General features: G+C 38.4%; 2 protein-coding genes and 1 long non-coding RNA gene across 3 annotated transcripts; 2 read left to right on the forward strand and 1 right to left on the reverse strand.

Annotated features, from left to right (window-relative positions):
• The first annotated feature begins 21,095 nt into the window (after positions 1-21,095).
• On the forward strand, positions 21,096-21,753 carry LOC311302939. The gene is made up of 4 exons (XR_014629688.1): positions 21,096-21,182; positions 21,314-21,349; positions 21,482-21,560; positions 21,695-21,753. It is a non-coding gene; the product is annotated as an uncharacterized lncRNA (long non-coding RNA).
• A 2,161-nt stretch (positions 21,754-23,914) lies between these two features.
• LOC311302919 (GTPase IMAP family member 8-like) lies at positions 23,915-49,126 on the reverse strand. The gene is made up of 6 exons (XM_084429050.1): positions 48,888-49,126; positions 45,472-45,521; positions 35,334-35,375; positions 34,627-35,232; positions 33,435-34,118; positions 23,915-26,108 (listed from the first exon to the last, which is right to left on the reverse strand). The coding sequence occupies exons 2-6, from the start codon at positions 45,494-45,496 to the stop codon at positions 24,139-24,141; spliced, it is 3,327 nt and encodes a 1,108-aa protein (XP_084285176.1). The 5' UTR covers positions 45,497-45,521; positions 48,888-49,126; the 3' UTR covers positions 23,915-24,138.
• Positions 49,127-61,739: 12,613 nt separating this feature from the next.
• Positions 61,740-65,934, forward strand: LOC311303996 (GTPase IMAP family member 8-like; the record flags this gene model as incomplete). The annotated part of the gene is made up of 3 exons (XM_084430803.1): positions 61,740-62,064; positions 62,155-62,745; positions 64,655-65,934. 3 exons carry the CDS (start codon positions 61,740-61,742, stop codon positions 65,932-65,934), a joined length of 2,196 nt encoding a protein of 731 aa, XP_084286929.1.
• Between the last annotated feature and the right edge of the window lie 6,155 nt (positions 65,935-72,089).

Genomic DNA, 72,089 nt, shown 5'->3' on the forward strand with positions numbered 1-72,089 from the left:
TGTTAAATAGAGTGGGGCTCAATGGGCAACCTTGTCTGACTCCTTGATTTTGGGGGAAAAATTCTGTTCGACTATTCCCTATTTTTACAGCACATGTGTTGTTTTTATACATGGTGTTTATCAGATCAAATGTTTTCCCTCCAATCCCATTTTCCAGTAGTTTTAGGAAGAGTCCTTCGTGCCAGATCGAGTCGAAAGCCTTCTCAAAGTCAATAAAGCAAGCGAAGACTTTAGATTTATTCTGGTAAACATGTTTGTCGATGATGGTGTGGAGGGTGTAGATGTGGTCAGATGTTCTGTGTTTGGGCAGAAAACCAATCTGACTTTTGTCCAGAATTTTGTGGGTTTTGAGAAAGTTCTGCAGTCTTACATTAATAATTGAACAGAATATTTTCCCCAGGTTGCTATTGACACATATCCCTCTGTAATTGTTTGGCTCATATTTGTCTCCTTGTTTAAAGATTGGTGTAATCAGGCCTTGGTTCCAGGAGTCGGGGAAATATCCTACACTCAAAACTATGTTGAATAATTTGATTATTGCGGTTTTGAATTTGTCGTTGGTGTATTTGATAATTTCATTTAATATTCCGTCAATGCCGCATGCCTTGTTGGGTTTTAAAGCATGCAGTCTCTCTGTAAGCTCATCTACAGTGATTGGGAAATCTAGGGGGTTCTGGTTGTCTTTAATTTTTTCTTTCAGGATTTCTAATTTGGTTTTTAATTCATTTCGAGCAGGATTTGTTTCAGGTGTTTTGTACAGATTTTCAAAGTGTGTTCTCCATATGTCCCCGTTTTGAATGGCCAGTTCTTCCTGCTGTGGTCTATAGAGATTGTTCCAGTTGTTCCAGAAGTTACTGGTATTTATGGACTCCTCCATTTCTTGAAATAATTGTTCTGTGTGTTTTTCCTTTTTTACTCTTAGAGTTTGTTTGTCCAGTCTAAGAGCTTCATGGTATTGATGGCGGAGTTCTTCATTGTCAGGATCTCTGTGTTTTTGATTTGACAGATTTCGTACTGTTGTTCGGATATGTTTGCACTCACTGTCAAACCACGTTTCGTTGGTGTTTTTTGGTTTCCTTTTTGATGATTTCTTTTTCAAATTGCACATGGATGCTGTTTGGTGGAGTATGTTGGTAATGTCACTTAGTGCCAGATTTATGCCTAATGTATTTTGTGAATATGTGTTAGTTATAAATTTGTCTAATAATAATTTGATAGTTTGGCTTTCTATTGCATTTTGATAGTTTTCTGTGCTGTTTTTTGTCCACTTGTAGGGCTGTTGCAGCTTCAGTAAATGGGAGGGCTGTCTGCGTGATTCATTGTTATGAGTTCGTCTTAAATATAGCGTAATTTTACAGTGGTCTGACAGAGATGTTTGAGGACTGACTGTGAATGCTCTGAGATGCACTGGGTCAATGTCTGTGATGAAATAATCGACAGTACTGTTGCCCAGGAAAGAATTAAAGGTATAACAACCAAAAGAGTCTCCCGGTATGCGACCGTTCACTATATACAGGCCCAGTGATCGACAGAGCTCAAGTAGACTTCTCCCACTTCTGTTTGTGAATTGGTCATAATTATTTCTGAGCTGGTATGAGGGCAGAGGGTGGCTGGTGTTTGTATACTTGTCTCCCTGTGTGCTGACAAAGTCTGGTTCATTTCCAGTTCTGGCGTTTAAATCGCCACACATTAACACATTCCCTTTGGTCTGGAAATGGCTAATCTCCTCTTGCAGGATGCAGAAGGTGTCTTCACTGTAATAGGGGGACTCGGCTGGGGGGAGGTATATAGCACACATGTCACGGTCTGTGGAGAATATAATATAATATAATATAATATAATATAATATAATATAATATAATATAATATAATATAATATAATATAATATCAAATATATTCACACTCTCTCTCTCTCTCGGCACTCGCCGGCTGCCGGCACACACTCTCTCTCTCTCTCTCTCTCTCTCGCACTCGCCGGCTGCCGGCACACACACTCTCTCTCTCTCTCTCTCTCGCACTCGCCGGCTGCCGGCACACACTCTCTCTCTCTCTCTCTCGCACTCGCCGGCTGCCGGCACACACACTCTCTCTCTCTCTCTCTCTCTCTCTCTCTCTCTCTCTCTCTCTCTCTCTCTCGCACTCGCCGGCTGACGGCACACACTCTTTCTCTCTCTCTCGCACTCGCCGGCTGCCGGCACACACTCTTTCTCTCTCTCTCTCGCACTCGCCGGCTGCCGGCACACACACTCTCTCTCTCGGCACTCGCCGGCTGCCGGCACACACTCTTTCTCTCTCTCTCGCACTCGCCGGCTGCCGGCACACACTCTTTCTCTCTTTCTCTCTCTCTCTCTCGCACTCGCCGGCTGCCGGCACACACACTCTCTCTCTCGGCACTCGCCGGCTGCCGGCACACACTCTTTCTCTCTCTCTCTCGCTCTCGCCGGCTGCCGGCACACACTCTCTCTCTCTCTCGGCACACGCTCTCTCTCTCGCACTCGCCGGCTGCCGGCACACTCAATTCAATTCAATTCAATTCAAATGAGCTTTATTGGCATGACTTGTACAGTATTGCCAAAGCATTGGCCATTACATAAATGGAAATTACATACACAAATAATCAATAAATTCAATGAATCAATCAATCAGTAAACAAATGCATGAATACATTTATATAAAAAAAAAAACAAAAAAAAAAACACCTAGGCCTATGTACATTTATACCAACATTCAGACAAGATGAGAATAAGAATGATTCTGACTGTAGTTTTGTCCACTGGCTGACTCTCGTAGTTTGTGGCAGGCTGTCACATATTTTGCTGCTGTTGTGATTGAGCTGGAGTTCTCTCCCAGAATATGCTTTAATTTTTCTGAATTTGGTAGTGCCATAAAATTTGGTTCTAGTTGTTGGAATCTAGTGAAATAGTCTGATCTAATGCTGTGATAGTGATCACAGTGTATCAGGAAGTGTTCTTCTGTCTCCACCTCTCTCTGAGAGCACAGTGAACACAGCCTCTGCTCTCTCGGCTGCCATCTCTGCCTGTGCCGGCCTCTCTCTACAGCCAGACTGTGGTCACACACACACACACACACACACACACACACACACACACACACACACACACACACACACACACACACACACACACACACACACACACACCTCTCTCTACAGCCAGACTGTGGTCACTCAGCCTGTACTTGGTCAGGGTCTTTCTCACTTTATGCTCTTTCACACAGCTCAGGTATTCTGCTGGTTTATAATCTCTTTTCAGGTGTAAATAGAGTTCCATCTTCTTTTGTGATTTAGTAGCATCTTTCCAATAGGTAATGTAATTTTGTTTTTGTAATTTAATAATTTGGTTGGGCCAGATAGTGCTGTGCTGGTCTGGCTGTAGTTTCAGCATCAGCTGAGAGAGTGCGCTCCGGTGCCGGTTCTGGTTCTGCTCCTGACACCGCAGGGCTTCAGCTGGTATGAGCTCGGGTCACTGCACTCCGGTGCCGGTTCTGCTCCTGACACCGCAGGGCCTCAGCCTGGTATGAGCTTGGGTCACTGCGCTCCAGTGCCGGTTCTGCTCCTGACACCGCAGGGCCTCAGCCTGGTATGAGCTCGGGTCACTGCGGTGTCAGGAGCAGAACCGGCACCTGAGCGCAGTGACCCGAGCTCATACCAGCTGAAGCCCTGCGGTGTCAGGAGCAGAACCGGCACCGGAGCGCAGTGACCCGAGCTCATACCAGGCTGAGGCCCTGCGGTGTCAGGAGCAGAACCGGCACCGGAGTGCAGTGACCCGAGCTCATACCAGCTGAAGCCCTGCGGTGTCAGGAGCAGAACCGGCACTGGAGCGCAGTGACCCGAGCTCACACCAGCTGAAGCCCTGCGGTGTCAGGAGCAGAACCGGCACCGGAGCGCAGTGACCCAAGCTCATACCAGCTGAAGCCCTGCGGTGTCAGGAGCAGAACCGGCACCTGAGCGCAGTGACCCGAGCTCATACCAGCTGAAGCCCTGCGGTGTCAGGAGCAGAACCGGCACCGGAGTGCAGTGACCCGAGCTCATACCAGCTGAAGCCCTGCGGTGTCAGGAGCAGAACCGGCACTGGAGCGCAGTGACCCGAGCTCACACCAGCTGAAGCCCTGCGGTGTCAGGAGCAGAACCGGCACCGGAGCGCAGTGACCCAAGCTCATACCAGCTGAAGCCCTGCGGTGTCAGGAGCAGAACCGCACCTGAAGCGCAGTGACCCGAGCTCATACCAGCTGAAGCCCTGCGGTGTCAGGAGCAGAACCGGCACCTGAAGCGCAGTGACCCGAGCTCATACCAGCTGAAGCCCTGCGGTGTCAGGAGCAGAACCGACACCGGAGCGCAGTGACCCGAGCTCATACCAGCTGAAGCCCTGCGGTGTCAGGAGCAGAACCAGCACCTGAAGCGCAGTGACCCGAGCTAATACCAGTTGAAGCCCTGCGGTGTCAGGAGCAGAACCGGCACCTGAGCGCAGTGACCCGAGCTCATACCAGCTGAAGCCCTGCGGTGTCAGGAGCAGAACAGGCACCGGAGCGCAGTGACCCGAGCTCATACCAGGCTAAGGCCCTGCGGTGTCAGGAGCAGAACCGGCACTGGAGCGCAGTGACCGGAGCTCATACCAGCTGAAGCCCTGCGGTGTCAGGAGCAGAACCGGCACCGGAGCGCAGTGACCCAAGCTCATACCAGCTGAAGCCCTGCGGTGTCAGGAGCAGAACCAGCACCGGAGCGCAGTGACCCGAGCTTATACCAGGCTGAGGCCCTGCGGTGTCAGGAGCAGAACCGGCAGCGGAGCGCAGTGACCCGAGCTCATACCAGCTGAAGCCCTGCGGTGTCAGGAGCAGAACCGGCACCGGAGCAAGTCTCAGTGCGAAACTACAGCCAGACCAGCACAGCACTATCTGGCCCAACCAAATTATTAAATTACAAAAACAAAATTACATTACCTATTGGAAAGATGCTACTAAATCACAAAAGAAGATGGAACTCTATTTACACCTGAAAAGAGACTATAAACCAGCAGAATACCTGAGCTGTGTGAAAGAGCATAAAATGAGAAAGACCCTGACCAAGTACAGGCTGAGTGACCATGGACTGGCTGTAGAGAGAGGTGTGTGTGCGTGTGTGTGTGTGTGATTGGCCACTGTCTGGCTGTAGAGAGGTGTGTGTGTGTGTGGGAGAGAACTCTAGCTCTATCACAACAGCAGCAAAATATGTGACAGCCTGCCCCAAACTACGAGAGTCAGCCAGTGGACAAAACTACAGTCAGAACCATTCTCATCTTGTCTGAATGTTGGTACAAATGTACAAAGGTTTTTTTTTTCTTTTTTTTTTCTTGTGTATATAAATGTATTCATGCATTTGTTAACTGATTGATTTATTGACTTTGATTATTTGTTCATTGCTCATGTAATGGCCAATGCTTTGGCTATACTGTACAAGTCAAGCTCATTTGAATTTGAGAGAGAGAGATAAAGAGAGAGAGAGAGCGTAGACATTCTTGTATTAAAAATCTCTTTTTCGTATCAAACATCAGTCTACATATATGTATGAAACACAACTGATACCAGTGTCAGGTTATTCCCCGCACGGCCTCCCTGAGACTGGCACATCACAGAGCAACCGAAGACCAGAGAGCCGACAGCAGATCTACAGTCAAGTCTACAAGCATTTATGCAATTGAACTTTAACTCAAAACCCTCCACGATTCAGGGGAATCAGGGCTTGTTATCATGGTTAAAACTGTTTTAAAAACTGGAGGGTTTTGAGTTAAAGTTCAACTGCATAAATGCTTGTTTTCTCTAACAGTGGTTTTGTATGTTGATTTCTCCATGTCTACCCAAAACACAACACAGTAAGTGAGTGCAGTGCGCGCTCACGGAAAGAGTTTACCAGTCATCTTGGCTTCCTGTTGGGGGAAAGCACCAGCGCACAGGTTCCTGCTCACAGTCTTACCATTTCAAAGAGCTCCGGCCCAGTTTACCAATCGCTTGACTTGGCTGAAAGAAAGGAAGAGACTGTAGATCTGCGGTCGGCTCTCTGGTCTTCGGTTGCTCTGTGATGTGCCAGTCTCAGGGAGGCCGTGCGGGAATGACACTGGAGCTTCATTCATGCCTATAAATAGACTTATCAGAAATTGCAAGTCAGTTAGACTTAGAGAATGGTGCACCCTGTTTTGGAAAGGCAAGTCAAGTCACCTTCATTTATATAGCGCTTTTAACAATATGGACTGTTTCAAAGCAGCTTTACAGTGATAATAGGAAATTAAATTAAATTAGCAGAGATTGTTTTGGCTTTACAGCATTTAATTCTAAATTCTATAGCTCTAGGATAAAGTTATTGTCCAGCTAAAGTTAGTTTTGATCAATTCACTTCCGTAGCAAAGATCATTAGTTATTAATTAAGGGGCCGCTAACACAACACCGTTCTAACAGAAAACCCTTAACGCGCTCCGGCTGCTCATTCGCACAACAACAGTGTCTGGTGGCTCCAGAACGCAAACCATGAAATAGGTACCAAGTTGCAAGCCTTGAAGAAAAAAAAAATATATATATATATGGAACGTCGTTTTGAGCTCCTCGTCCAGGGCCAGCGAGAGGACCGCGAGAGGTTCCGGAGCTGGATGGACCGGGAGGTTCGGACCGAAGCCACGCCGCTGCCGGTCGAGCTCCCCCACCTGTCCATGAACAAGATGGGGTCCCAGGATGACCTGGAGGTCTTCCTGGTCCTCTTTGAGAAAGCAGCAGAGGCAGGTGGGTGGCCGAAGGAGCATTGGCCGGTGCGCCTCATCCCACTGCTGTCTGGGGAGGCGCAGGCAGACGCCCAGCAACTGCTGGTCCAGAACCTTCCGGTCTTCGACGACCTCAAGAGGGCCATCCTGCAGCGGGTCGGCCGGAGCCCAGAGCAACATCGCCAGCGATTTCGGTCGCTGGATCTAGGCGACAACGGCCGGCCCTTCGTGATGGCCCAACAGCTCTGGGACTCTTGCCACAAGTGGTTACTGGCCGAGGGAAGCGACGCCGAGAAAATCATCAACCGTGTGGTGCTGGAACAGTTTATCGCTCGTCTGCCGAAGAAGACAGCAGAGTGGGTCCAGTGCCACCGACCGACGTCGCTGGACTCGGCCATCCATCTGGCGGAGGATCAGCTGGTGGCGTGCTCCAGGGTTGGCGATACCCTCCCTAATGTTTCTCTCCCTTCTTTTTCAGCTTCCCCCTCCTCTACACCCTCCCCTCGACCTATCCCACTCCCCAGGTCCCGTCCGCCAGGACCCTTCAGAGGCCCACCCCGGGGCCGGAGTGGGATGTCGCCGGACCAGGCAGGGGACATACGGGGGCAACCCAGGGGGTTCGCATCCGCCAGAGCGGAAGCTTCTCCTCATGTTTCCCCGCTCTCTCCACGCCAACACCTAGACGTCCAGCAGGCTGCCCACGATCAGGCTGGCCGGTACCAAATACCTGTGAGTATTAAGATACTGGTTTTAACAGAAAAGATCTTCCAGGAACCACTTAAATGTTATAAGATCTTTTAATAACCCTTTTATAGACTTCGAGTTCCTCTAATTTCCCCCAAAGCACCTCGAGGTCTCGTGGTAATGAAAAGGTGACTCCAGAACCTCTCACACACACACACACACACACACACACACATACACACACACACACACACACACACATACACACACACACACACACATACACACACACACACACACACACACACAAGAGGTTTGACTCAAAGAAAACAGTCATACAGAGTGGAAACACAAGATCAAAGAGGCAAGCACTTCTTCTTCTCGGTTGATTCTGAATCGCTCCTCTGTAGGTGAGACCGGGGACGGTTGCAACATGTGATTTTTCTCCAATCAGAAACAAGCTAGAGTGATGACACTCACACTGCACATGCTCAGTTAGACCCCACCCCTCCCCCTCCCCCCTCAACACGAAGAGGACAGAAGACATCTTCAACATCTGCTGCTGCATTTATTGAACAAAACTTGTTTTGGAGGTATGAAAGTAGTTTTTTTTTTTTATGAGATATATTTTTGTCATTCTGTCCAGACATTTTGTATGAATTAATCAAAACTAACTTAGTTTGAATTATTGTTGTGTTGACTTCTAAGTGCCATGGTGAGCATGTGTCAGAGTCAGTGTGTCTAGCAGGCGTATGATGTTCTGTCATGGCTGATAGGGTCGGAGACGGTTGCAACAAGTTATAAATTGCATGTTTAATAAAAGTTTGTTGCATTGCAAATTGTTCAGTTCTTCCTGTCTGACACTGAAATATGGAGAGATTGAATAGCATCTGTATTTCCTGCACACTGAATCTGTGTAGGCCTATGTTCTACACATACACAAACAAAACTCAATAACTGTTATTTGATAAATTTGACTATATAAATAAATAATAGGCTACAATAATATTACTGTATAAATAAATAATACTATAATATTATAGTAGGCCTAAAACAGTTCATATTTTCAGAATTCTTTGCTCAATGAGACAAAAAAGCTAAAGTTAATTAGTGAAATTTAAGGTATTTCTAACATGCAAGTTTCATCTGGCTTCTTCCATTCAAATAAATTCTGTGAACGATATGTCATATGTAATCATCTTTAAATGGTATGGGTAATTAGCAGACAGATGCAAGTTTAATATATACAAATTTGGTTGGTCTAGTCCAAATAGTCTCTGAGTAACTGAGAGAAATGCAAAAAGTGTTGCAACTGTCCCCGGTCTCCCCTATTTACTTCTGGTCCAGTTCATCATTCCTCACTGGTTTCTCGTGTGTTTCTCCTCATAAAGCTGTTCATCTACAGTTCATTCATGTTTTTCTGCTCATTAAAGCTGATTCTCCACATCCAGCATGAACAGGAGGAGTTTGGTTCTGCTCTTCATCTTCCATCACTCACTCGCTTCAGGTATCAGCTGTGTTTCATATATATGTGGACTGATGTTTGATACGGAAAAGAGATTTTTAATACAAGAATGTCTATGTGAAAAATATTTACACGAAAAAACAACATGGGTGTCTTTAATTCTCTGATGCTTGATATGAAATGATGCTGTCACAAAATCCTGACTTTATTACAGTGTGTGTCAATGTCAGTTCTGAAGCTCATTCATAACATTGCGCATGCGCAGAGTTTGATCTGTGTGAAGGAAACACTAGGTGAATAGGGTAAATATATATATCACCAGACTTCAACAGTTGATTGATTACATTGATAATTGCAAACATTTTTTTGCATTACAAGTTTTCTGAAATAATTATGCACTAATTTGCATACCTTTCTAAAACAAAAATCAGAGCATTGGATGAAGTCAGGTTCTAAAAGTGTAAATCTAGGGTTCAGAGTGTTTATTTTTCACCACATTAATTTCACACGTCTAGTACAATTATGTGGTTTTGTTTTATTAATACAGTGCATATTTTATTATTGATATACCCCGAAAGAATGTAAGTGAAATGTGACAACATGCCCTATAGGTGGAGAACTTTATAACATGACCATATGACAGATTTAAATGCTATATGATCGAAACAAAAAATATACAAAACAAACTAAAATATTTTTCCAATAAAGAAAAACAGCTATACAGCATAGTTCAAAACATAATAATAATTAATCATTTCTGAACATTGACCCTCCCTCAGTCTTTTTCAAACCTTTTTCCTCATGTTTTCTCAATAGAATTCATAAAAGTAGAATATAATATCATGCTAGTTAGCGAAACATTAAAGAACAATATCAACTGTTAAATAACATATTGGAGATTAAAATAATATCAGATTTGTCTAATTTAAAATAAACACCAAAAATAGAGATGAAAAATTAACATAATGTTCAGTGATATCAAAGATTTCAGAATTTTGGCGCATTTTTTTTTTTCTCGATAGGCTACTAGTGTTGATATGGCAACTAGTAAAAACATAGAAACACTAAGTTTCGTCATGCTAGCATGTGTGGAAGTAGCCTATAGGGTGTTACCAGGGCCGTAGCCTATGGGGCGCCGTTTGTACAGCGGCTCACGCTGAAAATATCAGCAACATTTTGTCACATTTAGCTTCAAACAATGTTTAAAAAACTGGTATGAATTTTTGACGGTCACATTTTAGCACATTTATAACAATTTGTCAAGTTAGAGATATTCTAAATAGTTAAATCTAAATATTAAATGTTACACCTAAATGTTAAATCTAAATATTAAATCTAAATCTAAATGTTAACTGTAAATATAAATGTTAAATCTAAATATAAATGTTGAATCTAAATGTTGAATCTAAATCTAAATGTTGAATCTAAATGTTTCGGGTGAAACCCATAGACAGTATATAAATGGTGAAACCAAACTAAATATATAATTTGCAAATTCAAAATGCCAGTAACCGGAAGTGCCAAAATAAAAGCTTGAGGAGGTCAGTGTGTGTTTATAGCATGGTTTAGTGTCAGATAACAAATAAAAACCATCTCATCCGAAGAAATAGACTCTTAGACATGGATTATCGTGATAATAACTACATAAAATAATAAACACATTTGGAGAAACTGTATATGTAGGCTATATGATGACAGAGTGATGACATGACATTCAGTCAAAGTGAGCCCCCTCGTGGCTGGCTATTATGGCTACAGCCTACAGGTCATAAGTCCCGCACTTTTCATACAAGTGACACTAGCCTACTCTTCAAATACAGTTTCTCCAAACGTGTTTATTATTTTAGGTAGTTATCACCATAATCCATGTCCAAGAGTCCATTTCCTCGGATGAGATGGTTTTTATTTGTTATTTGACACTATAAACCATGCTATAAACACACACTGACCTCCTCGAGCTTTTATTTTGGCACTTCCGGTTACCGGCATTTTGAATTTGCATGTTAAATATTTAGTTTCACCCGAAACATTTAGATTCAACATTTAGATTTAGATTTAACGTTTAGATTTAAATTTAACATTTAGATTTAACATTAAGATTTAGATTTAACATTTAGATTTAGATTTAACATTTAGATTTAGATTTAGCATACTGAATTTAGAATACTGAAGCCTTTATAAAGTAACAGCCATAACAGTGCTGAGACTCACTCGCACGCTATTGGCTGGTCAGTGGGAACTGCACTAACCTATGGCGGAGCGGCGTAACTACGGGAACCAATCAGAGCACGCCGATCTGAGCGCACAGCCCGCCAGAAGGGGCGAGGCATCTGCCTACAAAGCAGCTCATTTCGCTTTATGATTCAGATTACTCGACTGAAGCGACGATCTGCGGACCTCGCAGAATATCCAGAAAGTCTTCTTCGCCGAGGAAAACAGAGCCACCTCACGGCCTGCTGATCATCGCGCGGCGAGCTATACATACAACCGGCGTAGCGTCATAGAACGTCTCTGAAAAGGTTCACGCCCACTTTTAGGGGAAAACAAACCGGCGAGCGCCATACACAGTATCGGATTGAGGACATGTACTAACCCTTACAAACATGTAATTTGTATTTAAACTTTTTTTTTTTTTCACACAATAGGCTATACCCCTATTATGTATTTGTATTTAATTACATTTTTCCAAACAGTATTTTGTATTTTTATTTTATTTTAAATACATTTCCATGTATTTATGCCCATCTCTGCCTGCCATTATCATCAATATCTTGCTGTTATGGAAATATCATGAATTACGGATGATGCTATCGAAAGCTAAATCAGGCTAGTTGTATGGCTGGACAGAAAAGTGCACTCAGTAGCTACTCTAAATATAAAGACATAATATTATACATTTAAAGATGTTTACTTCTTAAAACCGAAGTAAAATCATTCACTGGCTATACCTGGTGACTCGATGAGGTACGAGTAAATGTCCGGGTAAGACACTTCTGGCCACTGGGTGGGATTGTTAGACCAATTTGACGCTGGTAGAATGAAAGGGACATGTTTTTAAGTTGCCCAAATTAAGTTTATAAATGTATCGTTCACGCTCTATGGAAGACAGGGTGTACATATAATTACTCGACATATTTCATCTAAGTGATTTCTGAAGTTATACACGTCTGCCGGCTGTGTACGGACGTTGTTTTGTGCCGCTATTTTGTATTGAAGTCTATGGGAAGTCTGGTTTGTTTTCCCCTAAAAAGGGGCGGTTACGAAATTTACAGTTAAGTTCCCGGATGTGCCGGTTGTATGTATCGGTTTGTTTCCCTGCGCTCTCCGGCACGTTTTCTAAAAGAGCAAGCGAAATGACGCGGATCGGCGGCAACCAGTCTGAATGTATAAGTCTGAGAGGATTCCAGAGAACGCAGTCCTGTACTCTTTGGTTCCGAGTCGGCGACCACATTCCCATGCAAACTGGAGGAGAGGCGCGTAACACTATTTTTATAAGCAACGTTTTCACACTAGACCTTGTTTTTCAGCCGGAATGCAAATTAGACTAGAACTTAACCATGAACACAACACACAAATGGCTTTTGATTGGATTATTTAGTAAGCAAACATGTCACTATATAATTAAGTTCTTTCCATCGATCAATTTCTTACTTTCACAATTAAAAGATTTCATGAAGTTAACTTATACCCTAGCCTACTTGTGGTCAGTCTGCACAAATAACGATTAACGTGCTTGTTTGCGGCCCCTTTGAGTAAAGTAAAAAAAAAAAAAAAAAATTAAATCTACGAGCGTCCAAAAATCTTTCAAACGTCAAACGTCGCTCTCGCCGGCTGCGGTGTGAACGCACCGTTAGACGAGCTGCTCTCACTGTGAGAACATGCCGCTCTCATCTCTCCGCTCTCGGATCACGTTCTTCTCAGAGCGCGACTTCGGTCCTCGCGCTCTCCCGTGTGCTTTCGCTCTCGAGCCTCGTCGGAGGAAACGGCGGAGTCAGAGGGAGGAGCAGCTGGACGTCAGTGAGCTCACGCCGGCTTAGACCCTCCATAGAGAGAGATGTCGTCGACATCGGTGCCCTTCACCCGTCCAGACTACTCTCAACTGTCATAATCAATTCAGCCTATCCAAACAACGATACGACAGTCATAATACAGTTTTAGTAAAGTTATAACTTTGCACTTTTATGCTCTGCACATACTATAAGATAAAGCAAACTGAAAAGTTGTTGCCCAATTAAAAACATTTTAGACTAGACTATTTATTATGAATATTTATTATGAGTATTTTGACTAATTTGTTACACAAATTGGAGTTTTTATTTGCATTTTTTTTATTATTATTATTATTAATGTTTTCCCAGATTTTGCAGTAATGTCAACACTTACTTTCACTTTCATTATTTCATCAGTGACAATAGCGCCCTCTTGTGCCCTACATCTTCAAATGTCATTTCTGCATGTCATTGTTTTGTTACAATTTATAATTTATTTAGTTTCTTCTGAAATGTGCTGCTTCTTGAGAGGAAAATATTGAAATTTAAAGGTTATTTGTTGAAAACTTCATATTTTAAGGGGTAATTTTCACTGGTAAAATGCACATCACTACACATGATGTCATAGCCTATATAACACGCGCTGAAGCCCAGCGAGTTTCCGGAAGAAAATGTTTTAGTTTTCTATCCATTCATGGTTGAAATATGTTTATTTTATATGCTTAAGATTTTTTTGGGAGGAAACGGGTACATTTTTTTCAAGAAAAAACAGTTTTTCACTCAGATCTCACTGACTGACGCTCGATTTATTTTCACACAGTCACATGAACTCTCAACTGTCATAATCAATTCAGCCTATCCAAACAACGATACGACATTCATAAAGTTATACAGTTTTAGTAAAGTTATAACGCTGCACTTTTATGCAATGCATCGCATCGGTCATTTATACTTTGATATTTTTGTGCAATAAAACATAATCTCTATAAGATACTATAAGATAAAGCAAACTAGTAGCCTATTTTTTTCTACTGTATCTATTTGGTCTACTGTATCTACATGTGTTGCCCAATTAAAAACATTTTAAACTAGACAATTTATGTGTTGCCCAATTAAAAACATTTTAAACTAGACAATTTATTATGAATATTTAGTATTGAATAATTTGACTAATTACACAAATAGGAGTTTGTATTTGCATTTTTTTTTATTAATAATGTTTTCCCAGATTTTGCAGTAACGTCAACACTTACTTTCACTTTCATTATTTCATCAGTGGCAATAGCGCCCTCTTGTCAAGTCAAGTCAAGTCAAGTATATTTGTATAGCGCTTTTCACAATACAGATTGTATCAAAGCAGCTTCACAGTATTAAATTAAAATAATACAACAAGGTTTGTTTCTAGTGGAATTTATTGATTGATAAAATCAGATTAAATATCCCCAGAATATCCCCAACTGAGCAAGCCAAAGGCAACAGTGGCAAGGAACCGAAAAACTCCATCAAATGACCTAATAGTGTCCTAAAACTCCATCAGGTGACCTAATGGAGAAAAAAAACCTTGGGAGAACCCAGGCTCAGTCGGGGGCCAGTTCTCCTCTGGCGTTTATTAACTAGAGGCCGGATTGTAATTTGAACTGTAAGATTAAAAATATTATATGAATGCCTGGCTGAAGAGATGCGACTTTAATCTAGTTTTAAACTGGGAGAGCGAGTCTGAGCAACGAACAGTATCAGGAAGACTATTCCAGAGTTTTGGAGCTAAATGTGAAAATGCTCTCCCTCCTTTGGTGGATCTGGATATCCTAGGTATGACTAAAAGCCTTGAATTAAGTGATCTTAAAGAGCGCGATGGATTATAGGGCGATAGAAGATCCGTTAAATAGACTGGAGCTAAGCCGTTTAGGGCTTTATAAGTCAGTAGCAATACCTTGTAATTAATACGGAACTTTATAGGTAACCAATGCAGTGATGATAAAATCGGTGTTATATGATCATATTTTCTTGATCTAGTAAGAACTCTAGCGGCGGCATTCTGGACTAACTGTAGCTTGTTTATTGAGGATGCAGGACAACCAGCTAATAAAGCATTACAGTAATCTAGTCTCGAGGTCATGAATGCATGAACTAACTTTTCTGCATCAGAAACTGATAGCATATTACGTAGCTTAGCAATGTTTCTAAGGTGGAAAAAGGCGGTTTTTGTAACATATGAAATATGATTTTCAAAAGACGGGTTGTAATCGAGTATAACACCCAGGTCTTTTACTGTAGAGGATAAAGTAACAGGACATCCTACTATATTAAAGTTGTATTGCGAGAGGTTTTGTGGGCGGTTTTTTGAACCGATAAGTAGTACCTCTGTTTTGTCTGGATTTAATAAAAGAAAATTACGCGTCATCCAATCTTTTATATCTTTAACACACTCTGTCAATTTGGATAATTTAGCGTTTTCATCTGGCCGTGACGAAATATATATTTGAGTGTCATCAGCATAACAATGGAAACTAATTCCTAAAACTAAGTGGCATCATATATACTGAGAATAATAGAGGGCCTAACACAGATCCCTGCGGCACTCCATAGTTTACTGGAGTTATGATAGATTTTTCTCCATTTAAATAGACAAAATGGTATCGGTCAGATAGGTATGATCTGAACCAGCTTAATGCTTGTCCTTGAACACCAGTATAATTTTGTAGTCGATCTAAGAGTATTGTGTGATCTATAGTATCGAACGCAGGACTAAGATCAAGTAAAACTAGTATTGAGATACAGCCTTGGTCAGAAGCTAAAAGTAAATCATTTATGATTTTAACGAGCGCAGTTTCAGTGCTATGATGCGGTCTGAATCCAGACTGAAACTTTTCATAGATATAATTTTCTTGCAAGAAAGAACACAATTGAGCAGACACCACTTTTTCTAATATTTTAGACATAAATGGAAGATTTGAAATGGGTCTATAATTTGCTAGGTTATTATAATCTAATTGTGGTTTCTTAATGAGAGGTTTTATAACTGCCAGTTTAAATGTTCTTGGAACATGACCTAAAGATAAAGACGAGTTAATAATATTGAGGAGAGGCTCTTCCACTACAGGTAACACTTCTTTCAGTAGTTTAGTTGGTATAGGATCTAATAAACATGTTGTAGTTTTAGATGAAGTGATAAGTTTATTTAACTCTCTTTGTTCTATAGTTGTAAAGCACTGTAATTGTTCTTGCGGGGTGATAATTGAGGCTGAATTATAAGGCACGATTGAGGATTGAACGTTTACAATTGTGGTTCTGATGTTTTCTATTTTCTCAGTGAAGAACTTCATAAAATCATTACTACTAAACTGTAACGGGATATTTTGTTCGGGTGACGTCTGTTTATTTGTTAGTCTAGCCACGGTGTTAAATAAAAACCTTGGATTATTTTGGTTATTTTCTATTAGTTTGCGGAGATGCTCAGCCCTGGCTGCTTTGAGGGCCTTTTTATAACGTGACATACTGGGCCCTATTTTAACGATCTGAAACGCAAGTGTCAAAGCGCAAAGCGCAAGTAACTTTGTGGGCGGGTCTTGGCGCTGTTGCTATTTTCCCGGCGGGATAAATGACTCTTGCGCCAGGCGCAAATCTAAAATGGGTTGGTCTGAAGTAGCTTCTTTATTCATAGGTGTGGTTTGGGCGTAACGTGAAATAAACCAATCAGAGCGTCAGCTCACATTCCCTTTAAGAGCAGGCGCGCTTGTTCTAAAGCGGATTCCTATAATAACGGCGGATTTGCCAGGCGCGCGCCAGGAGCGGTTCACAGCCAAGGAGAGCAACACTCTCGTCAGGGACGTTGGGGATGGAGAAACCCACCCAAATTAACTTCGGTTAAAAAGGCGTATGATAATTTGGGTAAATGTGTAAGCTAGATGTATGCTTTTATAATAAATTGTCTATCTATCTATCTATCTATCTATCTATCTATCTATCTATCTATCTATCTATCTATCTATCTATCTATCTATCTATCTATCTATCTATCGTAATAATGTATGATTTGCAAAAATGAAAACTGCTGCTTCTGTGTAGATGAGAGAGTGTATGCGCGTTGTGCACACGCTACATTGATTATGGCCAAGCATGCGCCCTTAAAATAGCATATGAATAACATGCGCAACGCGCCACTGACTTTAAACTGTTTTTTCCTGGTTAGTGGCGCAATTGTTTTCTAAACCTGCAAAATAGCATGAAGGAACGTTTGCGCCGAAACACGCCTCCTTTTTTGCGCTGAACCGCCCAGGGAGCGCAAGTTCTTTCCCTAGTTTAGCGACGTGCTTCTGTGGAGGGAAAAGCGCGCTTTGCGCGGGTGCAAAATAGGAATGATACATGCGTCAGTGTACAAAGTCAATTGCGCTGGGTGCAAGATAGGGCCCAATGTCTTTCCACGCGATTCTAAAGACCTCTAAATTAGTTTGTTTCCATTTACGCTCTAAAATACGGGTTTCTCTCTTTAGAACATGCGTAGTATTGTTGTACCACGGTGCTTTAATTTTCTCTCTGACCTTTTTTAATTTAATGGGTGCAACAACATCCAATGTTCTAGAGAGAATAGTGCTCATAGTGCTAGTTAGTTCTTCTAGTTCATCTGTTTGTTTGGGTTCAGGCAGCAGCTGCGACAAATCAGATAAGCAATTTGAGAAATTATCTATGTTGGATGGAAGGATTGTTCTGCCTGGTTGATAACGCGGCGCCGCATGACATATTACAGCAGTACGTAATATGCAAGTTACCATGTAATGGTCAGTGACTTCATCACTTTGCGGTATAATATCTATATCGGTTGGATCGGTTCCATGTGATATAATTAAATCGAGTGTATGATTAAGACGATGAGTTGGTCCGGTGACGTTTTGCTTGACCCCAAATTAATTTAATAAATCTGTAAACGCAGCCCCTAACGCATCATTTGTGTTATCTACGTGTATGTTAAAATCTCCAACAATTAATGCTTTATCGACATTGACTAATAGGTCTGAGAGAAAATCTGCAAACTCTTTTAGGGAATCAGCGTAAGGCCCAGGCGGTCTATATACGGTAGCCAAGGCTAGAGATAATAGGGATGTTTTTCTAACATCTAAGAGCGTAACATTTAGTACAAGTACTTCAAACGAAATAAACTTATAACCCGCTTTCTGAGTAACATTGAGAATATCTCTATAGATTGTTGCAACACCGCCGCCACGACCAATCAGACGGGGCTCATGCTTATAGGAGTATCCTGATGGAGTAGACTCATTTAGACCGAAATAATCATTTGGTTTAAGCCAGGTTTCAGTAAGGCAAAGTACATCGAAGCTATTATCTGTGACTATTTCATTTACTATTTCCTTTTGGTTAGTAGTCAAAAGGTATTTAACATTTTGGAGATGTTATCCGACAGAAGATCTGCTCCGAATCTGCTTGGGTGTAAGCCATCAGCACGGAAAAGCCTAGGACGCTCCCAAAACATACATCTTGTGCCCTACATATTCAAATAATGTAATTTCTGCATGTCATCGTTTTCTCACAATTTATATGAGTTTCTTCTGAAATGTGCTGCTTCCTGAGAGGAAGAGATTAAAATGAAGGTTATTTGTTGAAAACTTCATATTTTAAGGGGTAATTTTCACTGGTAAAATGCAGATCACTACACTACACGTTTAAATGTTTGTTCTACAACACAATATTAATAAACTGCAGTCATTTGGTTCTTTAAAACATTTCTCTCTTGTTTTCAGCACTGAAACATGAACAGAATCAATAAAACATGTGCAGAGATTCAGACTGACGGCGGGTTTGAATACAGACTTCAGTCTAATATACTGAATCAAACCAATATTCCCGACTGTGATCAGAGCTGGTATTCAGAGGTGTGTGTGTGTGTTTCTGTCCTCAAACTACACCATTATACATACTCACACACACACTCACACACTCTTGATCCTCTTGTGTTTGGTTTGTTCAGGACGGGCGTCTGATAGCAGATCCATCAGATCCTGAAACACTGATGGATCCTGGTATTTCAGTCTCATCTGATCGTCTCGTCACGTCTCGCTGTGTGGAGGAGCTTCGTCATGAGATTCAGTGTCATTCTAATGCAGTAAATCAACTCTCTCTCTCAACATTCATCTGTTTTCATATAGAGTGGTGCAGGAATGACAGTTGCATTTTAGCACTTGCATTTTTTATTTTCCCGAAGTCATTGGGTTTTTTGAATGGAGTTTTGGTTAAATGGCTGAAAACTTTCACGTTTTATTCCACGACATAAAATACATCAGTATGACCCACTCGTGATTTTTTTAAAGCTGTTATGTGTCTTGAAAAATGCGAACATGGGACTACAGAGGCTGTCGAGGAGATTAAACGTCATCACGCTGAACATGTGAACTCTTTTACAGGCTCGTTATTGTAACGCTGAGGTTGAAGCAGAGGCAGAATCCAGAACCACATCCAGCACACTTTATTTAAACAAACTCAAAACTAAACAAAGACAGACTCAGACTAGGGAACAGAACAACCAACATACAATATCAAGAACCCACAAACACTGACACAAGACACAGGGTTTAAGTGCAGAGGCAAACAAGCTAAACAAGATAACAAGAGGGCGTGGTTAACCAGAGACAACTGAGGCATTAAACATAACGGGGAACTGCTAAACATGGGACAAGACAGGGGAACACAGACATGAATCATGACAGTTATGATTATAATTATGCTCTTATACACTTAACTGAAAATGTTTTTAGATCAAAACTGAAAGAGTTGTCTGAAGCTGATGGTGACGTTGAATTTGTGGGACCGTGGTGTAGTTGAACTGTTCGTTTAGCTGTTTACTTCTGGAGACTGCATTTAGGCTTCAAAAATTCATAAAAGTTGTGTTCATCTGTGATAATTATCTATCTATCTATCTATCTATCTATCTATCTATCTATCTATCTATCTATCTATCTATCTATCTATCTATCTATCTATCTATCTATCTATCTATCTATCTATCTATCTATCTATCTATCTATCTATCTACACACACACACACCCGGGCAGGAATTTAAATGCATGCTTGGTGACAGGAATGTGCATGGCCTGTTGTCGCTTGGGACAATAGGTCTGTGCGGGGGGGGGGGAGGCGCCACGGCTGGGCATAAAACAGAGGGATTATCTCCACCAGAGAGATGTGATGTGCGTACTCACATGGCAGGTGTCCTTGCAAAACTTTCCCCTTCATTTCGGCTAAAATAAGCCAATCGTATGTGTAACGAGGTTCGTTGTTATGGGAAGGAGGAGGCGGGAACCGGCGAACATTCAAATATTTTAATAAATAACCAATACAAAACCGCAAGTATAAGCAAGCAGCCCTCGCGGACGACTGCTGGCCACACAAAACAGGAACAAAACATCACATAAAACTCAGACCTGTTCCTCTCTCGCTCTTCACTGTCGTCGCTCCTCCTTTATGCTTCCGCTCCTCCGTGAGAGATACGAGACCGGTGCGTCGCGCAGGGGTCGCTCATCAGTAACGCCACCGGCCTCATGCTGCTCTCTCACGGCCCTCGGCTTCATCCTGCTAGCCACAGTATGTCAAAATCTGCAGACCTGACATTCTCAAGCCTGCCTCCGCACATCCGTGAATTACATCCGTGAATTATAACATGTGCCTTGATAGAGGAAATGAAGAAGTGCGGCGGATAAATGTTGTGGTCGAGTTAGGAGCAGGTCCTCCATCTGATCTGGATACGGCCCAGATCCGGCTGACTACATCATGCGTTGTGGTCGTGTCTAGGCGCAGGTCCTCCATCTGATCTGGATACGGCCCGGATCCGGCTGACTACATCATGCGTTGTGAATGCCAGGTTAAAGAGATGTGTTTTTAGACTAGGGTTAAACTGACAGAGTGTGTCTGCTTCCCGGACAAATCTAGGAAGACTTTTCCTAGTAACGTCATACCTGCACCACTCCATTTAAACACACATAAATTATGATAATGTTATTTTGATTTAATTATGAATCATTAGACTTGCAGTTCATCAGAACATTAAACAAACAATAATTCATATTTAATCCTTAATGCTGCTTAACTCTATAAATGCTGCTTTAATGCTTCGTTTCTTTCATTTCAGTTCAGTATGGAGACCCTGTTCAGCGGTGAGAGAGACTCTTGCGTAAAACATCAGTGTGTCCTGAATCAGACTAAACTCTGTGTTGAAATGAATCTTCTGTAAGTGAATCATGATGATTGTGAATGTGTTTTTCAGTGAGGAATGAAACTGCAGCGACTCCAAACTCAGGTGAGTTTCAGCTGATAAACGTGTGTCTAATTCACTAATAAAACACTGATTCAGATCTGATTCAGACTCAGTCCAGTGGGAATGTTTTCTGTCATATTGTCTGATATTTGTGATTGTTGTGTGTTTTAAAGATGTGAATGAAGTGACTCCGTCTCTCCAGATCTCAGGTAAAACATCAAGAGCTTTAAACATCAACTTTAATATTGATTAATCATTATAGATCAGCTGATTTCATTGGTTCATTAATTGAGTGGATCAGCTGATTGTATTATTTTGTTGTTTGTGTATGGCTTGTATAGATCAGTTCTGGTGGATTTCTGCTCTTCTCATCATGATCCTGCTCTTGATGTGTTTCATACTGCGTAACAAAATCTTCAGGTGAGTCCAGACTGATCTCAGTTCAGTCAGTAAATCTCAAGAGTTCATGTCAACATATTCACCTCCATCATCAGATTGCAGTATCTTAAAAATGATATAATAATATGTAATAATCAGATTCAGTGTGTTGTCAGATGTTTTCAGAGATAAGGGTGGTTCATCTGTCAGACTGATGATGATACAGACAACATGTGAGTGAATCCTGTAGCTCAACACTAGATGATGATCATGGGTTCAATTCCCAGTCTTTCTTTCTCTCACTTTGAGATTCACTCCATTACATTTGCATGAATGAATCAAATGTGCTCTTTTTTTGATAACAAGAAAGATAGACATTAAATTATTTGAATGGAAGAGTAATTATATTACAAGAACATAAATTGAATTAGCACTAAGCCTAACAATTGTATTTAAGTATTTTAAATATGATTTTAACAAGTTTGTTATTCATTAGGGTACATACACTTTTGTACATACTATACATACACTTCATACTCTTAGGGTACATACACTTTTGTACATACTTTACATACACTTCATACTCTTAGGGTACATATACTTTTTAAGCTGCTGAACATCTTTGCAACACTACCTGTCTCAACAGCCACTGCTGAACGCTCATTCTCGAAGCTGAAGCTGGTGAAAACTAAACTTCGTAATGCGTGTGGACAAGAACGACTCTCTGATCTTCTGCTTCTGGCCATTGAAGAAGACATCCCAATCATAAAAGATGAGGTTATTAAGATCTTTCAGGACATGGTACCAAATAGAAAGGTTTTGCTGTAAATGGAACCGGTAAATACCAAAATGTAAAACGGCAAATAGTTTCTGTTATTATCAGCAATGTGTAAATGTGATGTTCTATCATAACATCTACAATAAAGTCTAAAATGTATTTGAGCGTGTGCTGTCTTCTCTTTTAATTGTATATTTGTGTTAACAAGCAACCACCCCCTTAGTGCCCCTTTTTTTGGTTTAGGTCACTGCCCCTCAACATGTCTGTGCACGGGCCTGGTTTTCTTTATAGCCTACATAACAAAACCTACCAGTACAAACAATACATTCATAAATACACTCTATACAAAACACACAACACTATAAATTAAATAAATAATAATAATAAAATATTGTAATAAGAAACTACACTTTAATGCACAACCGGGTAGGCAAGTCACAGCTCAGGCATGGATCTAGTCTCAGTCATCATTAGAAGTGATATTCTGAATTAAATTCTCCCACATCCCACAGTCAAGGTCTCCCACACAACAGGTAAAGGTGATTTCCATCGACTGTATATGGCATTATCTGTGCTTTCCAGACCCTGCGCTCTTCATACACACATGCATGAAGTCATCCAGAAGTTCTTCAAACTTCAAGCATATTGCTGACAGGCCAGAACAAGGGCTCAATTTCACATCATAATATGAGACGTTTATTGTTATAACAAGATGTTTTTCACCTTATACCACAATATTTTCTCTATAATAACATAACTGATTGATTTATCCCTTAACTTATTTACTAATGCTTATTATACATCTAAGTATAATGGAAAGCAATTAAAAAGTGATTAGTAAATATATCCACTGGGCTCCATTTTCAGAAAGCATGGTGTATAATTTCACTGATGATACACAAATTTATTTGCCTCTGAAACGCAACAAAGATACAGTTCTGAAATTTCTTTTTGCATGCCTAGAAGAAGTAAAAATGTGGTTTTCTCAAAATGTCTTATTTCTGAATGAAACCAAAACCGAGGTTATAGTCTTTGGCCCCTGTTGTGGCAAATTCATAGTTCTTTTTGGTTCAGGTCTCAAAGAAGTTTCTCAGAGTCGAGGTTCCAGGTCAGAAGAATTAACTTTATTGTACAAACAACAAAGTGAGAAGCCGGCTGGTCATCCGGACATCTGAAGTTACAATGGCCAGTGTTCATGTCTTATACTTTTTTCTTATCGCTAGATGCCCAATGGGCACCCTCAAATCTATCTCTTCCCCTCTGTCACGCCTGGTGACCTTGACACAGTTAGACATGTCTTCTCTATTGGTCAAACCTCACACAATGGTGCTCTGTTTCATACAGTATTTTGACACCTTGCATTTCTTATGCATAATGGGTATTTTTCCATTCTCTCATCCTTTTCAGACCTATTTTTTCATGCTTGTCATTTTCATTGCATCATACTTAGACATGAATCAAGGGAAAATTCTCCAACACATATCAATAGCAAGGAAAATAAGTGTATATTTGAATGACTTTAATGATAAAACTATTATTATTGACAAAGGAATACAAAAACATAAAAGCATAAAGAAAATGTACAAACAAATATAAGGTTGCTTTCTTGAGCTATTCAGGTTGCTACTCAAAGTCAAATTCAGGTTCTTCAATCTTCATTTAGGGAAGGTCCTGCTCAGGACGACACAAAACCTGTTATTTCCAGACATGTTAAGAGCATTGCAGATAACTGAACACACAGTGAATCAAATAAATCTATTAAACATTCCCACAATAATGGATGCCATGGGCCAGACTGAAAGAAAATTACATTATTATTGTAAAATTCGTATGCTTTGAAAATCACTGAATAACACAATTTTTGTTTCTCAGTTTTTCAATTTCTTCTAATAGCTCATTTTTTTCTTTTTCTTTCTGGTCTTGTTGCTTTTTTAGCTCTAATATTTTTTCTCCTGTCTGGACCTGCAGGTGTTTATAGAGTTTTTCCAGTAGTTCATGTTGTTTCTGACGTTCATCCAGCATCTTTTTGAGCTCCAGAATGTGCTGCTCTTGTCTCTCTCTGAAATCATTCATTTCTTCTGCTTGTTTTCTGGCTTCATCTTCATGTTTCTTCTTTATGATTACTATTTCCTCTTCATGTTTATGTTTCATGTCATCTCGCTCTTTCTCTTCTCTTTCTTTTCTATTTTTCTCATCTTCTTCTCTTCTCTTGATCTCCTCTTCTCGCTCTCGTTTCAGATCTTCTGTCATTTTCTTTTTCTCTTCTTCTCGTCTTTCATCATCATCTCGTTTTATTCTCTCCCACTCCTCTTTTCTCTGTTCCAGTTGCTCATAATGTCTTTCCATTTCAGTTTTATTTTTTTCATATTCTTTCTCTTTTTCTTCTCTTTCTTTTCTCTGTTTCTCTCTCTCCTCCTCTGTCTTCTGTTTTTCTTCTTCTCTCTCTCTTTCAAATCTCTTTCTCATTTTCTCCAGTTCTTCTTGTTTTTCTCTCAGCTGTTCCTCTTGTTTCTCTTTTCTCTTTCTTTCATCTTCCTCTCGTTCTCTCACCTGTCGTTTCTTGTCATCCTCCCATTCTCTCTGCTGTTGTTTAATTTCCTCTTTTCTGTCATTTTCAGCCTCTTTTAATTTTCTCTCCCATCTCTGTCTCTCTTCCTCTTCTTCTTTCTTCCTCCTTTTCTCCTCCCGATCTCTCTTTTTAGTTTCCTCTTCTTCCTTCATCTGTGATTCTGCTATAATTTGTTCTTGTTCATTTTTCATCTTTTCTTCATCTTGTCTGTATTTCTCTTCTCTCTTTCGATCTTCTTCTTCTCTTTCTTTTTGCTGCTTTTCATACTGTGATCTCTGATTTTCAATCTCTCTCTTCACCTCTTCTATTTTTTGTTGATTTTCAGCTCTTTTCTGTTCTTCCTCTTCTGATCGTTTCTGGTTTTCAATCTCTTGTTTCTTCTTTTCCGTTTTTTCTTTTTCTTCAAACTCTTTTATGAGTTTTTCCTCTTTTTCTCTGATTTGATTCTCCATTTTCTTTCTCTCCTCATCTGCTCTTTGTTTCTCTTCCTCAAGTCTCTTATTCACGATTTTCATGTCCATCTCATATTTAGCTTGTAACTCTTCTCTCTGAGCCTGAATTTCTCTCTCTCTTTCTTTCATTATTTCCTCCATTCTCTTTTTAACGGACATCTCTGCCTCCTCAAACATGCTGTTAGTGAAGTATTGTCCCTCATTACTATTTTTCACTTCTTCTATCATGTTCACCAGTTGAGTAACTTGAGTTTTGTCGTCTTGTTTTTCTCTGTTATTGAAAGCCAGGAATTTGTTTCCACAATCTCTGATCAGTTTCTTCAGTTCAGCAGAGTTACTTCTCTTCACATAATCTTCAATAGATTTACCCTCAAGATCGTCTCCTCTAGTGAACAGAATGATGCTGAACTGAGCAGATTTTGGGCCAAAGATCTTCTTTATCAGATCTATAGTGTCTGCTTCTTCCTTGGTGAATCTTCCCAAACTCAACACAATGATGAACACATGAGGTCCAGGTGAAGACAGTGAAACACATTTCATTACTTCTTCTGCCACTTGATCATTTGACAGTGTCGTGTCAAAGAGCCCTGGAGTATCAACAACAGCTACTGATCGACCATCAACTTCACCAACTCTCTTCTCACACACAGTTGTCACTGAATCTGTGCGTGATTCACTCTCAAACTCATTTCTTCCCAAAATAGTGTTTCCTGTCGCACTCTTTCCACTTCCTGTTTTCCCAATCAGAACAATCCTCAGACACTCCTGATCACCAGCTTCCTTTTCAGCACCTGAAATCATGCAAGAATTCATGTATTAATATAATCAGGGGTGCACATAACTGGTTTCCAGGTTCGCATGCGTGGTAAAAATGAACGATTCGCACCAGAAAACATGGAGGGAAGCGCTTTTGAGGACCAACATTTCTGGGGACACAGACACGTTTACTTGAATAGGATTTTTTTCCATCTCTGGTAAGATAGCAATCATGATTAGGGAAGCACAATCTGTTTTTTTTTAGCATCGATATCGCGATGTGTGCATCCGCGATAATCACATCACAGAATGAGCGATGTCAAGTACAGGGATCTTAGTTGATCGGTTCCGGTTTGGAACGCACTTGATTTGCAGATTAATTGCAAAGTTTACCCATCATAGAGTGAACACCAGATAGCAAGCAACCATCGGAACAACATTAAATCAATGTTAATGTGTCAGTGTTAACTGCATTGAATCAACATCACTTTTACACCTGCAATTAATGTTGAAATTTAAAGGGGGGGGGGGGGGGGGGGGGGTGAAATGCTATTTTAATGCATACTGAATTTTTTACACTGTTAAAGAGTTGGATTCCCACGCTAAACATGGACAAAGTTTCAAAAATTAAATTGTACGTTTGAAGGAGTATTTCTGTGCCAAAAATAGTCCTTCCGGTTTGTCACAAGTTTCGGAAAGTTTTTTTCGAGTATGGGTCTGTGTCACGTAAGATGGGGCGGAATTTCCTTATATGGGTCCTAAGGGCACTTCTTCGTGGGCGCGCGCGCACCCGTATATGGCGAGCGGATAATGCCTTTTCTAAGTCTACCCTGAAGAAGGCGAAGGAGCAGTCTACCCTTCCGTCGCCGTCAGTCCGTGTCTATTTTTGAATGGGATTGATAGAGACGTCAGACGACAGACCGGCGGCGACGTCACGGCGGCGTCACAGTAGTAACGTATACCTTACGGCGACGTGGCGACGGCGTACGTGAGAAATGTATAAAAAATCATAACGTCTGAACCAGGCACGTCGCCTAATAAGACGCCTGATACACACGTCGTCCCTCAGTACGTCGCCTAATAAGACGCCTGATACACACGTCGTCCCTCAGTACGTCGCCTAATAAGACGCCTGATACACACGTCGTCCCTCAGTACGTCGCCTAATAAGACGCCTGATACACACGTCGTCCCTATCTAATGTTATTCTTCCGATGTTGATAACGAAAAGTGAATAGCATGAGTAAGATTGGATTTGCAATAGGCTATATCGGGAGACATGATTTTTGTTTTGTTTTGTAGGAAGCTTTTCTTTAAAGTGAATTTTTGTTTAATATTAAAGCCTCTTAATTTAAAATTTGTCATCACCCAATTGCTTGGATTTAATAAAAAAAGAAGCGAATATTCCATAAACAGGCTCTAACTTGTTGGTCTTTCTACAGCAGTGTTTCAATAAATGGTCTATCTTTTCTAGACAGAAAAGTTAACAACAAAGTAATAAAAATCTTTTACTTGCAAAATCTATCCCTGCCTCCAGATACAAATGGTCCCCCTTGTATGAAAATATTAATTGGAATAGAGCATGGAGTAACCCACATACATTTTTAATTACAAACAAATTAAAAGAAATATAATTTATTACCCCTGTAACAAGATTATCTCTAAATTTATAGCCTACCGTAGACGAAAAATGCAGCTTTTGCTTTATGGAAACGGAAACGTTAGACCATTTATTCTATAATTGCTCACATAGCTCTTCTCCCCAGCTAACAATTTTTGGTTCCCATAACGTTAGTTTTTGGTACCCAGAACATTCTCAGAATGTTAGTTTATGGTTACCAGAACGTTATTTTTTATGGTAACCACCCAGCAACGTTCTGGGAACGTTATTTTATTGTTACATAAAAATAAAACCAAAAAAGAACGTTCCCCTAACGTAAGTATTTGGTTCCCAAAAAAATAACCAAAAAATAACATTAGGGGAACGTTCTGTGTTAGCTGGGTCTGTGGAATGATATAGCCTACAATGTTTCATTAATGGCAACAACAATGTTTCAACAACTTGGCTCAAACATAGCCTACATTTATCTAATTTTGATATCTTCTTTTACTTTTCTGACTCAAATTTCTCTGTACAATATATAGTCGACTTAATCATTTTGCTTGGAAAATTCTTTTATTCTTAAATCGAAGTTTATGAAAAACTACGGTGACGCATTGCTGCCACATACATATAATTTTTTCCACTCAATTATGTCGTATAACGAGATCTTATGTCGTTTTAACGACATATTTTTCTCGTAATAACGAGATCTTATTTCATTAAAACGACACATTTTCTTGGCCTTATAAGGACGTGTGTAGTCGTACAAAATATGCCTTTATCCACATAAAATTGATAGCCAATCATGTCTTTATCATACGTTCAAAAAGCTGAAGAAATAGCAGCCCCCAACGGACATTCATGTTAAAAGATCAAATTCTGTACACACCTTATTAATAGCAGATGAGCCCAGAATACGAACATTGTGTTTAATTCATAGACTGTAAAAAGGTTTAATTGCATATTAGGCTAAGCATAAAGAAAAAGCTTAATGTGGCTTAATAGGCTACTTCAGTGATACAGATCAAATGCTGTACACACCTTATTAATAAACCATACTATCCTACAGAAAAGCAGATGAGCCCAGAATATGAACGCAATGCATTTAATTACACGTTAAGCGTTTTCCGATAGAAACCCTTTATTATAAAGAAAATAAAGGTGGCTCTTAACGTTTCTTTCTATGGGAGGATGGCATTGCGTTGCACAGCAAATCCTTTAAATGGTATTCAATGCAAAACAAAAATGAAAAATAAAAGTAGCCAATAAAATAAACAAATTATTATGGCATTAATTAGCCCACAAACAATATTTATTTTAAAGACTAAACGAATTTGTTTAAAGAAAAAAAAAACAGCATTGGGCGTTTATCTGTAGAGTGTTTCAGCCGCCCTTTTCAAACTGGCGCAATAAAATGCAACAGAATTTGATTTGTTAAACATGAAGGACTTATCAGTCTGGCATGGCCGCTCGCTCTAACGTTAACCTAGATAAATGTTCGCTATTATTAAGCGCATATCCGAGTGTTTGTGCGGAGTGTGGAGCGCGCACTGCATGGCACACATGGACGCGCCGGTGCCATCACTCGCATTTTCCTATCAACAGTGGAAACAACTTAAATACTCCATTTCTGGTCATACAGAAAAGAATAATACATCAGTCGCAACTTTATTTGTGTAAACTCTCAACAACAAGAAAACGTTGTGCTTTTGTAAAATAAAAGAAAACGAACGCGCTTTCTTGATCTCTGTGAATTGGAGCGCATCTAAAAAATGAACCGAAAAACAGTTAGCCTCACAGACATGAGAAATATAACTATCTATATAAAGTTTATAAATAAAATAAAAATGTCCACCAACGAAAAAAAATCCAATCGAAAGCAAATACGGCATACCATCTGATTATGTGATCCTGTCCGTATGAAAGGCGCATTTATTAGCCTACTTTTGCCGGTGCTTTGCAGCAAGTTTTATGCGCTTGAGCGCGGAATAGCCATATATACACCCAGGATTGAATATAAACGTGTGATTAGTCCTAATTGCTTAAATAAATTACTACTAGTCTAGAAAAATCCTTTAGTCTACACTGTAAAAAATTTCTAACCTCCCTAACTCAAAATTTTCTAGTGACTGATAACATCTAAATTTTTCAATTGGCCCAAGTGAAATTCTGTAAATTATAAAATTAAATTTACAGATTTTCACTTGGGCCAATTGAAATTTACAGAATTTCACTTGGGCCAATTGAAAAATTTAGATGTTATCAGTCACTAGAAAATTTTGAGTTAGGGAGGTTAGAAATTTTTTACAGTGTATGGCAACTCTAATCAATAGCCTACATTTAATATTTGACATTATTTAATTAGTAATTTTATCAAGCTCTTTACATTAAATTAGTTGAGTTAGCATAATTAGTTCATGAACAAATAAAATAATAAAATAAAGTTTAAATTATACCGGTAACATTTCTATATAGCATTGCTTATTCCACCACACAAAGGACTGTTTATAAGGTGACAATCCGTTATACATGTGAAGATTGTATATGTCTGTATCTTGAAGATTTTTGTATTGTATCTTCTGTTATAAAGATGAAGATTGACATTTCGTTAATTAAACAAAATAAGAACACAATGTTGTTAAAAATAAACAACTTAGGCTATGTTCTGTTAGATGTGTTTTGACTACTTTTTGTTTAATTATCTATAGGTAATGAAGATATAGCCTATTAACAAAAATAAATCTTAGGCTATATAGGCTATAATTAATATATTATATAAAAAAAACTTATAGGCCTATATAAAATATATTTTTAAAAAGGGCCTCATTGATTCATTTTGCCTGATTGGGGGCTGTTACTATTTTCATAAGCTTTTTGAACGTAGAAGTGTGAAAAAGGATAGGCTGTCAATTTTATGTGGATTATAAAGGCAAAAAAAAAAAAAATGTCGTGACATTTCGTTATTACGAGAAAAATATGTCGTTTTAACGACATAAGATCACGTTATTACGAGAAAAGATGACGTTAAAACGACATAAGATCTCGTTATTACAACATAATTGAGGGGAAACAATAATATGTATGTGGCAGCAGCTATGCGTCACCGTAGTACTGCTCTTGATGTAAAGTGTAACAATTATCGTCAGTTATCCTCTTGCGCCCTCTGTTGGCATTTGTACATAATATACATATGTTCATTGTTTATATATTTCTTCATGTATTTTAATAGTGTTGTTAAATAAAATAAAATAATTAATTACTTTTAATACCCTACTTTATTTGAACCAATTATATTGCCTCATTTGTAATTATGTATTTAAGTCATACTAAAGGCTATTGTTCACTTCAGATCTATCTTTATGACCAAAAAATATATAGCCTAAATAAATAGTCGACACTGACAGCCCTAGTCTTGAACATTTGACCATGAACCTACATTGTTTAGCATTTTGTGACTAAACGACTATTTCCCTGTCTTATTTTTTTCATTGTTGATTTCTTGAAAATAATAGGCTATTAAAATACTTTCTTGTCACCTTCTCCTGTAAACAATATCGTGAATAGTTTCATTTTGTGTATTCGCCCATTATGGTCAACTGTGTAAATTAAAATTATTACCACCTTCAAAAGTAAAAACTCAGACTGACACATTCCAGAATACTATGTTTATAGATTACAATTAATGAATTTATCTGTTCAACTTTAAAGTTGTTGTTAATAATTGTGCAAAAAATTGTGACTTTGATGGTGTATAATTTGCATAGCCCTCATATCCAGTAGAAAGTGAGTGAATTATTTAAAAAAAAAAAAAAACTATGTTCGTAAACCATTCGGAGATGACATTAATGACATACACAACTTTGTATACAATACAAAATGTGTATCAATGATATTTTCAATGTCATCAGAATACAATAAAAGAATGATTGATTAGAAAGATAACAAAGGAAAGATAAGAAAAGCTAGGGAGGAAAATAGATATTTTATTGTGATGCGACGTTGGAGTCATGCTGTGGTGAGACGTTGGTGTCACGCGTCTGTGATGCGACGTGCTGTGGTGAGACGTTGGAGTCACGCGTCAGTGGTGCGACGTGCTGTGATGCGACGTTGGAGTCACGCGTTGGTTTCACCCGTCTGTGGTGCGGCGTACCCCTTCTGTCACGTAAAAGTACACGACTGTAGACTTCGGTAAGTTATCCGTGGCATTATCCACTCGCCATACCCGTAGACCAGACAGAGAGAGAGAGAGCGAAAGCAGTACGTTACCTCATCAAAGCGCTATGCTCGGCTTTAGGAAGTCAATGTCACCAAAGAAGTGGGTTTTTGGTTGCCAGGGCAAGACAACCCTGCACAGATTCCCAAAGAACCCAGCGTTAAGGGACCAGTGGATGGAGTTTGTTTTTGTGCAAGACTGTTTGTTCCCTGCATTTCGACGATGATTGTTTTATAAACAAAGCCCAGATCGACGGATTTGCAGATCGTCTAATGCTTAAGGATCGAGCAGTCACAATGATAAATGTTCGCCGGTCGCAGGCGGTGAGTAAGAAACTGCTTCAAATGTCTCTCTGTGTGTTGTTAGCTCGGTTAGCACTGCTTTAGCACACCGCCCGCACAGACGCTCATTTTTTTTCCGGAAAAACTCGGTACAGCCTATCTTTCTTTTATAAATATAATAAAACTAAAGACTTTTTGGAGAAATGAAGGATGCAATACTACTCTATAGGTACTCAAGATTAACAGGAGATTGAGTGAAAATGAGCATTTCACCCCCCCTTTAATCCAAAAATCAATGGTAATGGCATTGGATCAATGTTACAATGTGATGTTGGTTTGTCCTCATGCTTGCACTCTCAAAATATGAAACACAACAACTACAACTGACCGAAATCAACAACAAATAAAAGATGATGTTACATCTGTCAAAATCTCAGCAGAAGTTCTTTTTGAGAGTCAACCGAGGCTTAGATGTCAATGTTTTATTGAAAATGTTGGTGATTAGTGTTTCCTTTAGTTGGGCAGTTTGACTCTTGAATTTTTATGTGAGTTTGTGTCTTTGTAACAGTTTTTACCAAACATATTATAATTTGTAGCAAAGAAAGGCAGAAACAAAGATGATCAGATGATATAGTTTTCAGCATCCAAAATTAATTAATTAATCATATCCCTGATTAAAAGTGGCTATTTGTTATTAATAGATTATATTTACCATCAATACTTCATTGCAACAGATCAGACATTCTGAATTTTGAATTATAAATACATAGTAAAAAATAAGTACGCACACACAGATCTCAAGAATCAGCATATGAATATCAACAATGGTGACATTCTTCATGCTGCAATGCATACTGGGAGCCAGTAACAATAAAAAAAAATGTTCCCGTATTGTATTTTAAAAATCTAAATTCAGGATGTCTGATCTGTGTCAAGAAAGTATCATTGGTAGTTTACTAATAACAAATAACTACTTTTGGTCAGGAATAAGATTAGTAAATTACCGGTACTCTACTTTATGATGCTGAAAACTATATCACCTGATCATCTTTGTTTCTGGCTTTCTTTGTAACAAATTATGTGTTTTGTTAAACACTGTTAGGTGTCAAGGTTAAGAACAAATTCATATGTGTACGAACGTGTTGTGAATGAGGCAGAGATTTTCCATAGGAAGTTCTTCTGTGTACAAATATGAAATAATCTACACAATTATTAGTCAATGAGACGCACTGTCTCCTCACATCAAGAAGGTCCATCAACTCACCGTCTGATTGAATCCTCGCTTGTAATTCTTTATTTTCATTCTCCAGTCTCTTCAGATCTTCTTTATATTTCTCTTCTGTTTCACGTCTGACTCTGTCCTCTTGAGCTTTCACATACATCTGAAGTGAATATGGTTCAGTCTTCATGTTCTCTATATAATCCTGTAGATCTAGGATCTGTCTTGGCTTTTCAGGTTCCTTTAAACCCATCACTCTGTACTGATCTCCACAGAGACTGATTAACCTCTGAGAATCTGTGCTGGATTTTACTAAATCTTTTGCATGTTCTTTAGTACTATATGAGGTGAAGAGCACCATGAATTTCTCTCTGGAGTAAAATATCTTCTGGATCTTTTCTATTTCTGCTTTGTTTTCATCAGTCAGTGGACCAACAGGAACTATGAGGAGGAAAACATGAACTCCAGGATCACAGAGAGACACACAGCGGAGAGTCTGATGCATCACTTCCTCCTCTGAGAGCTGATTGAGAGCTGGAAGCTCCACCAGACGGATCACACGTCCATGTATTTCCACCTCTCTCTTCACACACTCTTTACTGTTCGCCTCCTGATGTGAAAGATTGAACTTTTTCCCTTGTAAAAGTTTGGACACAGAGACCGTAAGTGATCCATCACTTCCACACAGCACCAGGTTCAGCTTCTGTTTTCCAGAGAAATGTTCTGACACTGAAAAGCATATTAATATTGTATATTAAAAAACGTATGGAGTTTATAACACCTGTTTTTAATCCATACTTTGGTATAACTGTAGAAAAATAAGGAAAATAAGACATTACTCTGCAAAAAGGAATTTTTGCAATTCCAAATCCATAATTTTTTAAAGTAAACATAAGCCATAACAGATTTAGCCGTACAGCAAAACTGTATTCAGTATTGTAGTCTATTTAAAGAATATATACTAATTATAAATGCATTACTCTCACCGAATGAAAAATTGTTTGGTTTTAAATTATGCAAATTGTTTCAGTTGTTTTTAGTTTTCACTTGCTAACAAAATCTCAATCAAGGCCAAAAACTTTGTTTGCTAAAAAAAATTCTGTCAATGTTTTTAAAATGATCATAATTAGGTGAATAAAAAAAATATCTTAATTAATAATAAATACATTTTTTTAATAAATAAAAAAAAATTGTCTATGAGAATATTCTTAATAACTATTGCTGACAATTGACTTACCGTCAAGCTTCTGAGAACGATTTTCTTCTTCCATCTCTTTCTGTCTTCTGTCTTCAGATCTCCTGTCTTCTCGTGTCGGTGATGATCCCTGTTTTGTCTTAAATTCATGAATGATTATTTCATCCACTTTTTGAAGTATTTGAGAGCGGTGTGTGTTTTTAAATTGAAGACTATCTCCTCCACATTCTTTAGTTATTTGTTGAATATATTCATTAACAGATTTCTGTTTAGCGCTGCGTTTCTCATCATCAGTAGTCAGAATCATTGTGTGCTTCATCGCCTTCTCACCAAAGCAGTTCAACACTGAAGGTAATCTGTCTCTATCCTTCTCACTAAAATCATTGTGTTGCAGCACCAGTATGATCACATGAGGTTCTGGAGGAGACAGCGCTGATACTTCCTCTGTTATTTGTGATTGCGAGAGATGTGATTTGAGCAGGTGAGTTGTGCTGATGACTGTGATGTTCCTCCCCTGCACTTTTCCACTGTGCTCCTCTACATCACGGGATGATTTCTTTCCAAACACTTGTTTATATAAGATCAACTTTCCCACTTTGTTGTTTTCTGATGCGTTTTTCCCTATCAGAACAATCCTGAGATCACTCACTGAAACACATAACACACACATACACATGTTATCAAATAGCAGTTGTACAATTAGTGAACTATATTACTGAATCAAATAATCATTATTTTATTTTACTTACTGTTGGGACGATGACCCGATGGACTTTGGTCTCTCGTACTCTCTTTTTGTATCATAAAAAAAATACAATCAACAGATGTTAAGTTTATTTTATAATGAGCCAATAAGATAACTAGTTTTAGTAAAGTAATGACAGTTTGGCATTTGTGGATAATTAAAAACCTAATACTAAAACACATTTTACATCAATTTTGAATTGGAGATCTGATTCTCTCTGTATGTATTACTTGATCAATGGATCAATTACATTCAAAGATGAGTTAATGTATAACATTTGTTATCATCAAATAGTGGTTGCCAAAAGTGTATAGTTTAGAGACAGTAACACAAACACATTCAACATTTCCAAACACAACAACACTTATGTATCAACATAATGCAAGTCTTGTTTTATGCTCTATAATGCACACTGTTAACCCTTGCTGTACAAACAGGCCAAATTCTGACAGTATCACACCATTTTCCATTAAAGCCCATGTTGCAGGTTTTTTTTATTTTTTTTTATTAATATAACCTTGTATTAAAATACCATATGAAAAGTAAATGCAGGATTAAAAATTGTTTTGCAAGACATAAGGGCACAAATTTAATAGAAAACGTGACCGTTTCCTTGACCGTGTTGAAAAAGCGCTTTTTTTCACCATCGTGTCATATGACGTCACATGAGGGAGTCGTTTGGCTCTGCGTTCGCGCTCAGTGCGGAGTAGGTTGGTATTCAGTTGGAGCGGTCATGATTCAGTGTGTTTTCTGTGCTTATTGTATTTCAATTAATCATCGTCGTGGTAAATGATTGTGAATTATGGCCTGTCAGGACATCGAGTCCACAGGTTTCCGAATAAGAAAAAGGACGGTGCGATCTTCCGTGCCAGTGTGCGTTCTGTGCAGGGTAAGAGACGGGACTTCACTTCTGCTTCTGCTTTGAAAAACGCGGTAGTGTGTAGCGTTCACTATAGACCGAATGATTATAATCCCGGCGATATGTGCACACTGTCCCAGCTCCTTAATCGGGTCGCCCGGTCCGCCGTCAGCATGTGGTTCGGCCGCCAGTGGGAAACATGACGCTCACGGATCCGTCAGAGATCACTGCACATCTATTTTACAAAATGTGCCTTGTCTTAATTTAATTCATTAACATATCCTACATAAACTTGTAATGTAATGCATTTATGTGTTTGTTATTAGTCTGCAGCCGACACTATTATTATAAATATAATATTATGTTCTATAATTCATTTTCAATCTGTACAAACAGACTTTAATGTTTGTGTTGGCTGTTTCTACATATAAAGTTTTTGTACAGTAAGACAGTTGTGATTGTGATCATTTTTTTTTATTCATCGTCACCAAATGGGTCAATTCAAAGCCTTTATAAAGTCCCTCTTCCTCTGGAAACTGTCTCCTAATGGCTGACACACACAACACATGCAGGTTAGGGTCTAAATACTAGCTTTGCTATTGCCTGATACATGATGATGATAATCTGTACAGTATGTGATCTGAGCATAGTGTTATACATATCGTCGGCTAACGTGAATACATCTATAAGCTAACACTGTTCTCTCGCCCTGTTCTCCTCACACCACAACTCACCGTTGTTCTGTCTAACCCTGGCCTGTCCTGCTCACTTGGTTTCATATCAGGCTCATAATTATATATCATCATATATATCAATTATAAATGAATTATATATATATATATCATATGAGTAAACATTTAGGCTACAATTCCCTTTCCGAGCTGTCATTGCGATCCATTGCTTTCCTATTCGCTAGTTGATTTACTTTGACCGCTCTACCTCATGTTACGTCACTTCAGGTTCGGCGGTTAAGTGATTTTCAAATGCGGAAGTAAAAATTTCTCACAAAAACGACTCCAGAAGCCTAAATAGCGTTTTATAAGTATATGTTTATATTTAAATCTAATTCCTACATTATTTTTCTATACATTGGCTTACTGGGTACTCTAACCTGCAACATGGGCTTTAAATCAGTAATATCAGTAATAGAAAACAATGCATTATGGGTTATATTTATCGTTTTCGAAACTACAGGAATATACTGTGAATTAACAGCGCTCAAAGTCGACACTCAGAGGCTGTGTTTCAAATCACACCCTATACCCTCATTCACTATTCCCTACATTAGTTCACTAATATAGTCCCCTTGAATGAAAAGAAGTGAGTGAATTAAGACACTGATGAACACCTGATAAGCAGAATCACTGAAGGACAGAGAAACAAGAACAGAAATAATCAAGTTTGTAGTCACCATGATGGGGATCAGTGTTTGTTTTAGTTGGTCTCTTGACCCTTGAATGTATAACATTAGTTTTCTCTGACTGCTTTAATTATGGGTTTATAAAACACATGTGTTATGGCAAGAAACGTCAAGAGGAGGTTCATCAGGTATCCTTGGCTATTTAGATTAGATTAGATTCAACTTTATTGTCATTACACAAGTACAGGTACAAGGCAACGAAATGCAGTTTAGGTCTAACCAGAAGTGCAATATCAGCAAGTGCAGGATATACAGTGGTTCCATAAGTGCAGGACATGAATATGTACTGAATAAATATAGAGTTAAATACTATTATAAACAGAATTAACAGATAGATTTGTCCTATGAATATAATATACAGATAACTATTACTGTGAACAGAGTTTACAGCTAGATATGTACTGAATATAATATACAGATGGCTATTACTATAAACAGAATTTTTACAGATAGAGCTGTACAATGAACATAATATGCAGATGGTGATGATGATGCCATTATCATTCAGGACCATTCTGGATGTCAGATTCACTGAGCTCATCCTGTGTATAAGCTTTGGGTGTATGGGTACTTAATATTTATCATTTATCTGTGATTCTACAACAGTAAATCCAGCAACATTACTGTAACCAGTTATTCTGAAGGATATTGTAATCATATAGTGCATTAAAACATTTTGAACTGCTTGACTCAGACACTCACAGACATCAACAATCAGCATATGAATCTCAACAATGGTGACAATCAAATGTTTCATGCCGCAATGCATGCTGGGGTCCAATATAATATAAGTGAACTTGCATACATAACTACTATACTTTTGTCTCTGAGATTGCCATTTTCAAATTAAACCCCCAACCCCTCACGTGGTACGCGCACCATGGGATGCAACAGATGCCAATCATAAAGTCACCTCACACACACGCAGAAACCCACTACAGAAAAGGACTTTTTACCCATAAAGTCACTCTTAAATGTACTAAATATATCCCTTTTGTGTTAAGATGTGTATAGAAACCATAGGAAAGCATATATATGTCCTATTGTAACATTAATCGAACTGCAAATGCCTATACTAATGCATAATAATGTATCTTTGCATTGCTACAGTCTATATTCTATTTTTGATACCTGTGCGATCCTCTCGACCTGATGGAGGTGAATTTCGATAACCAGTTGCAGTAATTTGTATCATTTGACACATTTCATATGACTTGAGCAAATCTTCTCAAATTCGATCTCACTCATGACTCATTCGAGTGGGCGTGTCTAACAGGACAAAGGAAAACCTTCCGTTCGAAATGCTCTAAGAGGATTCGTCCTCTTTCGAAAACTTTGGAAACCCAAGTCCGAACTGGCTTCGGCCTGCTTCTCTTCTCTTTTATTTCTTTGTATGTTTTCTATAGTCTAGTTTCGTTTTCCTATTCGCCTCTGTTCATTCACGAGCTGAATGAACTTAGCCTGAATCATTCCTGGCAACTTCACCTCAAAGAAAGAGACTCTTTGAATTTCCCGCGACCTCGCTCGCCCGGGAGAGATGGGAACACACGCACGCTGCTCTTAAGGACACAAGCAGGACTCTGCTTTCCTCAACCAACACAAGAGAATCATTTTGCAAGATAAGTTTACTGAACTTTTAATGTGATCTGATGTCCTTGTTGGCTCTCAAGGTCCACTTTGTTTGTGATTTTGCCATTACCCAAAGAGATCGTTCCAGAGGATCTCTTTTTCCTCCCTTCTCTCACACTCTCTCTCTCTCTCGTTTTATCTGTTATTCGTCATCTTCATGTTCATCTAGTTTTGTCTTAATGTTTCTGTATATACATATATTCCATGTATAACTGTAGTATGTATTATTAGTTCAATGATTAAAATCCATTATATCCTTGATTGATTCTGTCTATACTTCTCACATTACGAGTCCCTGAAATGTTTGATCTAGCTACAAGCTTTACAATTTGATTACGGTTTTAGTAACCTAAATTTATAAGGACAGGAGAATAGTTTTCATGGCCAGAAAACTGATCTTCCTGGAATTATAAGAAGTGATAACTTTTATGAGAAGTTGATAAGTTAATCTTATGGTCGTTTGCTGGACAAACAACTGTTCGATAATTACATTAATTTCCAGTAAAAGATATCAGGATATTTGATCTGAAGAATGGAATATTGATATATTCAATTTATCTATTTTTCAGCTCAATAATTTTAATGTAACTGTAATTTGCAATATATATAGGGCTGCTCGATTATGGAAAAAATCATAATCACGATTATTTTGTTCAGTATTGAAATCACGATTATGTAACACGATTATTTCACATGACTTTGGGAACGTGTTGCATTTATTAAAAAGACACGGTAACACTTTACAATAATGTTAGTTAACATTAGTTAATGTATTAACTAACATGAACTAACAATGAGAAATACATTTGTTACAGTATTTATTAATATTTTTTAATGTTAGTTATATAATAAAAATACAACTGTTCATTGTTTGTTCATGTTAGTTCACAGTGCATTAATTAATGTTAACAAATACAACCTTTCATTTTAATAACGTATTTGTAGGCTAAATTAATATTAACTAAGATTAATAAATGCTGTAGAAGTATTGTTCATTATTAGTTAATGTTAACTAAGGTAGTTAACTAATGCTATGAACCTTATTGTAAAGTGTTACCAAAGACACCTTTCAACAATTCTTAAAAAATCGAAATTTGAACATTGATTGTACTTTTTGAAATATTAAAAAAATATATATACAGATCAATATATATATATATATATATATTATATTATATTATATTATATTAATAATTCCCGCAGGTCTACCACTTATAATGCGGGAAATTCCCCCACAAACATTGATTCACTTTAGCAAGTAGATTGTATGAGTAGCCTAAATGAATCCACACAGATTATAAAATCAAATCAACTTTCTCCAAGACGCAATTTCACAAACCGCGTGAGTGTTCAGCGGCGCCGCGTCCTCTCTCTCTCTGTCTCTTAAAATGCGTTGGACAAGGCAAGCGTCAAAACTACACTTTCGCGTTTAGGAGTCGGGACATGACGGAATTGTCAGTTGCACAATCGGGCCAGCATTGCATCGTAACTAAAGTTGATCATTTTCACTTCTTTTTAAGTCTTATCAGTTTAAACATTCAAGCTGAGAGAGTTTATGGCATCGGGAGTGGCGGATGTGCGCGTGCGCGCGTCATTCAGAACACAAGACAAAATTAGAGCGTTCTTTCAAAACAGAACATGGCAAAATAATCGTTTTTACTCGATTGTACTATTTTGGTGATCGTTGGGAGCCAAAATCGAAATCGAAATCGAAATTCAATTAATTGCACAGCCCTAAATATATATTAATCATATTCCTGATTAATTATTAAAATTCCCTGTATATCATTTGAGCTAATGCGTTTACATTACATGGTTAATAATAAGTGTAATAATGTGTAATGGCTGGAAGGCAGTTGTAGTTCTTGTGTTTCTCTATTTCCTGTTCTAGTGTTCCTCTTTCCTTCAGTTATTCTGCTTGTTAACATCAGGTGTTCATCACTAATGCTCAACAATCACTTACATATTCACTTAATTATCTCACTGCAACACTGTCTCAATGTTACTTTTTACTCTTTGTAGTGTGGATTTTCCTGTGAGGTTGAAAGGGTTAACAGTGTAAGATAAAAATAACTCTGAGTGAGTTCACGTAGTGTAACAGTGCAGCTAGGGTTGGGTACAGAAACCGGGATGGAACCGGTACCGGACTGAATCGCATATTTCGGTGCATCTGCCTCATTTAGGTGCCACTTAAATGCCTCAGCTGTCGGTTGAAATATTTGTCATCTGGTTCTCCATAACGGACGTAAGCATCATCACCGCATGTGATCGCTAGTTAACCCTTTGAAGCGTATGATTGTTCACACCGGTGTGATTTCACACCGGTGTGATTGGAAAGCCAAGAGAGTCAGAATTACACTATAGATTAATCGTGTTTACAGCCAAACGCATTTGTGCCGCAAAATACTCAGTTGTAATTACAAATGCCGTAAAAACCGCGCGAAATACGTCAATGATGCCGTATTCGACGGCGTTTTAGTGTGCGTGAAAAGAGCCGCTTTTTACACTGTTCATCTCGCCGTCTTTTGCTTATAGTCAGGGGCGTCATGCAAGCCAAAATTCTGGGGGGGCACAATCTGAGACGTTGCAATTGTTTTCTGAAGGGTGATATGGATCATGTTAGGAGGGGTCAGGGGGTTTCTCCCCCTGAAAAGTTTTAAATTCTGGCTGCTAAACATACCATTTCAATGTAGTTTGGGAGGGACAGAAATACCTTAACGGAGCTAGCAGCAACCCTCCTCTATCTGAGGACTAAGTTAAAGTATCTATTTTGTAAGTTTATGTAAAAGACAGGTTGATGAAAGAACTGTAAGCTCAAATTCAAAAGCTTTTGAAGTCTACTTCATTAAAGCATGTTTACACACACACTTACTGTACACTTAGGCCTACTACACATGATTTTAAAAACAGTAGGCTACCATTGCAGTTTTTATGTTATGATTTTAAATTGGTATGTGACCTAAGAGCGATCTTACATTAAAGGTACATAAAGGTGCTGAGGTCTGACTTTGTGGTGCTCTGAAATTAAGTTATTTTAATATTAATATGTGATGAAGGACTTTAAAAGAAGTTTGACAGATTTCAGTGCTGAATAAGGTTAACACTACCCCGTTTATTTGAAAATGGTTAATATTTGACAAAAAAGTAATCAAATCAAATGTAATATGTAACATTACTTTAGTAAAATCATTGAAATACTGTAGTTACACTGCTCATTATTATATTTTAAATAAGGAACTTGTAAAGAGTAATTTATGAGCTAACAGAAAAGCTAGTAACTTGTTAGCCAACTAGTTTACGGTTGGACTAGGCTAGCTATCGATAACGTTACACTGACACAAGTTAATGCTCTGAATTCGCAGCTAATATCAAATCCATAACTTTTTGATCAAGTTAAAATTTCCAGGTCAACCACAAATAATCCCACTACCTTTTAATATCATCCGATAACTAATTCAATACTGATTTGTTGCTTTGCCCACTTACCACTTCAAGACCATCTGTAAAACATTGCCAGCTCAACGTGCGAGACGAGTGAGTTGCGAACATACACAGCAAAGACTCTAGAGTGCTACGCGCGTAGCGCTCTAGAATCTTTGATACCCAGACACCATATTAGGAAAAAGAGCTGATGCTGACCGATTTATTACACATCCAGAAGAATACATTTGAGTCGTTATAGGCTCTGGTATATTATGGAGCATAATAGGAATAAAGTTGTGACAAAAAAATTATCAGGGAGGAAAAATCTGAGGGGGCACGTGCCCTCACTTTGAATGGGCATGACGCCACTGCTTATAGTATACTGAGCCACACACTGATTTCCACAGTCAGTAAGTTTGAACTGTTCTCTCCCAATCAATGATGAACTGAGTCAGACCAATTCAGCATGGATCATTTGTGGTAATCCAATTCTTATGCTCCTAAGGAGTTATTACTGACATTAAACAAGTATATTTGGTAATATTACAATACCTATCACAGCATAGGCTACTACTGTTTTTTTTTTTTCAAACATTGTAGTCTTGTAGTGCAAGAGACAAGAATCAGAGTTCCTTTATCTACTGCAATCAGTGAGTCAGTGAATCCAAAATAATCGATTGTCGAGTTCACGCGCATGATCATAGGTAACTAAACATATGCGCGTGAACTCGACAATCGACTACTTTGGACTTCAACCGAAAACAGGATGTAAATACAGGTAGGCTATGAGCGCTGGCCGAATTAACTAAATTTTTCTTCATATCTTTCACATCTACTGCAGTCAGATTCACCCGTGCTTACTCTGAAGGAATCACTCACATGACCTGTGCACTTGTAATGACACATCAAGGATGTTAAGAGGGTAAAAGCAGGTTTAAAACTTATCAGGTTTAAAAGATATTTGCTTTTGCAGAAATCGCTTTTTAAGGACTACAACAAACGGCTGGTAGAGACTACACGACATTCCTCCCGGGTTAGTGACATCAGCAACCCTAGAATTTACATAAACCCCGCCCCCTGAACACGATTTATAGATTATCATGACAGAATATGCTAATCAATGACTAGAAGATAACTACACACCAGCTGCATAGATTCATCAACTAACCATTCAGAAATGCTTCTACATGTTGTCACTTCTTCTTGAGTCTTTCCATCTTTTTAACTCCGGTTTGAACATAAAAGGCTAAATGTTTTTGAAATTTCCAGTGTGTGTGAGGTAAAAGGACACAAGCTCTTGAAGCTCTGCCCTCTGAGCGGGGCGGGGCATGGGGGACACTATGCCAAGTGTTTTTTTAATTAACACATGTTACTGCCATTTGATTGAATGACAAACGTCCAATTGTAATGGATGCAGGGTCCGAATGGGTAAAATAACTGTACATTTAGTTATAGAGTAGGGAAATTCACAGTTCTGTGGATGTTTTGCCCAGGCATGGTTAGTTAATTAAAACTAAAACTATTAAAAACATTTATGCTAATTGAAAAAAACCTGAAATAAAGGAACATATAACTATTAGTTGGAAAAACTTAAACTAAACAGAAATTATAAATGTTTCCTTTTATCAACAAACAGGATTTCCTGCGATCTTCAACCGACGCGATCATTCTCCATTCATTAACCAACAAGATTATGTTAAATAAATTAAATTAGAATGAACAAGTGTCTGTGATTGTGACCTATTAAAAATGTTTTCCAGGGGGTTAGATTTAGCCTGCATGCACAAATAGCAGCATAAACAACAGAACAGGAGGATTCATCATCATATGCACCTGTAGCTTTTGTGAACGAAAAAAAAAAAAAACAGGACAAAATCATAAAAGGAATAAATAGCATGCCTATGCGTGAAATTTATTACACTTAAATCATTAACAGATTAACAAAATGAAAGAAAGAAAGAAACTGTGCGACAAGTAGCCTATAGGCTAAATGCTGAGTTTCGGTTCATTTTTGAGAAGCAAAAAAAAAAAAAAAAAAGGAATAAGACTGATTTTCCCCTTACTTAAAAAAAAAAAAATGTATTGGTTTATGGCCGAACACTGGTAACACCGACTACAGCGCCAAGACTTCTATATACACTCATAACTATAACACTCATAACTTCAATCCTGGCATTGTGCAATATCCCTTGCAGCACCAAACAAAATAGAGTTAATATTAGGCAGTTATTTCACAAACTGTATTATATACACCTCGGAAAAATACAGAGGTCTGAACGTCAATGGTGGGAACGGCCCTGCTCTCAACACTGAACACAGTCTTTTACACTCATTTGTTCCTGATACTGTTCTGTGACCAATAAAAAACTCACTAGCATCACTGCAGTTCATAGAGTTATTAATTACATTCATCATTAAACTAAACTTATGTCGTATGTTACTCTACATTTACATAGACTGTAGAAATATGCCATTTTGAATTTAAAATGGTTGAAAGTGATCCTGTGAGGGATTGTCATATAATCGTCATCGTCATACGCACTGTGTAAAGGTCCTAGATCATGTCATTTTCACAATTCACAACTTTCAAAATGCTTTTATTGAATTTTTGTCTACTGAAAGTTTTTTGGAAAGACATTTTGTCAGATAAATAATTGGCATAATATTAAACAACAGTTCAATCCATTGAACACACTGTAGACCCACTTCTGTCCATCACAGCCTCATCATTCTGTCAAAAACTAAATATGCTACCCTGACTAAGGGCTAATTCATATAACAAACAATAATGTGTTTAATTAAATGTGTTACCTTTATGTGGAGGTTTAGAAGTCATTCTTGGAAGTTTCTTTGCTCATTGCCTGTATAAGAGCAAGACGAAATATGTATGTGTGTGGAGTCAGTCATGATACAAAGGTTAAACCACTTTTACTGTTCCTCTTGAACAACAGGTGCAGGTAAAAGTTCAAGATACAGTTCCTGCGGGAATGACTCATAATGTAAATGACAAAGACAATAGAGACTTTCAGCAACAAAATAGATGCACAATAAAGTGGAGTGAAATTATGAATTTCTGTCAGAGAACTTTCAGTGGCATTCTGTTAACTGATCACTATATTGCATATATTTTATATGACAGTATATATATACTGTATACACTACCAGTCAAAAGTTTTAGATCGGTAAGATTTTTAATGTTTTTAAAAGAAGTCTCTTCTGCTCACCAAGGCTGCATTTATTTGATAAATACAAAACAAAAAAATCATTAATATTGTGAAATACTATGACAATGTAAAATGACTGTTTTCTATTTTAATATATTTTAAAGTGTAATTTATTCCTCTGATGAAAGCTGAATTTTCAACATCATTACTCCAGTCTTCAGTGTCACATGATCCTTCAGAAATCATTCTAACATGCTGATTTTATCCTCAAAAAACATTAATTATTATTATCAATGTTGAAAACAGTTGTGTACAATTTTTTTCTCAGGATTATTTGATGAATAGAAAGTTCAAAAGAACAGCGTTTCCTTAAAATAGAATATTTTTAACATTATACATGTCTTTACTGTAACTTTTGATCAGTTTAACTCACTCTTGATGAATAAAAGTATTGATTTATTTTATTTCTTTCCCCCAAAAAATAAAATAAAAATTCTTACTGACCTCAAACTTTTGAACGGTAGTGTTTAATGTTAAAAAAGCTTTCCATTTCAGATAAATGCTGTTCTTTTAAACTTTCTATTCATCAAAGAATCCTGAAATAACAATGTAAAAAACTGTTTTCAACATTGATAATAATCAGAAATGTTTGGTGTGCATCAAATCATCATATTAGAGTGCTTTCTGAAGGATCATGTGACACTGAAGACTGGAGTAATGATGCTGAAAATTCAGCTTTGATCACAGGAATAAATTACACTTTAATGTATATTACATAGAAAATTACTGTTTTAAATTGTAATAATATTTCACAATATTATTATTATTTTTTGGTATTTTTAATCAAATAAATGCAGCCTTGATGAGCAAAAGAGACTTTTAAAAAACTTTACAAATCTTACCGATCTAAAACTTATGACCAGTATAGTGTATATATATTTGTTTTTGTTTTTTTATTCTGAGAATCATTTAATGCATAAGATTGATCTTGTTCCTTTAATTTCTGTAAAACACCCTCTCATTAAACCTTTATTTTCTTGTATTGAGCTTTTTGTATTAATCACATATTCAGAGTTTTTGTAGCATGTACATCAGGGGTGGGCAATTAAAGGGACACTTCATCCATTTGCATTAAGCTTTGTATCGTTAGAAACCCAGTCATATTGTTGAATGGTCGTGTATTATTCCCTCATTTTCCCCTTAGACGGGAGAAATAAGGATTTCAGTGTTGCAGTTCCTGCTTATAATGATGCAAAAGTCATAATTTTGCGTAATTCTAAGCAGGAAGTCCCAGATCCTTTGTAGAGGGGTTGAGACTACAAACACTCATTTTCCAGGGGGTGGGACCCACTCACGCTACAGACCTATCACAGATCAGTGGGTGGGACTTCAATTGCAGAAACTAAAAGCAATATCCGCCATCTTGTCTGGAAGCTAAGCTAACAGGCGCTGTGGAGCCAGATGTGAAGTTACGACAATGGCGGAAGGTACTCAATATGATATAGAAGAAGAGGATTTAGAAAGTCTGATGCTCGAATCAGATGTTCGTGGCTACCTTTACGAGCCGCAATATAGCGAAGAGCAGCCGAGGCAGATGAAGGAACAAGAGGCGGCTGCAGCGGCCGAGGCAGAAGACCTGCCTGTTGTGAACAAGGAGCCCGGACTGGCTCAAGCTGGGGCGGGCTGGTGGCGCCTATGCTTTCACTGCTCGCCAACTAACTAGAAATTTTCTGAGAAATGAATTTCAAGCTCTGGTGGTAGCTAGCCTTGTAGACAGAAGAGTGATTTCTCTGATAGGCGGATTCCTCATGCACTGTTCTGGATTAGTGGGAGTGGTTTGCGGAGCTGTGCAATGTGGTGCATTGTGGGAGTTGTTGTCTTCCATAAAAATGCACCCTAAAGTTACTTTCTGTCTTTCCTCGGTCAAGAAGGCACCAAATTCTAAATTGATGTTACATTTCGACTATATATGACCCACTTTCAATAAAGATTAATGTTCCCACGGGTGAAATGCTCATTTAATTTCCCCATGGGGCCACATGAGAAACTGGGGCGGTTGTAGAGGGCCGGACCCATACACTTTACTCAGTTCTGCCCAATATATTCTCTCTCTCTCTCTCTCTCTCTCTCTCTCTCTCTATATATATATATATATATATATATATATATATATATATATATATATATAAACAATAAATGAAATGAATGAAATGAAAATGTGGAGCACACAATTATATCACTATTTAATGAACATTCACAAAAACAGTTTTGAAAATGTGCATTTTTTGCAGTGTTGCAATAAATGCCCCAGTGTTGTTGTTTTTTTTGTTTTGTTTTTTTTTCTCGTTCAGTGAGAGAAATCTAGCCTGTGTTGGGCTTTAACAAGTGCACTGAAGTCAGGTTGAATATCTGAGGTGGATATGCGAAGGACAGCAGCACACAAGTGATCATCACTGAGAGAGGATCTGTATCTGGATTTGTTAAACCTCATCACTGAGAATGTTTGTTCACAAATGTAGGTAGATCCAAAGAGAACCAACATCCTCTGAGCATGCCAGACACTGAACACAGTCTTTTACACTCATTTGTTCCTGATACTGTTCTGTGACCCATAAAAAACTCACTAGCATCACTGCAGTTCATAGAGTTATTAATTACATTCATCATTAAACTAAACGTATGTCGTATGTTACTCTACATTTACATAGACTGTAGAAATACGCCATTTTGAATTTAAAATGGTTGAAAGTGATCCTGTGAGGGATTGTCATATAATCGTCATCGTCATACGCACTGTGTAAAGGTCCTAGATCATGTCATTTTCACAATTCACAACTTTCAAAATGCTTTTATTGAATTTTTGTCTACTGAAAGTTTTTTGGAAAGACATTTTGTCAGATAAATAATTGGCATAATATTAAACAACAGTTCAATCCATTGAACACACTGTAGACCCACTTCTGTCCATCACAGCCTCATCATTCTGTCAAAAACTAAATATGCTACCCTGACTAAGGGCTAATTCATATAACAAACAATAATGTGTTTAATTAAATGTGTTACCTTTATGTGGAGGTTTAGAAGTCATTCTTGGAAGTTTCTTTGCTCATTGCCTGTATAAGAGCAAGACGAAATATGTATGTGTGTGGAGTCAGTCATGATACAAAGGTTAAACCACTTTTACTGTTCCTCTTGAACAACAGGTGCAGGTAAAAGTTCAAGATACAGTTCCTGCGGGAATGACTCATAATGTAAATGACAAAGACAATAGAGACTTTCAGCAACAAAATAGATGCACAATAAAGTGGAGTGAAATTATGAATTTCTGTCAGAGAACTTTCAGTGGCATTCTGTTAACTGATCACTATATTGCATATATTTTATATGACAGTATATATATATATATATATATATATACGTATATATATATATATTTATTATTTTTACTTATTCCGAGAATCATAGTGATGCATAAGATTGGTCATGTTCCTTTAATTTCTGTAAAACACCCTCCTTTGTTGAACATCATGTTGTGCGCTTAGAAATCACCACACTATCTTGAATAATCAGCCGTGTTTATTATTTCTATAAAATGATCTGAGGAGATGATGCTGATACCCCTCGTCATAATTCTCAGGTAATTATTACTCTCATTAAACCTTTATATTTTCTCGTATTGAGCATGTTGTATTAACCGCACATTAAAAGCTTCTGTATCATATACATACTTGATTCAATGTTCGTTAAAAAAACAAACATCAGATTTCTAATTTTCTTTTAGGTTGCAAATGCGTAGGCTTAGTGGGTGTTATAATGTTCTCATCATAAGTCAAACCTTGTCATGCAAGAAATAGTGCATTGTATTCTTCCAGTAGGCTATTCTCCATCCATAAATACATGCATTGCCCAAAACTTAACTCACTTCCTCAAGAATCACTTAACCCTGTTTGCCTGCCCCCTAGTGGCTGTAATTAACATAATATTAACCATTACAACTCTTTCCACCTTTGGATATTTGTGCAGAAGGGTGACATCAACAATCAGCATATGAATCTCAACAATGGTGACAATCAAAAGTACCTTGCTGCAATGCATGCTGGGTACCAGCATAGTACAAAACTCCCAGCATGCATTGCAACATGAATAAATTATGAAGCTGAATTGTCCTATTATTTTGTTTAATTCTAAATATTTGTTTTTATTTTTTGCTGTTGTTTTTGTTGTGAATTAGTAGCTTTTCATTTATTGTTTATCTAAATATTTGTGATTGTCACCATTGTTGAGTTTCATAAGCTGATTGTTGAAAAAATGTATTGAATTGAAATAGTAAAAAGAAAAAGAAAAAAAAGAGAATACATATGGATTAAAATACTTAATTTATTAAGTATACCATGATTGTCAACATGTGGTTTGATACCTTGCAGCCACCATTTTGTAAAATTAATTTTTCATGAAAATTGTCACTGTCACTGCCACTGTTGTCACCTTTCTTATTTCCTTTATTCAAAGCTATTCATTTAGATTGTATGCCAAATTTAACAATTTTGCCTCATCTACTTAAATATGGTTGAAGAATAAGGATCTTTGGTCTTATGTCACTGGTGATTCATTGTGCCACTGGTGTTACTGACTTTTTCTGTCACGTTAAACACAATGGGCCCTATCTTGCACCAGCGCAATTGACTTTGTACACCGACGCATGTATCATTCCTATTTCGCACCCGACGCACAGCGGACTTTTCCCTCCACAGACGCACGTCGGTAAATTAGGGAATGAACTTGCGCTCCCTGGGGCGGTTCAGCACAAAGAGGCGGCGTGTTCCGGCGCAAACGTTCCCTGGTGCTATTTTGCAGTTTCAGAAAACAATTCCGCCACTGACCAGGAGAAACCTCGTCTAAAGTCAGTGGCGCGTTGCGCATGTTATTCAGATGCTATTTTAATGGCACATGCTTGGCCATAATCAATGTAGTGTTAGCACAACGCACACACACTTTGCTTCTCTCATCTACACACAGAAGCAGCAGTTCTCATTTTTAGAAAACCATACATTATTACAAGGAAAAATATTACACGAGGGAAATCATTGTTGTGTCCATGAAGATGTGAAAAAATCTGCAATATAGCTTACACATTTTACCCAAATTATTATACGCCTGTTTAACCGAAGCTAATTTGGGTGTGTTTCTACATCCCCAATGTCACTTCTCTCTATTTTACGGCCGTGACGAGAACGTCGGCCTCTTCGGCTGTGAACCGCTCCTGGCAAATCCGCCGTTATAATAGCAATTCGCCATGGAACAAGCGCGCCTGCTCTTAAAAGGAATGTGAGATGACGCTCTGATTGGTTTATTTCACGTTACGCCCAAACCACACCTATGAGTAATGAAGCTACTTCAGACCAACACATTTTAGATTTGCGTCGGGCGCAAGAGTAATTTATCCCACCGGTATACACAAGTTTTTGAGCCGTTTCCGCTCTACATCCTAAACTCCTCCCGTCGATGCAATCCACTTCCGTTCTGGCGGGCTGGGTTTGTTTTGCTTGCTAGCTCCGTTGTGCCGACAAAGCACTGATATCGCAGTGATAAAGAGGATATAACAATTACAACATGAAGAAAAGTGGTTCGGGAACGTGTGCGGTAGTTGGTTGCAAACACTCAAGAAAGCACCTGAACAACGGTGTTTAGTTTTAAAAAACATTTTAAAAAGCTGGTTATGTCTATTTTGATGTTTCTGCGCAAGTTCAGCAGACAGTGAGGTTCGGGTTTGTTTCCGATCAGAGCTTGTGAGTGGAGAGCGCATTTCTGAATATTCCGCTCCGCTCGCTCATTCCGCAGGGTCGCTCGCTCAACCCAGATGTCCTGTTGCCTGGTTCGAAAATATGTGGAATAAGGGCTGCTTCCAACTAAAAGTTTTTTTTTTCCTAGTCAACTAGTAGGCTAGTTGTTCATTTAAGTCATTCGTGGACAAATCACCCCTTTATATTAATTTAATTACTTATATAGCCTACAGGATAATGAGCGTTTACGTAATATAGCCGCACGCATAAAGCTTGCCACAAGAACCGGTAAAAGTAAGTTTCGGTTCATTTATGAGACGAACTCCAGTTCACTCGCCGGCGCCTCCATGTCGTGATTCTGCTATATTTACTTCTTATTTATTAAATCCAGGCAATTGGTTCATGAAACATTGATTAAAATTAAGATATAATTAATACAAAACGAAATTCAATTTAAAGAAAGGCAGCTGTTCTGTTTGAGGTCTCTGTGAAAGTTTTAAAGCAGTCTTTTAGTGCCGCTTTCAGGGCGCTCGTCCGTAACAGAGAACTGACACATTGTTTTTTCCCTCATAAATGCGAATGAATATTATAATGTTTTTTTTGTTGGGTCAGACAATTATTACCAAATTTCTTTCTCATACTGCTCCTCATAACCACTGAAAACGGTAAAAAAAAATCGAACCAAAAGTCAAATTAATATGGACGGAAGTTAAAAGTGGTGGGTACAAAATGACTCATGACGAAATCTGGTGGGTACGCGTAACCACCGTCCCCACCGAAATCGACGCCTATGGGTGAAGTCTTGTTTACACTTTCACCTGGCTCCGAAGAGAGTGAGTGTGCGCGCGACCGGTTCTCTCTCTCTGCTTGTTCTTTCAGTTAAACATGCACCCTGTCACAAGAGCAGCAGTTCATCTACATTACTCACCGATCAAATAAGACTTTGTCGGGACAAAGAAATCGCTTTGGCGGCCGGTAATTTTTTTTTCGAAATCGCTGTTTACACCGGCAGACGCTGCGCAAACCACTTCCGGCGGAAATGAACAAAATACATTTGTGTACTGTAGAGTAATGGCGCCACCCGCGATTTGGGCGTTAACTTGTGTATAATAGCAACAGCGCCGGAGACCCGCCCACAAAGTTACTTGCGTTTCGCGTTTGATTTGCGTTTCAGATCATTAAAATAGGTCCCCTTGTCACATGTGACATGATAATAATAAATAATAAAAAATAATATTTCATAAAAACCTTTAATATTGCCAAAGAAGTAAGGAAACACCAGTGACAAAAAGGTCTTTAAATAAATGCACAATATATATATATATATATATATATATATATATATATATAAAATCATTAAGCTGTCATTTATGTGTATTCATAAAGGCAAAAGGTAATCTAATTATGTGGTCTAAGTTTAAATGTTAGAAAAAGAAATCTATTTTAAGACATACGTTGCCTATACCAAAAGTGGACGTTTCTGTAGAATGACCCTAAAACACTTTTCATATGAGTTGAATACCTCAAAGGAAACATATGCTCTATCTACTGTGGTGAATTATTTTTTCCTCCCCATCTTCAATTGCCAGTGCTCCGCCTTTCAGCAATCATCGTTTGAAAACGAAAGCGGTTGTCAAGTTTCAAGTGAAGCCAACAAGCACATCGAAGCTCGAGCACGGATCAAACATTCAAACGTTTCTTGGGAGTTGTTTTCGTTAGGTAAGGTATGATGATTATATTTTAAGCTCTCTGAATATGATTTTACACTAAATGTAATGATTTAATGTCGTGCAAATGACTGTGAAATTAACTTGAGAGCCTGTTCCTGGAATGTGTGTGTGTAATTCTATGTGCGTCGCATCACAATAGGGGCCATTCGTTGTTGCGCGCTCAAGTTTGTTATTTTAAATGGAGACGCGCGACCGGAGCAGTTTCCGCATTTTCTTAGGGAAGCCAAAAACACCTAAAGTGGGACGAAACGGTGCGTGGTGAAGCAGTAAACCTTTAGATTATTTGAAATATTTTCTAATATATTTCTGGACCTTTATTCTCATTAAGAAATCTTATTTCTGCAATTGTAGGCTCATTTGTAAATGTAATAAATAGGGGTGTTACGACCGTTGACAAATTAATTAGAGAAAGAGTTAGTTTTGTATATAAGACATAATTCACCGAAAAATTTAAATTCTGCCATCATGTACTCACCCTCATGTCGTTTCAAACCTATACGATTTTTTCGTTCAACTTCCAATGAAGATATTTGTTATAAAACCTGGGATATTTCTGGCCCTCCATTTATGTCCACTCCTCTAAAACTTAAAAGATTCAAAAGATATATAAAGGCATTGTAAAAATAACTAATGAGTGGTCTAATCCAACCCAGATATCATCGAAACAATATTAAATCAATGTTAATGTGTCAATGTTAACCACATTTGATCAACATCCCTTTTGCACCTGCAATTAATGTTGAAATATTTTTGAAATTTCATAGTTGAATCAATGTTACAATGTGATGTTGGTTCAACCTCATGCTTGCATTTTCAGAAAATTAAACACAACAAACTGACTTGAAGCCAAAAAAAAAGAAAAAAAAAAAAGAAGACATTAAATCTGTGAAGATCTCAGCAGAGGAGGATTACACAACTCCACAAACAGCATTACCAGCTTCACTTATTACTAACCAGACTGACTTTATTTCTGTCAGACGTCTACAGAAGCTCTTATAGAGAATTAAAAAGAGTTTTAGATGTTGATGATTTATTGAAAATGTTGGTAACCATTATGATGATCAGTGTTTATCTTTAGTTGGGCAGTTTGACTCTTGACTTTTTATGTAAGTTTGTGGTCTTTGTTACAGTGTTTTCTAAAACACATAATTTGTTGCAAAGAAAACCAGAAACAATGATAAGGTGATATAGTTTACAGCATCATAAAGTAGAATAAGTCACTAATCTTGTCCCTGACCAAAGGTGATTATTTGTTGTTAATAGACTATATTCACCAACAATACTTTCTTGGCCCTCATCATACTTTCTGAATTTAGATTTTTAAAATACATTACAGGAGAGAAAATATCTTTAGACAAATGCTTACATCAAGAATCAGCATATGAATCTCAACAATGGTGGGTGCCATGAGTTTAATACTTTGTTATACATTGTTGAGATTCATATGCTGATTCCTGATGTGTCTAAAAAAAATCACTCAATGTATTTAAAAAACAAAGTTCAGAATGTCTGATCTAGAAAATATTGTTGGTGAATATAATCTATTAATAACAAATAATAGTAAATTGATCTACTTTATGCTGCAATCTATATCACATGATCATCTTTGTTTGTCGTTTACTTTTCAACTATTTATGTGTTTTGGTAAACACTGTTATAAAGACCACAAACTCATATTAAAAGCTATGAGTCAGACTTCCCAACTAAATGAAACACCGATCACCATAACGATGACCAAACATTTTCAATAAAACATCAACATTTAAACCTCTATTAATTCTCAAAAATAACTTCTGCTGAGATCTTGAGTGATTTATAGTCTTCTTTTCTTCCAGTTGATTTCAGGCTGTTATAGTTGTTGTGTTTCATTTTCTGAAAGTGCAAGCATACTGTTTTGAACCAACATTACATTGCATTGATTCAATGATGAAATGTAAAAAAAAACATTAATTGCGGGTGTAAAAGTGATGTTGATTCAGTGCAGTTAACATTGGCACATTAACATTGATTTAACATTGTTTCCATGGTGGCTTGTCATCTGGGAAGTCTTTTAAAGAGACACAATGGCTTTATATTTAACAGATTTACAATAATGCGCATACTGTAGTAAACACGGACATTCACATGCTTGTGAGTAAATTCAGAATTTATATTTTTGGATAAGTAACCATTTAGAATAGTCATTTTGACATGTTTTCTGTGATTAGAACTGTGATTGATTCCAATTATAGTCTGAAGCGCACGGGCTGGAACTTCACTTCTCAAAGTGAAGTGCTCCTCAAGACAACTACGGTATTTGCGGTATTGTAAATCGTTAAAGTTTCTGCTTTGAACAACTCTTTCCGTGGCTACATACATATGGATACGTACTGTGGATACATGCAATTCTTCAAAGTAGCCTGTTAAACACTAAATGACTAATGTGAAAGATTGTAAGAAAAAATACAATGCTGATCTTAATTATTTTATGTGCAGGGAAAGCAGCTGAACTTCTGCAGGGCAGTAATGAATGAAGTAATGTGGTTCTCGCCGCATTGGTGGCGCTAGCAAACACGCGATGTGGAGTCAGTCGCCCGGCTGGGTCCATTGAGCTCTGTAAAGATCCGGTTATACTTTAATTTCTGCATACAGACGCGTCTCGCGCACAGTCGTGTCCGCACAGCTTTCAAAGTACTCAACCGCGGATGAGCACGGATGACTGAGTTGTACACATGCGCAGTGCAATCGTTGTGACTCATGTCTTTCTTGCGCATGCATTGTGGTACGCACACTGTCCGGGTGTACGCGCAAATTGGGGTGTACGTGCAAAGGCCGAAGTAAGCCTATACTTGATCCTTAACACCGCGCCGTTTCGTCCCACTTTAGGTGTGTTTGGCTTCCCATATTTAGGTTTAACCACATGCACCATTTTTTCATTATTCTAACGGGAAAGTTTTCTGTTGATCTAGAGGTTTATACCCAAGTACTTTTAAGCTTTGGATAGAAAAATGTATATATTGTTTAAATGTAAGTTATTTAATGGATGAATGCCATTTTTAGGAATGCCACAAGATTCTTGAAAATATGAAAGGAGCTACTCAGCAAGAATCCCCAAAACTGAAAATGAGACGCTGAAATTAATTTAAAAAAATCACATAAATCTTAAGCCTAATGTAAAATAGATAAAAAAAACATCAAAGTTAGAAAATACAGTCATAAATATATTTGGTTAAAAAATGCAAAAGTATTTCTTTATTGCAAAGGCTCTTAAATAGTGTTTGTACTTTTAACGTATGCTGACATCCACAATAATAAAAGTGGTAAAGAGAAAAGCTACGTGATGAATCAAAGTTCATCACATAAGCTTTTCCATAAGCTGAAGTATATACTGTAGCCTACTAGAAGGTGCATAGTGTTATACACACAAACACAAAACACCATGGTAACACACATGATAGGCCTACCAATATAATGCAATAAACATTCATTTAAAGGGATAGTTCACTTTTAAAATGAAAATTCTGTCATCATTTACTCACCCTCAAGTTGTTTTAAACCTGTAAGAATTTCTTTTTTCTGCTGAACACAAAAGAAGATATTTTGAAAAATGTCTGAAACAAAACAGTTGATGGACCCCATTGACTTCCATAGTATTTTTTTTCCTACTATAGAAGTCAATGGGACCCATCAACTGTTTTGTTTCAGACATTTTTCAAAATATCTTCTTTTGTGTTCAGCAGAAAAAAAGAAATTCTTACAGGTTTGAAACAACAAATGTTTCAATGATGTAAATGATGACAGAATTTTCATTTTAAAGTGGAGTATCCCTTTAACAACAGTTCAGATGAGCAGTGATGATAACACTGATGATAAACTGCGTGCTGCTTTATTTAAAGGCAGTGACTTTGTTTTTGCTGATGCATTGATGATCTTTTTGTTGAGTTCTTCAACTCATGCATGTTTGCTGTTGTTAACTAACAATTAACTGCAAGAGGATTGAATTAAATTGATGTACCAATTTTATTTTAAGAAACATTCTTATTTTAGTGGACTCAAATGAAAAACAGATCACAGTATAAATATGCAATGGCAATTGACCATTTTAAGATAATAGTTTTCCTCAAATGAAATGAGTTTACACAGGTTTTAATTCATACTATAAAGATAACAGTAAATTACTAAGTGGACAGCTGCTCTTGTTTTGCTGCTTTTACAGGTGTGCTGTATTTTTACAGTTTAATTGTAGTTGATGATTTACGGTACTTTTGTAAATTTACTGGCTTACTGGCAACCAAAATAGCCAGTGAGTTGCTGTAAATTTTAAAATATTTTCTTTTACAGTAATGATCAGAACAGTGTTTGACTATGGTCAAATAATAAATGGCTCTACCTCTAAATTCCGAACTAAGCAGATTGGAAAAGATTCAGTCTCAGGTGTTAAGAATTTGCTGTGGAGCTTATCCATCATCTCCAATATCAGCATTACAAGTAGAATTAGAGGAGATGCTCCTCAGTATGAGACTAAATCAATTAGTTATAATATATTGGGTTAATCTGTCAAGTCAGAAGGTGAATCATCTTACAAAAAAGTAGATCCATGTTGGGAATATGCAAAGAAAAAAAAGTTTTATTTGAATAGCAGAGGAGATGGTAAATAATAGTTTTGAAGAAATATGTATGCTTGCCTAAAGTGATATGGCCTTTATTAACACTATGGATTCTTCCCGATCCTAATCTGGATTTATCTTTGTTGGAAGAGAGGCAAGTAAGAGGACAGAATAATCATGTTCACTTTGCAGATGTAGTGAAGAATCTGATTAAGAATAAACACATATACAGATGTTTCAAAGGATCCGGAGAAAGGTCAAGTGGGAATTGTGTACATTATTCCAAACATGAAAATAGAAGAAATTAAAAGAATATCAGATTGTATGTATTTACAGGTACTGGCTATGATGATAGCATTAATTACAGTATATGATATTAGTCTAAAACATACAATTATTTGTTCTGACTCAAGCTCAGCTTTAAGTATAGATCCTCAACATTCAGAAACAAGACAGGACATCCTGCTAGAAATACTCCATTTAATATACAGGATGCAACAATATGATAATAAAGTACAGTTTTATGGGTCCCAGCCCATGTTGGCATTGAAGGCAACAGATTGTTTGGCAAAACAGAGTTTGGGCAATAAAGATATTGAGATTAAGATAAAGTACATGATAATCAGTAATCAAGAAACAAATGCATTATGTGAAAAAAAAGTGAAAATAATGAAATAAAAGTGAAGCATCTATACTCTTTAAAACCAAAGGTGGGAAGAGTAAGGAGGAGAAAGGAGAGAAGAATGTGTATTTCCAGACTCAGAATAGGTCATACTGTGAATTGGTGTGGATTTAAGTAAAAATTGACTTTGAATGGTAGCTTTGTTGTTTTTTCCTTGAGTCATATTGAGTGTTTGTTAGTTGAATAGCCGTATTTAATTTAATGTCTATAGATTTAGGCCCCGTTTACACGTAGGCCTACATGGTTATTTTGAAAAACGGAGACATTTCCCTTCGTTTACACGCAAACGGAGAATTCGCCAATAAAACCGATTCTTTCTAAAAACTCCGGCCAGAGTGGGGATTTTGAAAATCTTCGTTTGCACGTTTGCATGTAAACAGAGAAAAACTGAGTTTTAGGCAGCGACGTCACAGAATGTGACTATTTTCGGGATTCTGATTGGCTAAGGTGGGCTTGAGCTTCTCGTTACACTGCCACCTACAGGTTTGGCATGCTCTTGACAGCATATACACAGGTTCGTGTGCACAATGTTATTTTTGAAAACGAAGAGGGATGAAATGTCCGTTTATGAAAATAGCTATCCACGTGTAAACGTAGCCTAAATGTCTTCTTTTATCTTCAGTTGATTTCATCTAAGGCTGTGGCTGAAGTCAGTTCTTGTGTTTCTACATTGATTAGCTTATTCAGGTGTGTTTGATTAGGGTTGGAGCTAAACTCTGCAGGAAAGTGGATCTCCTGGTCTAGAGTTGAGGACCGCTGCACTGATAGAAAAATCTGTAGAAATTACAGTATTACTGGCAGCTACTTGCCACTAACTTACTGTAGATTTAAATTGATGTTATTTACTGGCAACAATTTGTTCAAAATTAAATGAACATTAAACATTAACAAGTCTTTATCTTTACAGAATAAAACTAAAATAACAGCCTCATGCAAAGCATTCTGGGAACCAAAATCTGAAGGAAAAAAACAGAAAAAGGTTGATAAAGATTTCTGGTTCCCAGAATGCTTTGCATTAGGTTGTTATTTTATAATTTTATTCTGTAAAGACAAAGACTTGTTAATGTTTAATGTTCATTTAACTTTGAACAAACTGTTGCCAGTAAATAACATAAATTTAAATCTACAGTAAGTTACTGGCAAACAGCTGCATAACTACAGCAAATTTTTTACAGTGTGGTTTATTGTCATAAACACTACAATTGTTGATCTTACACCAATGATCTCCTGTCTAAATACTACCAACATATTTTGTGGTTCAAAATTTTCCAAATTTAATATTTATTTTTCTTCTTGTGAAATAATAGCAGATCTGAATCGACTTTTTGCTATGGATTCATCTGCAGAAACCCTCTATGGACCACATAAACACTGTGATTCTGATTCATCAGACGACAGCATGGGTAAGAAAACAGGTTTATTACTTATAATCAGAGATGTGCAGAGAGTTCATCAGACGCAGAGGCTCAAATGTAAAATAGGGGCATATAGGGGAGCATGGGGCACAACCTAACGCGGGGTTAGTTGTAACACGCTTGTTTTAAATACTTCCGCACATGCTTGGATGACGAAACTTTGTTTATTTACTAGTTGCCATATCAACACTATATAGAAAAAAAAATCCGCCAAAATTATTTTTTTTGGAAGATATCCATAGACATTTATTAAACCATAGCAAAAGTAAATTTCTTACTTTAGTTAATTTTTTCATCTCTATTTTTTGTGTTTATTTAAAATAAGACAAATCTGATATTATTTTAATCTCCAAGATGTTATTTAACAGTTGAGATAGTTATTTAATGCTTCGCTAACTAGCAGAAGACACTAGCCGGGTTTAAATCCCAGTTGTGCAGGCGGAGGCATGTTGTAACACTGCGTTACAATGTGCCCCTATTAGAAATATGCTATTATATTCTATACTTTTATTAATTTTATTGAGAAAACGTGAGAAAAAGGTGAATAAAGACTGAGTGTCAATGTTCAGAAATTACTAATTATTTATTTGTTTTGAACTAAGTTGTATAGCTGTGTTTTCATGTTCGTATAGTCAAAACTCAAAAATGAGTTTATATTTAATTATTAAAAATTGTCATTATTTTATATGAAAAAAGTTTTTTAATTGTATTATATTTAGAAAATATTTTAGTTTGTTTTGTATATTTTTTTGATTAGATCAGATAACATTTTAAGCTGTCATATGTTATGTTACAATGTGCCCCTCACATGTTACAATGTACCCCACCTATGGGGCATGTTGTCACATTTCACTTCCATTCTTTCGGGGTATATCAAGAAAAAAGTATATACTGTATTAATAAAACAAAAACACATAATTGTACTAGACATGTGGGAAATTAATGTGGGAAAAAAATAAATACTCTGAACCATAAGTAGATTTACACAAACTGAGAAAGTCAAAAAGCGTTACTTTGTGCCCCGCTCTCCCCTATTATTTATTTATTTTTTGGAACATTTTATAATATGCAATTAAATCAATAAATCCTGTGATTTCCTCATTCTCTTTGACCTTTATTCAACTTACAAACATATAACATGCTAGAATAATATAATCATATACTCTCAAGTATTTGCTTATTCGTATTTTTTTTTTTTGGCCGGGCAGTGTATCTCTTCATGAGATTATTCTCTGGGAATTCCATTACATTTAAAATGATCCTCTTCATTATGTTATGATCATTATGTCTTTGATATGAGTTTGATGAAATGTTATGTGACATGTTGTCATATATATAAAGATTGTATTGTATATATATATATAAGATTGTATATATATATATAACACAAAAAGATTGTATTGATGTGTTTATCAATAGTTCTATGTTTTTATTTTAGAGAACATATTTACCGATCTGTCTCTTGTGTTATTTGGAAACTCTTCATCAGTCAAGTTTGGACCTAAAAACATTCTCCTAGGAGAAAAACAGACAAATTTGGAAAATTCAGAAACTTTGAGAATCAGTCCTTTACAGAGGGAGATATCAGAACATCACGTCTCTGTGATCAACATGATTGACTTGCATGAGAGCAAGCATCTCATTAGTCAACTAGTGAATGAAAATAAAATCCACACCTTCATCTTTGTTGTGCGACTGGGCCAGTTAACAGATGATGATAAGATGTGTCTGGAATGGCTTCAGAAAGTGTTTGGTGAAAAAGTTCTTCAGTTTGTGACGATTCTCTTCACCTATGAGAGAGAAGAAGAGTGTGACACCATAAAAGATGATCTGAAGAAAAACCCTGTTCTGGAGCAGCTGCTGGATAAATGTGGAGGAAGATTTCACTCCTGCAACAAAATGATGAGCAACCAATCAGAGATGAGAGACCTGATGAAGAAGATCAAGTTTCTGTTTAATGAGAATAAACAGGAGCGCTACACTGTAGAGATGTTCAACACTGCATCAATTAGGAAGAAAGAGCTGGATAACAGTGAATGTGAAAGTGGTAAGAATGTTGTTTTTACTGATGTTTATTTCAAAGGTTGTTATTCTTATATATTACAAATTTATACAGAGCTTTATTATTTGATTTTAGGTCAAACACCAGACATGGACATCGATCCCGATGCACAAATAAACTTAATTTTACTAGGGAAAACACAAGTTGGGAAGAGTGCAGCAGGGAACACAATACTGGGACGACAAGCTTTCATCTCAAAGAAAAGCTCCACTTCAGTCACTCGAGATGTTGCTGTTGAATCTGTCTGTGGGTTTCCAGTCACTGTTTATGACACACCAGGATTATTCAACACACACATGAGTGAAGAAGAGATTCGGCAGATGATAAATGAAAAGGTTCTTCAGAGATGTGAATTAGATCTCTGTGTGTTTCTGCTGGTCATCAAACCCGACAGATTCACTGAAGAAGAGAGAGAAACTGTGGAGAAGATTGAGGAGCTGTTAGGAGAAAAACGCTTGGAGAAAACCAGGATTCTCTTCACCAGAGGAGACGAACTGGAGGAAGAAAACATGACGATACAAGACTTCCTTGATGAAACTGAACCTCTGAAGAAACTCGTTCAGAAATATGATCAGAGATACCATGTGTTCAACAACAAGTCAAGATCAACTGACCAGGCTAGATTACTACTTGCAACAATTCTCCAGAGATCTTCAGGAGTAAAGTGTGAGTATTCTTAAAATCATTTATTGAAATGTTTTAAAGTTTTTGGTTAAAATTTGTGCATCTTAATGTTGGCAAACTGTTGTGTGTCTCACAATGTGTATTATATGATTGTGATTAGGGATGCAACGATACCACTTTTTTCAGAACGAGTACGAATACTTTCATTTTTGTTACTCGCCGATAACGATCCCGATACCTGTATTTTCACTGCATTTGTAATTTATAAATGTATTGGTAGAGAAACTAAAATAATATAAATCATATTAGTTGGTTTAATTTTTTCATCAAATACATAGTTCTTTCAGTTATTTTAATGCTTAATTAATCCTGCTTAAATGCATTGTATGAGCTTCTGTAACTTTCACTGATCATATTTTATCTTTCATTTAATAGCACAGCTCATATTTAGAGCAGCAACAGCAGACCTCAGTGCACCAGTGCAATATCAATTCTTTATTCCAAGTTTATTACAACTACCAGCCCAATTAATGTGAATTCAAAACATTATTAAAGACATGTACGCAGTCATTAATACAATAAAGAACAAATTAACAAATTACAAATAGCAAGAATAGAATACAATAGAACAAAGAAAGGCTACAAATGTTAGGTAAATCTAACAGGTTCCGAAATTTGCATTAAGTAATCAAATGTGAAAAACTGCATATTCGATACTGTATCAATTAAATATAGATGTATCTTTTTGTAAAGTTACAAAAGGTAGCCTATTTAGTCAAGAGCATTGAGTAATTTCTTTGTCCTTATTTTGATTTACATTAAAGGGTGACCTATTATGCCCATTTTCACATGATGTAATATAAATCTCTGATGTCCCCAGAATGTGTCTGTGAAGTTTCAGCTCGAAATACCAACCAGATTATTTATTAAAGCTTGTCAAAGTTGCCCCTTTTTGGGTGTGAGGGATAACGCTCCACTTTTTGTGTGTGTCCCTTTTAATGCAAATGAGCTGCTGCTCCGCCTCCGTTCTGAAAAGTCCACGAGCTTCAGATACTGGAACAACATAACAGCCGAATTTCGCTCTGGCAAAATGTCAATAATGCCCAGTTGTAGCCTTTTGAACCGGAGTCAGACACAGATGGAGAGTCTCAGGAAGAGGCTGCAAAAAATGTGATTTCTCCTGTCCAACAACAACCAGAACGTTATTTCTGGCGTGACGATCGAGTCTGTCCCAAAAATACCTCTCAGTGCGCCCTCGTGGACTCGCGCCAAGGGCCCTATAGGTCTGCACTACATGACGTCACCAAAGTCCGGAGTGTGCCATTTGGGACAGGGCCATACATAGGAGTAGGGGGACATTTTAAACAGCTTGTTTTGAGAGATTGATAAAGATATATGGGGATTATAAAAAAGTATTGGGTGGATTTTTACCATTTACCATTATACCGATTCTGGTACCGGTATTGGTGCATCCCTAATTGTGATACATACCCAGTCAACACATTGATCACTCCATATGATCACAATGTTATGCTCAAAAGCTAAAAGTGAGCTAAAAGTATAAAAGTTAGTAATAAGTGAAGCTGGTAATTCTGTGAGTTGTTGTCTGCCGTTTGAGTCTGACATCATACAAATGTTTAGATGTCAATCCAATTTTCATTTTCAACCAAAATTTGACAAACTTTTCTAGCTGGGGTGACTCACATTGTGGCCATAATATGAGCACTGTGCACTGTGAGTTACACTTTTAGCTCACTGCGAACTCACATTGTGGTTATATGGAGAGATCACTGCTAGATCAACGTGTTCACTGGGTTGCTATCAGGGTTGTGTGGTTAAAACTTAGGAATGTTAAATGGAAAGTTGTTAGGTTCATCAATGTATTTCATCATGGCACGTATGGTCATGTTCTTCCTAAACTTGCATGTGTTTTTCTTTTTTACGTCATCAGATGAAGAAAGACAGATTCCTGACAGCAGAGCAAAGGCTCATAATGAACCAGACACTCCTGTCTCCAGTCCCTCATCCAGACGGATTGTTCTTCTGGGTAAAACTGGTTTTGGGAAAAGTGCATCTGGAAACACAATACTGGGACAGAAAGAGTTTAACTCTGAGCAGAGAATGAGTTCAGTAACCAGTGAATGTTCAGAGAAACATGCCACTGTTTCAGGCAGATCTTTGTCTGTAATTGATACTCCTGGATTATTCGACACACAGATGAAACACAAAAAGTTAATGATGGAGATAGCGAGAAGTGTTTATATATCCAGTCCTGGACCGCACGCTTTTCTTATTGTTCTCAGAGTAAATGACAGATTCACTGAACATGAGCAGCAGATTCCTCAGCAGATTGAGATGATGTTTGGAGAGGGAGTGTTAAAATACTCCATCATTCTCTTCACTCATGGAGATCTGCTGAAAAGAAAATCCATAGGGGAACTCATTTTTGAGAGCAGTAGCTTAAGACATCTAGTTCAGCGGTGTCAAGGCAGATTTCACGTCTTCAACAATGAAGATGAGAATAACAGAAAGCAGGTGAATGATCTACTGAAGAAGATTGACACAATGATAGAGCAGAATGGAGGACGACACTACAGTAATCAGATGCTTGAAGATGCTCACAGACTCAGACAAGAGGAAGAAGAGAGGAGACAGAGAGAGGAAGAGGAGAGAAAAGAACAAGAGAAACAAAGACAAGAGGAGATTGAGAGAGCTAGAAAGGAGTCAGAGAGAATCAGATCAGAGATAGAAGCTAAAAGATCTGAACTGGAAAGACTTGAAGCAGAGATAAAGGGAGAGGAAAAGAAGAGAAAACAACAGGAGAAACAAAGACAAAAGACTGAGAGAGATAGAAAGGAGACAGAGAACATCTTGGAAGAGATAGAAATTAAGAGATCTGAACTGGAAAGACTTGAAGCAGAGAGACAGAGAGAGGAAGAGAAGAGAAAACAACAGGAGAAAGGGAATGAGCTAGAAGATCGTAAGCAGTCAAATATAGAAAGACCAAGGAAAAACCCGGAATTTAAACAGTTTTACAAGAAGTATCGGTCCCGATGGATTATAGCAGCTTTGGCATTTGGTTGTGTAGCTACTGGTCAATTTATTGGTGGATGTATTGGTGGAGCTATTGGATTAATTGGTGGCCCTGTTGGTGTAGTTGTTGGTGCCACTGCTGGTGGTGCTGTTGGTACTGCTGCTGGTGCCATTGTTTGTAAGTTGTTAGATTCATAAGTTAGACTTAGACATGAGAACAGTTCCTGTGGCCCACAGATCTAGGAGACCCAAACCCCTTGAGACTCTCCAACCCTGGTGCATGGTTTAATCAGGCCAGAGATTCTGGGCCCCCTGGCAAATATCTTTCTGTCCTCCATCATGAAAATGATCAATATTATTTCATTATCTAGTTTGTTTTAACTGCTATACATACTTTGATTTTTACGGGGTGATACATAAATAATTTTTTTTATTGTTACTATTAGTTTTATGTATTAAATCTGTTATTTTCTTATATTTTCTTATATATTTATTTTCATTTAATTTACATTCCTTTTTTGCTTTATATGATAACATTAGTGGTCACTTTTATTTATTTTATTTTACATATCTTTCTAATTTGAAATGCAATCCAGTAATTTAGGAAGGGAATAAAGTAGTAGGATAATTATTTTTTGGTGACGTTTATCTGTATGTTTTTACATTTTCTGAATTTTTAAAAATGGTTGTTTTCTGAGTGATAAACACAAAAGTAATGACTGATAACTCCAAAACTGTAGCACGGAGAGTCAAAATGTGCTTATCGTTCCTAAAAAAAAAGAAAAGAAAAAAAGGTTACTTTAAAATAAATTACATTTGAACATTCTCATGCTGAGAAAAAAAAATGCTGATATAAAAAAAACAACAACAATGTGTGCTCAAGGGAAATATGTATTTTTCTCATTTGATATGCAATATCTATGGAAGGAAATAAGGAAGGAGGAAAATAATTTGGTAAATTAATTTCGGTAAAGTTCCTCTAAATGTATTCTGCATCTGGATCATATTTTGTGGTGATAGCATAAAGTAATAAAAAGTTACATCATTTCAAACCATGGTAGTGTAAAGCTGGTGCCAGTATGTCTGATCGACCCCTCGATGAAACAAAAGGATCTCCTGAGAATTAACACTTGAACTGTCTCCTGCAGATGTAACAGGAACTTCCAAGACACAGCACTCAGTGCAGCTCACACTTCACACACACTATCTCCCCTTCACCCCCCTCCTCCTCCTCACCTAAAATACACTGAAAACCTATGCAATGTTAAGTATGTACAATAAGTAACTATGCATGTTTGATATAATTTAAAGTGTCTCAGTGCGCCTGGTAAAATGGTCTCATTCTCCCAACCATAATGAAAAGCTAAAAGAAGTTATAAAATATGAGAAAGTGATGTGTCCCTTAAAGGTGTTCTCTCACCCAGATCCTCCATTCAGACTATACCTCCTGTATGTAAAACAAGAGCCCATTCAAGTACAAATCCTGATCCCACAGTGTGAACCCCTCAATAGGGAACCAAAATCTAATTATAATGACAGGCGCCACCATTTGGTAAGAATATTGAATTATCTGGGTATATAAGGAAAAGAGCAGAAAAGTTGTGGGAGTCTGTAGGTTGACTTCCCACACAACCACTGTGTGTAATTTTGTTGCCAGGTAATAATTTCTATAAATTCCCTCTATTTCTTAATTGTTGTTATGATATGCTTAACTGATGATTTTATTCTTATGAATTGGATTTTGAATTATTGTTTCATAACCTGGTCAATAAATTTGAAACGTTTGATTTTATTCTGACTGACTCAGAGATTGTTTTTCCCTGATAGATTATCGGATTTGTATATTTCCACAAGTTTGCGTCAGAGATTAGTGACGACTAATATCTGGTATCAAATTCAAGTGTAGCCTACTTGGATGCAGAGACAAATTATTTTCCATCTAGAATCAGCAAATGCTGTTTGATCAACCTAGATCTGGGTGCGTCTAATTACCTCTGTTCTAATTTAATGTTACTTTACAAGTGTACGTGGAATGCCACGAGCTTGGCCAAACCAAAGCCATTTTAAGAAGAGTAAAGTTGATAGACTAACGTCTTTTAATGGTGGTCAAGACCTTTACTAAAGTAAAACGATTGAATTAATTTCCTGAGGGGGTACTCCAAGGGGGCTATTTACACATCTTTGATTGTATACGTGTGAATACGGAAAATCCCAGATATTTAGCCAAATTACCTCTGTTTTGATGGCTGGGACTGGCGAAATTGTGCCGTGAGGCGTTGCGAGAAAAAGGTACCTCAGAGTGATATAGTTTCCAGATCTAAGCGGGTAAAATATATTCAGAGTTTAAAAGAATAATCAAATTTTCGTTCACGTTTAATGATGCACAGACATCATTAAAATCTTTTTCATTTATGGAGTCAGATGAAGTAACGAGTCAATACATGTGAGAAAATATATTGCATTTAATCTTGTTGTGTTGCGAAAAGGAAAAACAAGTAATGAGCAGAGAAACCTTCCCCGTATTATTGAAAACCCTCTTTGGACCAATAGATGGGCTTACAGTAGCCTTTTACACTGTACAAAAAAAGGAAATTCATAAATAATGAAAACATTTTTTTTTATTTATCAATTAAAGTGAACGCACACTTTTGATGGACAAAATAAATATGGTTTCACACAAAAAGTGCTCAAAATGTACATAATAAACATTATGTCAAAAGAAAATGAAGAATAAAAAAATATTTATAGAAGATTTACACATTTAAAATAGTTTTTAATTATTCCGTTTGGCTGAAAGTATGATGTATTATAAAAAAGTAAACTAGCAAGAAAATATGATATATAAACTTTCATTTAGTTTATTATGCAATACACAGACATAGCTTTTAGCAATCCCCAAATCAAACCCAATGGAGTGTGCTTTTTTTTTTATCCGCTGAGTTTTCGGTCTTGTAAACATTTCGAAGTATGACTGACACCGTGTCCTAACCAGACGCGATGCGATAAGATTACAGCAACAAGTAATTTGCCTGTCCACACATTAGCTGTGTCCCAATGTGAAGGCTGCAAAGGCCGTATTTGAAGGCCGAATGCGTCACAGCGGCGCAATGAAGGACGTCCCAATTCAAAGGCTGCATCCTTGGAAGGTCGCATTTGAAGGCTGATTGTGTAGTATATGCTGCTGCATATAGGTAAAGTAACTCAAGTCTGTGAGTATTGATGCTAGTTACATCAAGGTCCCGCTAGAGGGCAGTGTTATGTTGTGGATGGTAGAAGTTGTGGCATCCAGTCTGTGTGTATGTTCTAGTTATGGTATTAAAGGTGATCAACAGTCACAGTGCTCTCCTCTGATGTTTTATATGAACAAAACCCACATAGCAAGAACATGATATGGTGTCAGAAGTGCGGGCTGTCATCAACGTTATAGTCAAGACATCGGCAAGAAGGGCAAAAATATATAAAGTTGAGACATGACTTCAGGCAAAAGTGACGTGCACATCAGACAAAAATGGAGCACTTCAAGCCACCCTCAGCGATGACATTGACTGGCAACGTGAGCGAAAACTGGCGCAAATGGGAGCAGAGGTTCGTGTTGTACATGAAGGCAGCTGAGCTCTCTAAAAAGAGTGTGACAGTTCAAGTGGCAGTTCTACTACACTCATTAGGTGAGGAGGCACTAGAGATTTGTAACACTTTTGAAATAGCAAAAGAAGCACCAGAAGAAGTGACTGTAGATACAATTTTGGAAGCTTTCAGAAACTACTGCACACCTAAAAAGAATGTGGTGTTTGAGAGACATCAGTTCTGGACATGCATCATGCAAGAGCCGATGCAGATTGATAAGTTTGTTACAGAACTTGTGAATTTGGTGCGTCTGAGGACGATATGATAAGAGACAAAATTGTCTTTAGTGTGACAGACAAAAGTGTGACAGAAAAACTGCTGAGAGAACCAAATCTGACTCTACAAAAGGCCATAGACATATGCAGAGCATCTGAAATTGCCAAGGAAAGAATAAATATAATGGCATCAGCGAAAAAAGAAAGTGAAGTGCATGCATTTGACATGATCAAAGGAGCAAAACACAAAAATAAGGCTTTTAAAGTCTCACCGTTACACAACAAAAAAGAGAAAGTCAATAGCACATCAAGATCATGTACCAGATGTGGACAGACACACCCACCAAGATCGTGTCCAGCATATAGGGCTAAATGCAGAGCGTGTGGCAAACCCAACCATTATGCAAAAACGTGCAAGATGAAGTCTGTGCAGACACTCCAAGCTGTTGATAGTTTGTTTATGGGGACCCTGCAATGCACACAGATAAATGCAATAAGTAAAAATGAAGAATCGTGGTACACAACCATGACTGTCAGAGGGATCCCTATTGAATTCAAACTAGACACTGGTGCTGATACAAACGTCCTGTCACTTGAACAAATCAGAAAGCTACCTGGTGACGTGAAGGGTCGTCTCCTCCCCCTGCTCAGCCTGAGGGGTCGTCTCCTCCCTCTGCTCTGCCTGAAGGGTTGTCTCCTCCCCCTGCTCAGCCTGAGGGGTCGTCTCCTCCCTCTGCTCTGCCTGAGGGGTCGTCTCCTCCCCCAACTCAGCCTGAGGGGTCGTCTCCTCCCTCTGCTCTGCCTGAGGGGTTGTCTCCTCCCCCTGCTCTGCCTGAAGGGTTGTCTCCTCCCCCTGCGCAGCCTGAAGGGTCGTCTCCTCCCCCTGCTCCGCCTGAAGGGTCATCTCCTCCCCCTGCTCAGCCTGAGGGGTCGTCTCCTTCTCCTGCTCCGCCTGAAGGGTCGTCTCCTTTTCCTGCTCAGCCTGAGGGGTCGTCTCCTCCCCCTGCGCAGCCTGAAGGGTCGTCTCCTCTCCCTGCTCTGCCTGAAGGGTCGTCTCCTTCTCCTGCTCTGCCTGAGGGGTCGTCTCCTCCCTCTGCTCTGCCTGAAGGGTCGTCTCCTTCTCCTTTTCAGCCTGAGGGGTCGTCTCCTCCCTCTGCTCTGCCTGAAGGGTCGTCTCCTCCCCCTGCTCAGCCTGAGGGGTCGTCTCCTCCCCCTGCTCTGCCTGAAGGGTTGTCTCCTCCCCCTGCGCAGCCTGAAGGGTCATCTCCTCCCCCTGCTCAGCCTGAGGGGTCGTCTCCTTCTCCTGCGCAGCCTGAAGGGTCGTCTCCTTTTCCTGCTCAGCCTGAGGGGTCGTCTCCTCCCCCTGCGCAGCCTGAAGGGTCGTCTCCTTCTCCTTTTCAGCCTGAGGGGTCGTCTCCTCCCTCTGCTCTGCCTGAAGGGTCGTCTCCTCCCCCTGCTCTGCCTGAAGGGTCGTCTCCTCCCCCTGCTCAGCCTGAAGGGTCGTCTCCTCCCCCTGCTCAGCCTGAGGGGTCGTCTCCTTCTCCTTTTCAGCCTGAGGGGTCGTCTCCTCCCTCTGCTCTGCCTGAAGGGTCGTCTCCTCCACCTGCTCTGCCTGAAGGGTCGTCTCCTCCCCCTGCTCAGCCTGAGGGGTTGTCTCCTCCCCCTGCTCTGCCTGAAGGGTTGTCTCCTCCCCCTGCGCAGCCTGAAGGGTCATCTCCTCCCCCTGCTCAGCCTGAGGGGTCGTCTCCTTCTCCTGCGCAGCATGAAGGGTCGTCTCCTTTTCCTGCTCAGCCTGAGGGGTCGTCTCCTCCCCCTGCGCAGCCTGAAGGGTCGTCTCCTCTCCCTGCTCTGCCTGAAGGGTCGTCTCCTTCTCCTGCTCTGCCTGAGGGGTCGTCTCCTCCCCCTGCGCAGCCTGAAGGGTCGTCTCCTCTCCCTGCTCTGCCTGAAGGGTCGTCTCCTCCCTCTGCTCTGCCTGAAGGGTCGTCTCCTCCACCTGCTCTGCCTGAAGGGTCGTCTCCTCCACCTGCTCTGCCTGAAGGGTCGTCTCCTCCCCCTGCTCAGCCTGAGGGGTTGTCTCCTCCCCCTGCTCTGCCTGAAGGGTTGTCTCCTCCCCCTGCGCAGCCTGAAGGGTCATCTCCTCCCCCTGCTCAGCCTGAGGGGTCGTCTCCTTCTCCTGCGCAGCATGAAGGGTCGTCTCCTTTTCCTGCTCAGCCTGAGGGGTCGTCTCCTCCCCCTGCGCAGCCTGAAGGGTCGTCTCCTCTCCCTGCTCTGCCTGAAGGGTCGTCTCCTTCTCCTGCTCTGCCTGAGGGGTCGTCTCCTCCCCCTGCGCAGCCTGAAGGGTCGTCTCCTCTCCCTGCTCTGCCTGAAGGGTCGTCTCCTTCTCCTGCTCTGCCTGAGGGGTCGTCTCCTCCCCCTGCGCAGCCTGAAGGGTCGTCTCCTCTCCCTGCTCTGCCTGAAGGGTCGTCTCCTCCCTCTGCTCTGCCTGAAGGGTCGTCTCCTTCTCCTTCTCAGCCT

Source organism: Rutilus rutilus, assembly GCF_951802725.1.
Source record: "Rutilus rutilus genome assembly, chromosome: 1".
NCBI classification, from domain to species: domain Eukaryota; kingdom Metazoa; phylum Chordata; class Actinopteri; order Cypriniformes; family Leuciscidae; genus Rutilus; species Rutilus rutilus.

Bases quoted from the DNA above. Each gene is read 5' to 3' on its own strand.
- LOC311302919 (XM_084429050.1), bottom strand. From the start codon at position 45,496: ATGACTTCTAAACCTCCACATAAAG. The intron at 35,376-45,471 runs GTAACACATTTA...TGATACAAAAAG, and splicing joins TTCTAAACCTCCACATAAAG to AGAGTACGAGAGACCAAAGT. The intron at 34,119-34,626 runs GTAAGTCAATTG...TATGCTTTTCAG, and splicing joins TCGTTCTCAGAAGCTTGACG to TGTCAGAACATTTCTCTGGA.